The sequence below is a fragment of the Electrona antarctica genome (assembly GCF_951216825.1).
Source record: "Electrona antarctica genome assembly, contig: scaffold_25, whole genome shotgun sequence".
Taxonomy (NCBI): Eukaryota; Metazoa; Chordata; class Actinopteri; order Myctophiformes; family Myctophidae; genus Electrona; species Electrona antarctica.
Window position 1 is genome coordinate 273,106 of NW_027637034.1, and position 72,089 is coordinate 345,194.

At 43.3% G+C, this 72,089-nt stretch overlaps 2 protein-coding genes and 1 pseudogene across 3 annotated transcripts in view; all 3 read right to left on the bottom strand.

Moving 5' to 3' along the window:
• Window positions 1-17,897: 17,897 nt before the first annotated feature.
• LOC306919367 (uncharacterized protein) lies at window positions 17,898-20,512 on the bottom strand (the record flags this gene model as incomplete). Its single annotated transcript, XM_079532159.1, has 3 exons — window positions 20,449-20,512; window positions 20,232-20,325; window positions 17,898-18,829 (listed from the first exon to the last, which is right to left on the bottom strand). Exons 2-3 carry the CDS (start codon window positions 20,320-20,322, stop codon window positions 17,898-17,900), a joined length of 1,023 nt encoding a protein of 340 aa, XP_079388285.1. The 5' UTR covers window positions 20,323-20,325; window positions 20,449-20,512.
• A 12,353-nt stretch (window positions 20,513-32,865) lies between these two features.
• On the bottom strand, window positions 32,866-41,896 carry LOC306919368 (extracellular calcium-sensing receptor-like; annotated as a pseudogene). The gene is made up of 7 exons: window positions 41,787-41,896; window positions 40,438-40,732; window positions 36,747-36,833; window positions 35,851-36,120; window positions 35,078-35,239; window positions 34,084-34,311; window positions 32,866-33,724 (listed from the first exon to the last, which is right to left on the bottom strand). The product of its transcript is annotated as an extracellular calcium-sensing receptor-like (transcript).
• A 17,310-nt stretch (window positions 41,897-59,206) lies between these two features.
• Window positions 59,207-72,089, bottom strand: part of LOC306919369 (apelin receptor B-like) — a gene marked incomplete at both ends in the record, with an annotated part of 14,853 nt that continues 1,970 nt past the window's right edge. The window contains 2 exons of the mRNA XM_079532160.1: window positions 59,207-59,870; window positions 65,789-65,895. Coding sequence (XP_079388286.1) covers window positions 59,207-59,870; window positions 65,789-65,895 — 771 coding nt within the window. The remainder of the gene's footprint in view (window positions 59,871-65,788; window positions 65,896-72,089) is intronic.

Consider the following 72,089-nt stretch of genomic DNA (forward strand, 5'->3'; position numbering starts at 1 on the left):
GACATTTCTGCTGAACAGGAGGAACCCAAAGAGCTTGGTATGTTACTCCCTCAATATTGTCAATAGTCATTTTATTAATTCTGAATCTTACATTGTGTTTCAATGCAATGTGTGTTTTTAAGACCATTATTAGTTGGCTACATGACAGATTTTTTGCAACATACTTTTATGTCTACAAAGTGCTGCCTATCAACAATCTTTGTATTTGTTTCCAATCCAGTATCTCATCATCAGTCTGGCTGCCCTGACCTACCAGAGGTGAATGAACAAAGAAGCTTGGCAGAGAAAAAACACCACTGCTGTGATCAGTGTGGAAAACGCTTCTCTAACATCTCCACACTTAAAAGACACCAGAGAATTCATACTGGAGAGAAACCCTATGGGTGTGATCAGTGTGGACAACACTTCTCTCAAATGTCTAAACTTAAAATCCACCAGAGAATTCACACTGGAGAGAAACCCTATGGGTGCGATCAGTGTGGACAACACTTCTCTATAATGGGCAACCTGAAAATCCACCAGAGAATTCATACTGGAGAGAAACCGTATGGGTGTGATCAGTGTGGACAACACTTCTCTATAATGTCTACCCTTAAAATCCACCAGAGAATTCACACTGGAGAGAAACCCTATGGATGTGATCAGTGTGAACAACACTTCTCTCATTTGGCCAACCTTAAAAGCCACCAGAGAATCCACATGGGAGAGAAACCCTATGGGTGCGATCATTGTGGACAACACTTCTCTCATTTGCACAACCTTAAAAGACACCATAGAATTCACACTGGAGAGAAACCCTATGGATGTGATCAGTGTGGTCAACACTTCTCTCTATTGGCCAACCTAAAAAGACACAAAATAATTCACACTTGAGTGAAACCCTTTCATTGTGATGTATGTGGAAAAGCTTTCATCCGCTCAAATGATATATTAGTTCACAAGTAAATGCTGGATTTAAACTGTTTCCTTGAGGTCAGTGTGGAAAAGGTTTTTCGTAAAATGTCAGTGTACACATAAGAAAAAAAAATCTGTTTAGTGTGAACAGTAGGCCTATGACAAAAGCTTAATAATATAGGCAGAGAAAGATCAGCACATCCATGGAAATTATTGTATGATGATCAATTTTTGATGAATGTGTTGATTCATTGCAAGTAAACTTAACACCCCCCGCGCCATTGCCGACGATTAAAGTCAATTGAAGACTAATTTTGATAGTGACGCTTATCGCCATTGCCGACGGCCTCCGGCAATTGAGCTTTTATAGCGCGTTCGATTGCTCGAGCCAAAATGCTACTCACGTTAGCCGGTTAGCTAGCTGTGTTGTTAGCACAGAACTGGATCGCCCATCTTAGATCGTCGTCGCCATAAGCATCCATTCTATCCATTTATTTCAATCGCCTGTAACTCCTATTCCTTGTCCCAGATGGCATTTTTGGTCAAAACAGCGTTTCTTTGACGGCACAGAGCTGACAATCTAGAGCTCTCCGGAGCTCCGGCCTGGATTCACTTTGTAAACAAGGCCCATCCAGCTGTGTGAAAACTCCTAACGTAGGACTACCGGTTGTGGACCGGAAATGGCGGATTTTCAAAATAAGAGCTCAAATTAAAAAAATGCTGGCGTGAATTAGATCCTAATTTTTCAATAAATGATAGCGGTCTAAGTGTTAACATACTGTTGATCAGCTTTTTGCGTGTGGTGGTGACTTGTGTTTGAGTCTGTTAGAGCCCCCTTTGTCTTCTGCCATTTTGATTTTCCCCTATTGCAAGAATCTATCTACATTATTTCTTTCTGCTTCATTACATCTGACCCTACATGTTTTATTATTATGATTCTGTTGTTATATACTGTATTGACTTTGTGGAACATGCCACATCAACATTATGCTGTAGAAATAAACAAGTCTCAATATAAAACAATATTCTCAATCGTATTCTTTGTTTCACTGTAATTTGACCTGTAGACCTGCTGTATATTAGATAAGCTTTGTCTCAGAGGTTGTTTGACTACTTCGACCACTAGAGAACATAAGATTTGTGCCAGCATAAATAATTACTAGACTTTTCTTTCCCCTAATAGAGGGTAGATGAAATGTCCTCTTTGAGGACATTTACACCAGTAAATGGTGAACCTGCCCATCAACACCTAGCATTTAGAGTTAGAGTCTAACATTACAATGTTGGGCGTTGCCTCCCAAAGGGTGTTTAACGTGATTTACTGAAATTACCATATCAGAACTTTGTTACTATTTTGAGGTGATTTGATGCGATGCATTGCAAAAGTGCGGGCTAGCCAACACCAACTCGCTACTCCTGAATCGTTGTCCTCCACACTCTCCTATCGGGATCATGAGCTCTACGGTGTGGTGATTCATGTCAGTGGCGCCGCCGGGACGTATAAAGTATTATATTATTTTGGGCGGATGGTCAGAATGGTCATTGCAGCGAGAGGCAAGCATGCAGCGGCAGCCAATACACAATGACGATTGCGCAACAAAATGGGCACGCTGCTAGAGAGACCACCACCAGCGCCAGTCGGGAAAAGTAAATAAGTAAATAGACCAGTCAGGGCAGGGTACAGAACAACACTTTCTAAGTATTTGTTCACCCCCCCCCCCCCCCCCATCAACAAGGATGGTGATTTGTCACCATCCTTGTTGATTTTGTCCGAGGTTTTAAATAAATACTTTCTGAAATGTCTATGGGAATCGTCTCATCGGGAATCGCTCATCATCATGAAAGGTGACGCTATAATATACAGCGTCACAGTCTATAGACTATAGAGTATATATCCTTCCTTACTAGCTTGTTCAGTATGTTAATGTCCCTTCTCGCCTTGTGTTGATGTGTTGACCCCCAGCAGACCACTGCAATTAAGACACTGGCTACTACAGACGAGATTGCCATGAAGAGTTTGTAGTCTGTGGTTGATGTTGTCATACGTCATATATTATTATGTGACTGATTTAATCATTAGATTTATCATAGTTTGTTATGTCAGATAGACAGTTCTGAATAATAGTTACCGATTTAGCAGCTGCTCTCTCTGTCTCTCTCCCCTCTCTCTCTGTCTCTCGCCCTCGCCTGTGATAGAGAGATGGGAGAGTTGAGGTCATTTGAAACTTAGACCATCTAAATCTAGTACAGTCTCAGTACCTGTGAAGCTTGCCACTGCACTGTGCTTGAACTGTAACTGTTGAGCGATTGTACCTGTTTTTATTGCAGCTCAAAAGGCTTCAGAACACAGAAAAGAAAGACCAAACCACAGAAAATCCACTTAAAGGGGCATTCCACTCATTTTCAACATTTTACTATGTAATTAATGTACCTTAGAGCTGTTGGGTGGAAATAATAAAAAAGTTCCACCATTCTGTGTTTCCTAGAACTAGAGGTCTGAAAAAAATCATTAACATGGTGAAACACATCTTGATGATGTCATCAAGATGTGTTTCACCATATTAATGATTCTTTTCATAATTACAGTTCTAGGAAACACAAAATGGGGGGACTTTTTATTATTTCCACACAACAGCTCTAAGGTATATTAATGACATAGTAAAATGTTGAAAATGGGTGGTTTTCCCCTTTAATGTTCAAAGTTCAGGCTGTGTGGGTGTAATTGAGGTCATAGAACCTAAAAGAAAAACGAAAAATTTAAATAAATGAAAATGAATGCCATGAAACCTTTAATAAAAACGTTTTTCAAAGACTCCGAAGTCCTTGTTTTAAATCGCTTTATGGATTCTAACAGCATACAGTATTATGTGTACAGTAATCTACAACTGATTTCTCTTCTCCGTTTTCCCTTTCTCCAAACCTTCCCTGCGTCCCTCCTACTCCACACTTCATTTCTTCTTGCTTCTTCCCCTTCTGTCTATGTATACGTCCCAGACTCTTCTCTCTTCTGGCTCCAAAACTATGGAATGAACTTCCCAAGTTCCCATTGCAATCAGAACTGCAGACTCACTCCCAATCTTACGCCGTAGTCTGAGGCCATCTTAGGCCCGTAGCACTTGACCTAGCCTCGACGACCATACAGGCTTATGCAAAGACTGAACTTAGATAGTATTTCCTGTAGACATGGCACTCTATAGTGTATACTCGTTAGTTTAATTGTACAGATATTCTACCGTTAGACGGATGTTAGGTTCTCAGCTTTCTTCTGATCCTTGATGACTATTTCTATGCATTTGATGTATTACCATGCATGTGTTGTTCTTGCTTACTGTAAATCGCGCTGGTCTGATAAATGCCTAAATTGTAATGGTCATATCCTTTGCCTCCACTTTGCCCATCCCTCCTGGCATGCAGAGGCAGAGGACGGTGTACAGGCTGACTCTGGTGAAGGCTTGGAACGTGGAAGAGATGCTGTCCTACTCTGAGCTAATCGCCATCGGCCAGCCGGACTTTATAGAAGTCAAGGTAGGTCTGATCGGCATGCAAAGTTGCACTCACACACACACACACACACACACACACACACACACACACACACACACACACACACACACACACACACACACACACACACACACACACACACACACAGCAAAATCATCTGTGTAAAGTCACTAAGTACATTTACTTAAGTACTGTACTTAAGTACAATTTTTAGGTATCCGTACTTTACTTGAATATTTTCCATTCCATTTCCATCCACTTTTACTTCTACTCCTCTACATCTCTGGAGGCAAATTCCAGACTTACTTGTAACATACCGGTATTTATATATTGCAGTATTGATAATTGTACTTAAGTAAAACACGTGAGTAGTTTTTCCACCACTGGGTAAATTCCTGAGTGTTCATGTAACTCTGATCAATGACCATTTTCACACCAACTGGAAATATAATTATGTATGTTTATAAGTCTGTTATGTCATGCTAGTTCCTTTTTAAAATGTAAAGCCTTCCAACAATCATCCGGCACACATCTTTGAATATATATTCTTTCAGAGCGAACGTTTTTTTTATTTCGACGTCAGGCCTAAATTGGTTAAACATGGCACCAATAGAGCACCGAAGTCTGACGTCAATATCGGTAGAGAGTGCTAAGTCCACAGGTTCCCCATAGGGGGATTTTAGATCGCCTCATATAAGGACTGTGTTTTAAAAATAAACAAATCATCCCGGCCGTTTTGCACTCATATGGATATGAAGAATCAACTGACTGAGAGAAAACGCTAATGTTACTGCTGCCAAATTAGTTAAACTTTCGCTAGAAACAGACTGTATCAAATATGACTGACTGACTTGTCTTAAACGATATAGAGACACCTCCCTGACAATATATCAGACGATTTTAAGATGACCCCATGTTATTCTCCATAGAGAAACACTTCTGTGATCCAAAATCATCAACATTTGGTTTGTTTTTTTTGGTTCCAGATCCACAGGGAAGCCATGTTGTTATTAGAACCATGGCTATTATTTGTTTTTACCAACCTTGTTGTCCAGTGCAGTTTGTATACTGGACAACAAACTGCACAGTTTCCCACAAAAAACGACACCAAAAATTATCAACGGAATTAATTGTCTCCACTTCAGACAACTAGGAGACCTTTTGAAGTCATCATGTTGAAATGTGGTTGTATTCTATTTTTATCCAACTCCGGGGGCGCTAACTAATTGGTTTGAACAGGCTCCGCGCTTCCTCCATCTGCCCGGCCTGTCCCTGATACGCATCCACGTGAACCCCACCCAACCCCCCTTCTTATCGGTCCCTCTCCCCTGGTCCACTGGTCCTTCTTATCGGTCCCTCTCCCCTGGTCCACTGGTCCTTCTTATCGGTCCCTCTCCCCTGGTCCACTGGTCCTTCTTATCGGTCCCTCTCCCCTGGTCCACCTGAGTTGAATATGCACAGTCTGGCCTGGGCCATAGCTCAGTGGTCCAGGCACCTTGGCTGGTAATCCAGTCTGGCAGTGTGCCGCGGGTTCGACTCCCGATCCCGACGGCCTTTACTGCATGTCTTCCCCCCATCTCTCTCCCCATTTCCTGTCAGCCTACTGTCTGTCCCTCCATAAAAAACATAAAATAAAGGCGAAAGCCACAAAAAAAACCTTAAACTTAAAAAAGAATATGCACAGTCTTAGCCAGTCACCGACTTGATAACGATCCAAATGGATTTAGACTGTGTGTGTCCACCAAAGCGTTGAAAACGCCACAGCACTCCTGTCCCAACAAAGAAAGGAATGTCCACACACGATAATTATGTTTACTCCGCCGTCCTCTCTTTATTTTAACCAAACAACGTTTCGCCCGTCCGTCTAGACTAGAGTTGAAAATGTTTCAACTTCTTGTTGACCAAGATGAAAACACACACACGTGAACGGGCAAGCGCAGAATTCAAAACAATACCGTATGCTACGCTGAGGAAAAACGACCTCGGTGGAAAGCGATGAAACGAGGAATGTTTCAACGGACGACTCCGTGACGAGGCTGCTAAACGAGGCTGTTTGCGTTCCATTTTAATTAAGACACAGTAAAATCTGTTCAACACAATGTGAAAGGTTTTTGGACATTCTCACAGTGAGCATCTCTTGTCACACATACAGTACAGTACAGAGTACACACTTGCTCACTCACTCACACGTACAGTACACACACACACTTCCTCTGCGTGGTAGCTGGGTTATAGGATCAGACAATGTTCTTGGCCGAAAGATCAGAGAATCTTGCTAACAGTTGCCACATTGGCCTCTTTACAACAACACCAATGCGCTCATCCCTTTCTGTGTGTGAGCTTGTGAGAATGGACGAGTGTCTGTGGGAGTGTTTGAGTGCGTTAACCCGTTAAGACCTGAGACCAGATTCTAAAAATGTCTTCTAAATCCTGACAGTTTTCGGAAAAAACCTATGTTTCTGTGTCAGTCAGTGGTGCTCAAACCTTTTCATGTCAAGGACACCCCAAAATTATATGCATTTGCCCGCCGACCCCCATCTGAAAATGTTTTGTGCCCCTCCATCCCCCCCCCCCCCCCCCAGAAGCAAAGATTTGCATTAAAAACGTTTGCTGTGGGGTGCCCGCTGGCCAGGTGGTCCAGGCGCATGCCACATATAGGCTCTGGCCTGACAGCACGTCGCATGTTCGAGTCCCGTTCATGACGACCTTTGCTGCGTGTCTCTCCCCTTCTCTCCCTCCCACTTTCCTGTCTGTCTTCACTAATAACTATCAATAAAGGCAAAACGCCAAAAACAAATCTTTAAAATACAAAAACGTTTGCTGTTAAAGAATATATATTCAAAGACTGTGCCACATTTTCACTAGCTGTTCACAAAATCACACCCGTGTGAACTGAGTGGTGCAAGGTCTTATATAGCCTGATCAGCTGTGGTCTGACGTAATGTCAGTGACCATGGTAACCATGCTCACCTGTGCACGGACACGTACACAGGTACACGGACACGTACACAGGTACACAAACATACAGACAAAGCTGGTTGTTGGAGTGGTTTGCACCACTCAAAAATAGCAGATAGATCTGCTATTTTTTAAAAATCAAGTTTGAAATAATGGTTAAAGTGGTTAAAAGCTAATGTGATGGGTTAAAATGAACGCCCAGGATTTTACTGTGTACACGACACGCGTCGTTATCATATTCAATATTATGCCAGAAATTGTAATTACTCCTCCAGTCTGTGGCGCTTCTTCTCTCTCTAGTATAGGCACAGAGCTTGGGAGTTATTATAAGAGCCAATGCCCACGTTAATCCTCCCAGTGTCATCGTCAGGCTCTTTGCTACGATCCCCCCACAGCCCATTAGCTTTCCTGTGGCATGGAGCTGTTGTTCATCTCTCATTAGCTCTCTCTCTGTGGTTGATGTCACGGGCAAGGCCAGATGGTTTTTCACCCCAGACAGTGTTTCTCTCATCCACTGATTGGAGATAATGTGCAAAAAAAATGAGATTTTACCTCATATGGAGGTAAAAGGAGATGTCTCAGTCTAAACTCGTTTTGATTTGTAATTCCCACTACCTTGTTTTGTTCATTTTTTTTCTTCCTTATTTTTGAGTGGTGCAACCACTCCATTGTGGAGCTATGTGTGTCCCTGGGTCCCTGGCTATGTCCCTGGGTCCGTCCGAGCACGAAAATAGTAACTGTCACTGTTGCGCAGCCTCACACACACACACACACACACACACACACACACACACACACACACACACACACACACACACACACACACACACACACACACACACACACACACACACATTAACTGTATATATGATGATTTCGGATGTGACAGTACAGTACTGTCCGCGTTAATCCTCCCAGTGTCATCGTCAGGCTCTTTGCTACGATCCCCCACAGCCTATTAGCTTTCCTGTGGCATGCACGGTGGAGCTGTTGTTCATCTCTCATTAGCTCTCTCTCTCTTTGGTTGATGTCACGGGCAAGGCCAGATGGTTTTTCACCCCAGACAGTGTTTCTCTCATCCACTGATTGGAGATAATAAAAAATAAAAAATAAATAATGAGATTGCGGCGGGGGTGAATTAGCGTTTTTTTTTTGCGCGATTCAGATGCTACAGACTGTGAATATTGTCAGATTTAACCCATTTTGACCTGAGATCAAATTCTAAAAATGTCTTCTATGTACATCCTGACAGTTTTCTGAAAAAGCTATGTTTCTATGTCAGTCGTTCGATTTTTCAAAAATAGCAGACCTACAAGCTCGTAGCGCGCCACTCGGTACATCGTATGGATGCAACTGGGACGTATCCTCAGTGATGTATCCCACGGTCATCAGGGTTTCGGGTCTCGCGAACGTCATACCCCTCACTCAGGTGACCCAGCCGGGGTGATCAAGTCCCGACTTACGTCCCAGTAGCTACCCTCGATCAGACCCACTAGGGAAAGACCAGGGCCACACAATCCGTTGGAACCACTCCGGAACTGAGAGGTAAAATTCTGGCATGTGGAGGGACTAGGTTCTGTGGGTTGCCTCCTGTCCGGGCCCCTCCTACGTCTCACCAGGTCCACTCCTGCTCTCACCAGGAGTACAGCCAGGACCTGTGCGTTGCACCAGACTCCCAGCACCAGACACTTCATTCAGGAGTGGTGGATTCTTGAGCCACAAGTAAAAGTCCGGAATTCAAAATGTACTTGAGTAAAAGTATAAAAGTATTGGAATCAAAATGTACTTAAAGTTCCAAAAGTAGAAAGTACTCACTGTGCAGCCAGAATGTCCCGTTTCAAGTTTTCAAATGTATACAAATCTTTTGAAAATAGCAGATCTACAAGCTCATTGCATCGCAAGTTCGCAACACATTGTGAGCTTGTAAATCGGCCATTTTCAAATGGTCAAAATGTATATAGGGCTAAAGTGGCTTTGGAATAATAATCAAAGTAACTAGTAACTAATGTTTTAAATGTAGTGGAGTAAAAGTACAATATGTATCTCTGAGATGTAGTGGAGTACAAGTAAAAATATTGGACATTGGAAATACTCAAGTAAAGTACAAATACCTAAAACAATTACTTAAGTAAATGTACTTAGTTACTTTCCACCACTGTGGAGCTTAAGTGCAGCATTTTCCTTATGAATGGATGTTTTTGTCTGAGCTTTCTAATTGATCCACAATTGTAGCCCATCCAGATGGACATGGTTGTCCACTCTGCTAGCCTCGTTAGCAGCCTGATTCACCATTAATTGGTTTTGTCACTTGGCTACTCGGTGACAGAACAAATTCACGGAACGTAGCGAATCGGGTTGGAAGCCAGGCTACACCTCTGCAGTAAGGGTTAAATTCAATTCATTTTGATTCTCCAAACCCTATTCAGAGTCAACACGGACTCATTGTGCTCCCATGCCACCCTTTAAATGTAAGTCCATGATCAGATTGTGTGGCGTGCCGACTAGTGCCAGCTAGTTTGATATCACCTGGGGGTTGTAAATTGAGCCCACATTTATTGGAACACAGAAAAGCACATTGTACCGCATTGAATGTTTTTTCATGTGTGCACTGAATACTGTTCGTTTCTCAATTCTAAGTCTACAGAACTCTTTAGTTTAAACCCAGTCAACTGTCGAATATGGTTCACAGGAACGGCAACAAAGTACTGGAAGAAATATTCCAAAACATGTATACTCTCTTTCTGTGTCCCCTCGGACTTCCTCCTGCATAAGTCTGTAGAGAAAAACACTTTCCCACCACTGGAGAGGCCTAGGATCGATTCCCGTCGGCACCACTGGGGAATTTATTTCTAAATTGGTTGTTGGAGGCTCGAAGGCACAGGGGAACTGGGAGAAAGATTGAAACTACTGCCTGTAGACTTTGTTGAAGAATTTTCATTTCATTACATTAATTTCATTACCAAACAGCACTCGGCATAAATGATTGGGGGGTCAAATCAACTAATCAAATGATTCCCGATCCCGAGCGCGGCACGGCTGCAGCTCACCGCTCCTTGGTTGCGGCTCACCGCTCCAAGAGATGGGTCAAATGCGGAGAACAAATTTCACTGCGGTAACTTTAAACTGTTGGTTTTATTTTTTTATTTCAAATGTTTTACTCCATCTTGTTTATTTACTCTGTCTGTGTCCAAGTAAGGTACTGTTGGTTGTATGAAAACTACATAAATAAGTCCCTGTCATATGGAGGTAAAAGGAGATGTCTCAGTCTAAACCACTCCATTGTGGAGCTATGTGTGTCCCTGGGTCCCTGGCTGTGTCCCTGGGTCCGTCCGAGCACGAAAATAGTGTTTGGTTGGTTTTCGCCACCAACTGTCACTGTTGCGCAACCTCACACACACACACACACACACACACACACACACACACACACACACACACACACACACACACACACACACACACACACACACACACACACATTAACTGTATATATGATGATTTCGGGTGTGACAGTACAGTACTGTAGAGGGACCCCCTGGGGGCCCCCACACGGTAACTCTGTCATTTCTCAACCGTTCCGGACGCGGGGCGGCTCGCCGGAACCAGCCCGGCCCGGTCCCCTGGGCGCATTCCTGGGGGTCTGGAAGTCCCAAGGACCCCCCGGGTACCCCCACACAGAGTTGCACCACTCAGTTCACACTGAGTTTTTTTTAGCCTAAGGGGGGATGAGGGGGGGTTGTATGTATGTAAATGGTAAATGGTGCATTTATATAGCGCCTTTATCCAAGGCGCTTTACATAGATTGTGCATTACATTCACCCATTCACACACACATTCATACACCGATGGCAGCGGAAACCATGCAAGGCACCAACTAGCACATCGGGAGCAATTAGGGGTTCAGTGTCTTGCTCAAGGACACTTCGACAGTAACTCTGGGGGAGCCCGGGTTCGAACTGGCAACCTTGCGGTTCCCATCCAGGCACTCTACCCCTGAGCCACCGCCGCCCATGTGTTTTAAAACGTCTTCCTGTCAGGCTTGTGTCTCAATGTTTGCCTATATACCCTCTGCAGGTCAACAGTGGGGGGTATTCATTTGTCACTGACCTTGTCTGTGTGTCCACACCCAGGGCGTGACGTACTGCGGGGAGAGCTCTGCCAGCACTCTGACCATGGCCAACGTCCCCTGGCACCAGGAAGTGGTCAGCTTCGTCCAGCGGCTGGCTGACATGCTGCCTCAGTACGAGATCGCCTGCGAACACGAGCATTCCAACTGCCTGCTTATCGCACACACAAAGGTAAGACGCATGCTTATTACTTCCATTGACCATCCATCAAAACGATGTGCATCTATCTTTAAGCAAAATAGATTTAATCAAATATATTTGTAATTTTTGCTTAAAAATTGGTGGTAAAACATACTTACTTCCGTTGACCATCCATATAGAGACCATCCATACAGTTCTGTCAAAATGGATTTAATCAAACATTTATACATTTTGCTTAAACAAGCACGTTCATTTATTTATTATCACATACCTAGACAAATCTTGTAAAATCGTATCGTTTTTCCGGCCATTGGCTAATAATAATGGAACGTGAAAAACGGATGCTTTGGATGCATGTGCGTTGTTTAATTGTCATCAACGGCATGTGCAAGAAAAGCACGCACAAGAGCGCGAGCCCCGGCCAGGTCAACAATCTGCAATGTTGAGAGCTGGAGGAGCAGCTGGATAAATCCCACCGGAGTTAACGTTGTACTCTGAACAAAGTAGGTTTGTTCAGCTTTGTATGAACCAAATACTACACATACCACCCAAGTCAGGATTTTACTAGTCAGCTGCATTCCAGCTGTCAATAATAATCACAAACACATACAATAGACAAACATACTGTACAGTGTATTACCTTTTCCTAAATATGTTCTTTTTTCCCCCTTGTCTCTTAACCCATTTTGGGCGGGAACCCCTTATGGTGTTTTAAACATTATGTTATAATTTAGCTATTGAAAAATAGCAGATCTACAAGGTCTGCTATTTTTTGAAAAATCGTAAAAATGTGGCGCAAATCTTTGAATATATATTCTTACAAAGTGAATGTTTGTAAACTCAGGTCTAAATGGGTTAATTGTATTCTTGTGGTATGCCTATTGCACACAAATAATGGTTAAAAGTTGTTAAAAGCTAAGGACACACATGCGTTCCAGCAGGTCTTAATGGGTTAATTTACTCGCTCTTTCTAATAGATCTTTTCTATAGACTGCTGTAAAAACTCCATCAGATTATGGAAGAGACTTTTATATGATCATGTCTTCCTCAGCCACTGTTGTATTGATCGTGTGTTCCTCCATGTTGATTCATTGTATGCTGTGTCCCCTGGGGAGACACGACATCAATAATACCTCTCCCCCATTGTGCTCTGCCCCCTGCTGGGGAGACACAGCATCAATAGTATACCTCTCCCCAGCTACTGTCCCCATTATTGATTTGCGCGAGTTTAACTTATTCACAAGGGATGTCAGCTTGCATACAAACAATATACTGTGTGTGTGTGTGTGTGTGTGTGTGCGTGTGCGTGTGCGTGTGTGTGTGCGTGTGTGTGTGTGTGTGTGTGTGTGTGTGTGCGTGTGCGCGCGTGCGTGCGCGTCTGCGTGCGTGTCTGTAATCCACATAACTCGAGAACCATTCACGCCACCGACTTCAAATTCGACACACGCTTTCCACACCACCACATGGAGTGCACTGCCCGGCCTTGAGTCGGTCAGATTCACGGTTGTTCAGAACCGCCAGAAAAGGCTCTGGTCAGGCTCTGCCAGTGGACCTAATGAGCCTACGTCCCAAACACCTGTCCACTTTCCAGGCTCTGCCTGAGCCAATTGATTGCCATGGCAACCCCAGCCTACACCTGCCGAATTCCCCACATCTGCCGATTGATTTCTTAGTCAGTCCACTTTTCACAGTCAGTTTGCACTCTTCAGACATCCTCCACACAATCTCCATAGAGGTTTATCACTGCACAAGGATTTTCCGCCGATACCCCCCCAACACCCCCATATTCCCATATATGGCCAGGCAACGCTGACGAAGGCTACACGCCGAAACATGTTCGTTGTTTTGCTGTCTGCTTTGCAGCATACCTTACTTGCTATGGAACAATAAAGTGCCTTAACCCATTTAGGCCTGACGTCGAAATTAAAAAAAATAAGTCTTCGGAAAGAATATATATATATATATATTCAAAGATTTGTGCCGCATTTTCACGATTTTTCAAAAATAGCTACAAGCTACAAGCTACAAGCTCGTAGCGCGCCACTCGGTGGCGCGCTATGAGCTTGTAGATCTGCTATTTTTCAATAGCTAAAGCATAACATAATGCTAACACCAAAAGGGGTTCCCACCCAGAATGGGTTAAAGGACTTGCATTCTTGATCCTAACTTGCATCGTTCCCAAGTAGGCCGGTAACTGGATCAAGCCCCAGTAAACGTATATTACAATACCGGAGTCGGAGCTCTCACTTCTTTTGCATAATTGAATTCCCTCCTCCTCCTCGTGGTTATCTATCTATCTTTGTTGTTCACGTTGTGAACTACATCTTTTTTAAAGCAGCTAAATCTTTGCCCATCTTTGGAACAGGACATACAATATCCCCTTAGCACGCTCCCACAACTCAACATCCCCTCTATCTATATATATATATCGAGGGGATAATTCTTTTATATTATTTATCCCACAATTTCTTTTGTCCATTTTTCACCCATGTGTCAATTATCAAATGTAATCCTGGGCTAATCCTGGGCTCTAACCGGGGGGGGGGGGGGGGAGTTTAGAGACCAGGACTGCTGCATGTTTTTTGTGAGGGACATGGGGAGAACATAAAGATAAACAAAAAATAAAAATGATCAAAACATGCAAACTCCACACAGAAAGGCCCTTTCGCCAACCCCATGACGTGGAGGAGAGAACACGCCCCCAGCGTCCCCAGCGGGAATTGAACCCAGGACCTTCTAGCTGTGAGGCGACAGCACTACCGACTGCAGGCGCGACGTGCCCCCAAAATATTTTGTTTTATGAATTTTGACAGATTATCATTATTATATTATGCAGTACATGCACAGTTGCACACTTCCCAACCACGGAAAAAGCTGTTAACCCATTTTGGGTGGGAACCCCTTTTGGTGTTAGCATTATGTTATGCTTTAGCTATTGAAAAATAGCAGATCTACAAGCTCATAGCGCGCCACCGAGTGGCGCGCTATGAGCTTGTAGGTCTGCTATTTTTGAAAAATCGAAGAACGACTGACATATATAGAAACATAGCTTTTTCAGAAAACTGTCAGGATGTAGAAGACATTTTTAGAATCTGATCTCAGGTCAAAATGGGTTGTTCCTTTAATGCTCCATCTGTCACAAGCCGGCCAACAAGGCCAAAGTCAATGTTTCACTGCATTGATTTACGCCTCCTTCCTCTTTGGTTCTCTCTCTTCATCACCGCCTTTCTTCTTACTGAACACAAATGCAGTGTGATCTATAAGCACGCACGTTGTGCCACCACTTTAGACACCTTCATTCATTTACTCATAATCTCCCCATCTACTGCTGTTACTACTGCCTTATATGCACATGCATGTGCACGTACGCACACACATACACACACACACACACACACACACACACACACACACACACACACACACACACACAAGCACACACACACACACACACACACACACACACACACACACACACACACACACACACACACACACACACAAGCACACGCACACGCACACACACACACACACACACACACACACACACACACACACACACACACACACACACACAAGCACACACACACACACACAACAACTTTAACTCACACTCTCTCCTTCCATTCCATCCTTCCATTCCTGCCAGGTATGCCTGACAAAGACCCATTGGGGGTCGAAACGTTGTCATCTTTAACTTCAATACATTTGTCCTTGGTGGCTACAAAACAGTGTGCGGACTACATCTCCTTTTCCTATATATAATAAAGTAACAGTGTTGGAGGCAGCTCAGGGAAAAGAGAATGGCACTGCGTTCTAATTGCTGTGTGCGTGCGTGCGTGCGTGCGTGCGTGCGTGCGTGCGTGCGTGCGTGCGTGCGTGCGTGCGTGAGCGCACTCACAAAAACCCTAACGATACCCATCCCTATTTGGGTGAGACTTAATTGTCTCCACCAGGCCGAAGGCATGGGGAGAGAGTATGTTTTGCACTCCGTCCGTGTGTCCGTCCGTCCGTCCGTCCGTCCTTCCGTCCGTCCGTTACCAGCTAATCTCCGGCACCGTTAACCCGGTCGATGCCAAACTTTGCACACACACTCCCTGGATGCCAATGATGAACCTCTGCCCCACATTTTCCAGAACGGCCTGTTATAGCGCCACCATGAGGCAGCTTTTCACATTTTTACCTAAAACTGCACCGATCTGCGTGAAACGTTGCATGCACACTCCCTAGAGGCCAAGGACAAATCTTTGACCTGCATTTTCCGCATCTGCCTTTTATAGCGTCACCAGGAGGCCGACTTTTGTAAAACACATTTTTGATATTACTCCTCCAGATTCTGTCCAAAAATCTCACAAATCGTTACACAGTATCTCTATGGTCATGTGCTCAAGTCGGATCTGTCTGATATTTCATATTCCATCCTAATTGGCTATAATTGGCTTTCACAGTTTGCAAGATTGCCCCGTTTTGAACAAAAGCCTCAAATCATGAACGCAGCATGCAATTTACGTGAAATCTTTCACACATTTTCTTACTAGGCTGAGGAATATATCCCACCCTTTTCACATTGGCCTGTTATAGCGCCACCAACAGGTTGACTTTTGCAAAACACATTTTTGGAACAAAATGCCTCAAATCATCCAATTGGCGTCACCAGGCACTCTGCATTTCATCAACAAAATGAAGAAAATTGTTGCAAAAAACTAACAAACAAAAAAACACTCCTAAACATTTTGCCAAACATCTCACACAGTCCTATCCTCCTGGTGGAGACATGTGCCCAGAAGGGCACTTTTTCTAGTTATCCTTTGTATCTGTCAGTGTGAACTCTGAATACAGCATCCCTGCTTTAGATGGCTCGATCTTTACCTTTACATGGTAGCGAAGGCTTCATTCCCTTTAGACAGACTGATGTTTTGATCTTTATCAAACAGTAATCCATAGAACAAGAAACAGGTGATTCCAATAATCATCAACAAGCATTAACCAATTAGAAATCAGGGCTTGGCTAATATACAATTGATAAATATTTTAAACACTGCAAATAGCAATCTGCATGTAACATTACATTACATAGTATGTAATAGTAGTAGTAGCTAGTAGTATATGCAACTGACCTAAACTAGATTCTATTAACACATTTTGTGCCCAAACCGTCTGTGGACATCTTGGGTATTACCGCACGTGCATAGCCCAAGACGTCTGTGGACGTCTTTGAAAAAAACATATATATATATATATTTTTTTTATTTTATTTTTTATTTTTTTACGTGGTGCCAAAGTTTGTGTTTTCGCCATTGAGAATGCATTTGGCATTTAAATTAAATAACTCAGAAACTATAACACATTTCAAAGTAAAAAGTTCCAGCATGTGTCTCTACAGTCAGCTGAATTATAAAAAGTGTGAATGGATTTTCTAGGTGAAAGTGATTTTGGGCAGTTTTGCGTGGGCTCTCAATGTGTTAACTTGCAGTGGCTTTTGTGAGAATATTCAACAAATCCTTCTACATCTGGTTCTCAATGCAACCTTAACATGTTTAACATGTAACATTATATGTTATTTTGTAATTAGACCTTTCCAGCATGTTCACCTAAAAACAGACAAGCTACACAACAGGGTGCATTATATGGCTTTTATTTGAGGGTCACAAATTATGAAGAAACATCCTTGAAGCCTCTGTGCGCCTTTTAACAATCCTCATGCATTATTAAAAACAATGGTGAGGAGATGATAATCTGGGCGTTACTCTGGAGCTGTGGAAGAAGCACAGAGAGACATGGCAAATAATTTACTCACATGTTTTTGTAAAAAAATCACTCAACTGATGAATCATACTACAAAGCTTTGTATGTCTATGCCTGTTTATGACCTCAATTATATCCTAAAAACCTGAACTTTGAACATTCAGTGGATTGTATGTGGTCTGGAGTTTTCTCTGGGGTTTGGAAGCCTTTTGAGCTGCAATGAAAACAGGCAAAACAGTGAAAACAGTGACATCTGCTGGCAAATCCCATTGACATAATGGGATTTGCAGGCTGTGACATCACAAACAGCAGGAAAGAGCACTTGTTTGAGCCAGAAAACCCCAGACCACAGAAAATCTACTGAATGTTAAAAGTTCAGGTTTTTTGGATGCAATTGAGCACAGAAAACCTAAAAAGAAAAATTACAATTTTTTTTTTTTAATGTTACAAGCCCTTTAACAATACAATGTTTTTAATGTGTACAATACAGTACCTTTGACCAACAACTTTTCTTCTCTGTTTATGGGCCTATGCGGAATCCTCAGCTGTTTCACCCTCTTCCAAATCCTCAGCCTTTTCACCCTCTTCCAAATCCTCAGCTGTTTCACCCTCTTCCAAATCCTCAGCCATTTCACCCTCTTCTGAATACTCAGCCGTTTCATCCTCCTCTGAATCCTCAGCCGTTTCATCCTCCTCTGAATCCTCAGCCATTTCATCCTCCTCTGAATCCTCTGCCATTTCATCTTCTCCCAAATCCTCAGACATATCATCCTCTGCCATGTCATCCTCCTCCGCATCCTCTGCCATGTCATCCTCCTCATCCTCTGCCATGTCATCCTCCTCCTCATCCTCAGCCTCTTCTGTCTCAGGGACATCTTCGGTCTCTTCTGTCTCAGGGACGTCTTCGGTCTCTTCTGCCTCAGGGACGTCTTCGATCTCTTCTGCCTCAGGGAAGTCTTCGGCCTCTTCTGCCTCAGAGACATCTTCGGTCTCTTCTGCCTCAGGGACATCTTCGGTCTCTTCTGCCTCAGGGACATCTTCGGTCTCTTCTGCCTCAGGGACATCTTCGGTCTCTTCTGCCTCAGGGACATCTTCAACCTTTACAGGCTTGGGGACATCTTCAACCTTTACAGGCTTGGGGACATCTTCAACCTTTACAGGCTTGGGGACATCTTCAACTTTGACAGGCTTGGGGACATCTTCAACCTTTACAGGCTTGGGGACATCTTCAACCTTTACAGGCTTGGGGACATCTTCAACCTTTACAGGCTTGGGGACATCTTCAACTTTGACAGGCTTGGGGACATCTTCAACCTTTACAGGCTTGGGCACATCTTCAACCTTTACAGGCTTGGGGACATCTTCAACTTTGACAGGCTTGGGGACATCTTCAACCTTTACAGGTTTAGGGACATCTTCAACCTGTACAGGTTTAGGGAGGTCTGCCTGCTTGTCATTAGCTACAGCAGGATAAAAATAAACAGTTTTGTACCATCAGTTTACAGGGTAGACATATTTAGATTTAGTTCTTGTTGGTGCAAATAGTCAAACCTATCAACATGAAATGTCAGCCATAAAATATTGTGCTACTGTTTCAGCTTTCAAACACATCAGTCAATATACAAGATTTGTATTTGGTATACATTATATCTCATATTATTCGAGCCACACATATAGGGTATTTGGGGGTGGGGCCAAGTACGCCATTGTATTGGGGTTGTGGGGTGTGAAATTTGGTATATAGTCTACTGTATATACATACATTCATGAATCCACTTGCTGACGTACCGGCTGTCGGTATTGAGCTATGGCCGTTTTTAGCCCAAGGTGTGTTTTTTGTGAAAAACTAATGCTTGAAATGGATTCAGAATCATGAAAACCTCCTAGTTTGACATGTCACATGCTACATAAAGCATAATGAAATGTAGAAAATCTTGCCTTATATAGGATGTTAATGGTATGGTCACATATAAACCCCTATTAAAAAGATTGCTCAATACTGACAGCCGGTCAGCAAGTGGATCCATGAATGTATGTATATAGACAATATTTTAGGCCAATAAAAAATACTTTCCCACTTTAAACAAAAGAAGCCTGTTGACTGCCAGACTAAAACAACAGGTATCAGCATTGAGTTTGTAAGATGCATTGTATACAGCAGTGGTTTTCAACGAGTGGTCCGGGGACCACCAGTGGTCATTCCAGGTGGTCCCCAGCCAATTGATTGTCAGTTTCTTATTAGACCTTATTAGATCTTTAACTCTTGAGAGTTAAATTATTGTTAAACATCTGCATCACTTAAGAATAATTATTTTGATCAACGTTTGCCTGTTATATCTCCTATCGTACCAACATTCACTTTTCAGTGGTCCGTGGCTCAAAAGCAGAATAAATAATGGGCCTTGATATGAAAAAGATTGAAAACCACTGGTATACAGTAATAAAAGAAATGTCTATCCTTGCACAAAATTATGGTTAAATATATAGTGCATTGTGCAGTGACCTGCAACATGACAGACATGAAAAAGATGTACACATTAGGCCTACATAAAAATAAAAAAATTCAAGTTCCCGAGCCACAAAAAAGGTGCCGAATCCACACAAGAAGCACCTTTGTTTGCAAGTCCACCACACGCATTGTACCAACAACAATGAAAAGATTGGATGAATAAACTAAAGAAAGTAGTATTCAAAATAGCAATATATACTGCAATTAATGCACACGTTGATTTGCAAGGTTTGTACGATGCTTTGTGATTTTGTGAATGTGTCAAATCTTTATCCTTAAATGTTAATGCAAGGCATTAAGGAGGTGACACATGACAAGAATTGAAATGTTATCTTATGAAACTGCATGGTTACCTGGCTTATCTTCAGCTTTCACATTTTGCAGTGCTGCGCCATTAATAATAGCCACCAGAGCAAAAAGCAGGAACACAATTTGGGTCTTCATTTTCTGCAAGAATGTAAAGGGATGTAAAAAAAAAAGCTGTCAGTGTACATGGCCAACAATTATTATAAAGTCTATTCATGTAATTCTCATAAGCAGTAATTGCATTATAGCGAGTATTGAGCTCACCTTTAGTAGTTTTCGGAAGTCCTTGGCGGTGAGAAGAACCTTGAAGTGATGTCTTCAATATGCGTCGACTAGTGTGTGAAGTATATCAGACCCATCACTGGAATATATACTCACTGTTTGACAAATACAAAAGAGTTGCAAATAGCCCTGAGCCATTACAACGTAATCTCTGTTTACATAATTTCTGTGTAACACTAGGGTCCATGTAATTCAGGACACCTGCTGCTCCACTATTGGCTGATCAATGACTGATATTTGTCTGACACCTTCTGCTCCACGATTGGCTGAGCTCGGATCGTCAGATCATTAATGTGTCATTCATTACAATAATAAGGTGAATAGATGAGTAGTTGAATTATCCCTGGAACAAACAGCCAGGGGCAGGGATTATGTTTTTGCTCCTGTACGTCTACGTGTCTGTCTTTGAGCAGCTAATCTGTGTGAAACTTTGAATGCACACTTCCAGTAGGCCAAGGAAGAACCTCCATTCCAAATCAGCCCCATGTTGGCACAATGACAGACCGCTTCACAATTTGGCCAATAACTGTTGAAGGTGGTAGGCCTACAAAAAAAATTAAAATTAAAAAACGTTCAAACTGATCTATCGTACAAAAACTATTTTCCATGCACCTTCCTGGTGTCCTGACCACTGCACCCCACCATGACTGACACAGTCCTGGGTAAGCATAGACATTAATTGTCTCCACCAGGCCGAAGGCATGGGGAGAGAGTATGTTTTGCACTCCGTCCGTCCGTCCGTGTGTCCGTCCGTCCGTCCGTGTGTCCGTCCGTCCGTGTGTCCGTCCGTCTGTGAACAGCTAATCTCCGGCACCGTTAACCCGGTCGATGCCAACTTTTGCACACACACTCCCTGGATGCCAACGATGAACCTCTGCCCCAAAATTTCCAGAACGGCCTGTTATAGCGCCACCAGGATGCCGCTTTGTGCAAAACTAGTTTTTGGACAGTACACCTACAGATTTTGTCCAAACATCACGCAAATTGGTACACAGTCTCTCTAGAGCCATTCAACGAAACGGGTCTTTCAGATTTCTCAGACTCCATCCTGATTGGCTAAGATTGGCTTCCAAAGTTTGCAAGAGTGCTCAGTTTCAAACAAAATGCTGCAAATCATGAACACATCGTGTGATTTCCGTGAAATTGTGCACGCACATTCCCACTAGGCCGAGGAAGAAATGCCACATGAACATTTTCAACTCAGCCTCATGGTGGCGCTATAACTGGCCGAAAAGTGTTTTTACCTCTAACTGCACGGATCTGTGGATAACTTTGTATGCCAACTCCCTAGAGGCCAAGGAAAAACCTTTGCCTGGAATTTTTCACATCTGCTCTTTATAGCGCCACCAGGAGGCCGACATATGTAAAACACATTTTCTAATATTACTCCTTCAGATTTTATCCAAATTTCACGCAAATCGCTACACATGCTCTCCATAGTCATGTGATCAAGACGGGTTTGTTTGATTTCTCATAATCCACCCTCATTGGCTACGATTGGCTTCTAAACTTTTCAGGAGTAGCCCGCTTTGTACCCGTTTTGTACAAATCGCCACAACTACTCAACGCAGCGTCCGATTGTGGTGAAACTGTGCATGCATATTCCCACTAGGCTTTGGAAGAAATGCCACTTGACCGTTTTAAAATCAGCCTCATGGTGGCGCTACAACAGGCCAAGCCGCGACACACACACACACACACACACGTTTATATTGCTCTTAAACATTTTGCCAAACATCACACACACACTCCTATCCTCCTGGTGGAGACCTGTGCCCAGAAGGGCACTTTTTCTAGTTATCATATATTTGTTTTACCTTCAGTCATTCAGTGCAAGTTTGTAATACACATACAATACACTCTCACCCTGTGGTATTCAGCACAATGGGGTGCATATAGCATACGTAGCTTAGACATACAGTACATACAACAGTCCGACAGGCATTAGTCCGACAACACCGGCATGCAAGGCAGGTTAAAACTAACCTGTGGCAGGTTCAAACTCTGTGGTTCCCAACATGCATGGCAGGTTAAAACTAACCCGTGGCAGGTTAAAACTAACCTGTGGCTTCCTGTGAGGTTAGGTTTAGGGTTGGGTTTTGGGTAGGGTGTCGGACTAATGCCTGTCGGACTGTTAGTACGTTAGGACGTGTTTGTCATCCATAGCTGACTTTTGCTGATTAAGATTTAAGATATTATATGCTAAGATAACCTTTTTGCTGCATTGAGTTAGGCCAGTTAACAGAGCACATTGAGGAAGCAGATTCCTGAGGCGGGAATCAAACTCATACTATATACCTATATCTACATTCCTATCATATTGATCCCTTTTGTTGTTGATACTCAGTTGATACTCAGTCAGTAGACATGACTCAGTCAGTATACATGACTAGAAAAGTGCGTTCCTCAGTGCAGACCTCCGCCAGGCGGTCTGTCTATGGCTATGCTGCCAGTGCCTATGGCTGTGTTCAGTCATGGTGCGCAGCCATCACAATGGGAAGTGTTTTTGTGGCACCCCTATGGGCACATGTGAATGCGGTTTATCAAACACGGTTTATCGCGGAATATCAAAACCTTGTTCCATGGTCATTGTCACATGACTCACAAGACCATTTGCACATAATTTGGTAGCGGGGAAAGATCTATAGGCTAAAGGGTTTTTGCAACAAAAAATGACAGTCGCGCCCCCTTTGAGTAAACGTCTGGGTTTCCGAGGCTACCTTTGAGTGGAAGTGAAATTGTTTAGAGACCACTTAACGTGTGAAATTAGGGGTATAGATCGCACACCACATTCATGATTTGTGTGCATTTTGGACCAAAATGTGTTTAGAAGAAAACACAAAATGGTGAAAAATCTTGTCAGGCAGAAATAGGCATGGCCTATATGGGGAGTTACATCGTGATCCAAGGAATCCAGGGGGAAAAGGCTAAAATAGGCCAAACCATGAAGAGGGCTGATATACTAGTGCCCCCACAAGGCCCATAAAAACTGGGGGTGGAGGTTCCTCATTTTGCCCTACTGGGAATGTGCCTGTAAAGTTTCATGTCCATCAGTGCCCAAGATGATTTCTTTCTCACAGACTCACGGGCAGACAGACTTACACACTGACCCACGGGTCATTTTTTAACCTCAGAGTACACCAGAGTGATACAGAGTTGCAGTTTTAACATAATTCAGAACGATGAATTGCTCACTCACTTTATCAAAGTCTTTATGGCGACCCCTGGCCTATACACGCACACCTGACCAGCCCTGGCACAGAAGTCCAGGTCGAATGTTAAGTCTTCTTTACTGTCTTCTATAATATTATAATGTTTACTGTTCTGTGTTCTCTGGAACTTAATGCATAGATTCATGTGTCACTTGGATGAGTCTGTGAATCGTCAGTATAAGTAACCCTGTGAAGAGTTACACTAGATACCCCTCTAGCCTTAGTAGACATTGACTTAAAAGCCTGTATTTATAACTGTCACAAATGCCTTTTGACATTTGGACTGTTTTTTTATTTATTTTTTAATTGTATGTATGTTGTGTTTTTGTTGTTTTTCTATGGACCTTGAGTTTCATACTTATTGCAGTGCTGCTATGACAACTGAATATCCTTCAGGATCAATTAAAGTCTGTCTGTCTGTCTGCATGTAACTAATGTCTCACAGTATAACTGTAACTATCAATATCTCACACTTGAGCTCCTTCTGGATCAATTAAAGTCTGTCTGTCTGTCTGCATGTAACTAATGTCTCACAGTATAACTAACTATCAATATCTCACACTTGAGCTCCTTCTGGATCAATTAAAGTCTGTCTATATGTCTGTAACTAATGTCTCACAGTATAACTGTAACTATCAATATCTCACATTTGAGCTCTAACTATCAATATCAAACTAAAATTGTAACTATCACAAATTCACAATCTCAAACTAGATAAGTCAGTGACGGCACATCGTTATAGTAGTAGTTGTCTCCACCAGGCCGAAGGCATGGGGAGAGAGTATGTTTTGCACTCCGTCCGTGTGTGTGTGTGTGTGTGTGTGTGTGCGTCCGTCCGTCCGTCCGTCCTTCCTTCCTTCCTTCCGTCCGTCTGTTACCAGCTAATCTCCGGCACCGTTGGTCCGATCCATGCCACACACACTCCCTGGATGCCAACGACGAACCTCTGGCCCAAATATTCCTCAACGGCCTGTTATAGCGCCACCATGAGGCCGATTTAGGCAAAACACATTTCTGTAGATTACTCGTACACATTTTATCCATACATCACACAATTCGGTATACACTATCTCCATAGTCATGTGATCAACACGGATCTGCACCATTTCCCATCTTCTTTCCTGATTGGCTAAGATTCGCTTCCAAAGCTCACATTATCGGTCCGTTTCGAACAAAATGCCACAAATCACAAACACAGTGTGCAATTTCCGTGAAATTATACACGCACATTTCCACTAGGCTGAGGACGACATGACACAATTTATTTTCCAAACCAGCCTCATGGTGGCGCTATAACAGGGCAATTCCTGTTTTTACCTATAACTGCATCGTTCTGTGTACAACTTTGTATGCGCACTCCCTAGAGGCATGGAAAAACATTTTCCCTGCATCCCTCCACATCTGCCGGTTATAGCGCCACCCTGAGGCCGATTTCTGCAAAACACATTGTTTATATTAGTCGCACAGATTTCATCCAAATCTCATGCAAATCGGTATACATGATCTCTGTAGTCATGTGATCAAGACGAGTCTTTTTGATTTCTCAGATTCTACACTGATTGGCTAAGATTGCCTTCCAAAGTCTTCAGGAGTGGCCCGTTTTGTACAAAATGCTGCACATGTCCTGCTCATCCAGAATTCTATCCTCAGAGATGCTATGAGTGATCTGACTCTGCATTTCCTCAACACAATGAAGAAAATTGTTGCAAAAAACAAACAAACATGTTTATATCACTCCTAAACATTTTGCCAAACATCACACACACTCCTATCCTCCTGGTGGAGACCTGTGCCCAGAAGGGCACTTTTTCTAGTTTAGCATGCAGTGGTAAGGCTTTTAAGTAGTTTACGGGCAGGGTACAGATTTAGTTTGTAGAAAGTATATCAAACATCTTCAAAAGTACAGTACATTTCTGTTGCAGAACTGGCCTAGCAGCAACGCAGAAGTGCCATTAAGGACAGTAAACCACGACCCTCGAGTGTAATATTGCGATTTTACAACAGTTTGATTACAACATTCGATAAAAATACATAATTTATTTAATGACAGATGTAGCCGCTACGACCGAAAATGTCCCTAGAAAATCGCTAGCCTAGCCAAAAGAGCAGCGAGACTTGGCACAGCTGATTTTTGAGTGGTGCAACCACTCCCTTACGGAGCTGTGTGTGTGGGTGCCTGCCTGGGTGGGTATGAGCACGAAAATAGCATGGTTGTTTTTCACCACCTGTGCGCAACCTAACACACACACAAACACACATGCATATATTAAGTGTATATATGATGATTTTGGGTGTGCCAGACAGTACAGTGACAGTACAGTACAATACAGTAGAGGGTACAGTAGAGGTACCCCCACACGGTAACTCTCATTTCTCAACCGTTTCGGACGTGGGACCTCTCGCCGGAATCGGCCCGGCCCCCTGGGCACGTCCCTGGGGGTCTGGATGTTCCGGGGACCCCCCAGGGACTCCCTGGGGACCCCCGGAGACCCCCACATGGTAACTCTCATTTCTCTACCGTTTCGGACGTGGCTCAGCGGCTCGCCGGAACCGGGCCTGCACCCTGTGGGTCTGGAACATCCGGGCAGGGAAAAATTTGCCATTGGGCCAGTGGGGCCGTGGCCCAGGGGCCCTTGAGAGAAATTGGACCGCGCGGTACTGGGTTTGACGCACTGAAAAGGGCTCCTGGGGCCCATTGATTTTGTTAAATGCAGGTCAAAAAGATGATAAAAACACGGAAAAACACAAAAATGTTGCCCTAATGGGGGCCCTGCAAAAATTACCGGCCCAGGGGCCCTCATGGGGGTTAATCCGTCCCTGGATCCGGGGACCCCCCGGGGACCCCCACACGGAGTTGCACCACTCACTTCATACGGGTGTGATTTTATGTTTTTGATTAGGCGTTCCATCATGCTCGTTTGAAGCCCGGGCTAGATGGCTATTTCAACCAATCCGATGGCTTCCTGGAAACGCCCTGTTGCATATAATGTACAGTACAGTGTGTTGGCATCTGGCAGACCTCAGGTAGCTGAGTGGGACTGAGAGGCCATCTGGTCATCAGAAGGTTGCCGGTTCGCCCCCCCTGGGGCTCACAGTCTGAGTTGAAGCATTTAATCCATTTAGACCTGAGTTAAAAACATTCACTTTGAAAGAATATATATTCAAAGATTTGCACCACATTTTTACGATTTTTCAAAAATAGCAGACCTACAAGTTTATAGCGCGGCACTCGGTGTGCTATGAGCTTGTAGATCTGTTATTTTTCAATAGCTAAAGTATAACATAACGCTTGAAACACCAAAAGGGGTTCCCGCCCAAAAAATGCCTCACTGCTCCCCAGGTGTCGTATTAATTACAGCCTTTAAGAACTGAGGCCGATTCTACAAATGCCCTCTTTTAAAATCGGTAGTTCTCACACTTTCAAGATTTCGAAAAATAGCAGACATACAAGCTCGCAAGCGCGGCACAAAGGGGCACGCTGTGAGCTTGTAGATCTGGCTTTTAATCCATGGTGCAGCGGTCACATTTTTCATCACAAGAGGCTTGTCTTGTTCCATACATTATCAGTGTGGTTTCACTGTGTTGCTTAGAGACTGAAATACGTTCTATTGAGATTCCGGCTGAACAAATTGCTTCCCTCCTTGTTACATTAACCCATTCAGGCCTGATGTCGAAATTTAAAAAAAGGTTCGCTCTGAAAGAATATTTATTCAAAGATTTGTGCCGCATTTTTACGTCTTCTACATCCTGACAGTTTTCTGAAAAAGCTATGTTTCTATGTCAGTGGTGCTTCCATTTTTCAAAAATAGCAGACCTACAAGCTCGTAGCGCGCCACTCGGTGGCGCGCTATGAGCTTGTAGATCTGCTATTTTTCAATAGCTAAATTATAACATAATGTTTAGTTAAAACACCAAAAGGGGTTCCCGCCCAAAATGCGTTAACTCCCAGTAGGCCTCCTTTTTTAATGCCCTCAGGGTTCATTAGCAGAGTATAGCGGGTAAAACCGTACCAATTCCTTCAATGACTCGCAGAGATTAAAAAAAGGCATGTAATGGCTGTTTTAAATCTAAATTCCCATATACCCTCAGCAGTGCCATGATGTCCAACAGAACGTCTATAATTGGACAAGTGAGAGATATTGCCTTTTATGTATCGCTAAGGCCAACTCCCTTCCGGGACCTTGTATAATCGACGTGATTGGTTTTAAAAAATATATATAACTTAAGGTGGCATTTGATGCGTCACCGACACGCGTCTAGTAGGGTCGGTTAGTTAGTCTCACCATACATTAAGTTATACTTTAGCTATTGAAAAATAGCAGACCTACAAGCTCGTAGCGCGCCACCGAGTGGCGCTCTACGAGCTTGTAGGTCTGCTATTTTCTTTTATCCTGAAAATGTGCCGCAAATTTGGGATATATATTTTTTCAGAAAGAACTCCTGGTATCAGGAGGTTGATTACAGCTATACTCACATTGATGACTCCTGGTATCAGGAGGTTGATTACAGCTATACTCACATTGATGACTCCTGGTATCAGGAGGTTGATTACAGCTATACTCACATTGATGACTCCTGGTATCAGGAGGTTGATTACAGCTATACTCACATTGATGACTCCTGGTATCAGGAGGTTGATTACAGCTATACTCACATTGATGACTCCTGGTATCAGGAGGTTGATTACATCTATACTCACATTGATGACTCCTGGTATCAGGAGGTTGATTACATCTATACTCACATTGATGACTCCTGGTATCAGGAGGTTGATTACATCTATACTCACATTGATGACTCCTGGTATCAGGAGGTTGATTACATCTATACTCACATTGATGACTCCTGGTATCAGGAGGTTGATTACAGCTATACTCACATTGATGACTCCTGGTATCAGGAGGTTGATTACATCTATACTCACATTGATGACTCCTGGTATCAGGAGGTTGATTACAGCTATACTCACATTGATGACTCCTGGTATCAGGAGGTTGATTACAGCTATACTCACATTGATGACTCCTGGTATCAGGAGGTTGATTACAGCTATACTCACATTGATGACTCCTGGTATCAGGAGGTTGATTACATCTATACTCACATTGATGACTCCTGGTATCAGGAGGTTGATTACAGCTATACTCACATTGATGACTCCTGGTATCAGGAGGTTGATTACAGCTATACTCACATTGATGACTCCTGGTATCAGGAGGTTGATTACAGCTATACTCACATTGATGACTCCTGGTATCAGGAGGTTGATTACATCTATACTCACATTGATGACTCCTGGTATCAGGAGGTTGATTACAGCTATACTCACATTGATGACTCCTGGTATCAGGAGGTTGATTACAGCTATACTCACATTGATGACTCCTGGTATCAGGAGGTTGATTACATCTATACTCACATTGATGACTCCTGGTATCAGGAGGAGGTTGATTGCATCTATACTCACATTGATGACTCCTGGTATCAGGAGGTTGATTACAGCTATACTCACATTGATGACTCCTGGTATCAGGAGGTTGATTACATCTATACTCACATTGATGACTCCTGGTATCAGGAGGTTGATTACAGCTATACTCACATTGATGACTCCTGGTATCAGGAGGTTGATTACATCTATACTCACATTGATGACTCCTGGTATCAGGAGGAGGTTGATTACATCTATACTCACATTGATGACTCCTGGTATCAGGAGGTTGATTACAGCTATACTCACATTGATGACTCCTGGTATCAGGAGGTTGATTACATCTATACTCACATTGATGACTCCTGGTATCAGGAGGTTGATTACATCTATACTCACATTGATGACTCCTGGTATCAGGAGGAGGTTGATTACATCTATACTCACATTGATGACTCCTGGTATCAGGAGGTTGATTACAGCTATACTCACATTGATGACGCCTGGTATCAGGAGGTTGATTACATCTATACTCACATTGATGACTCCTGGTATCAGGAGGTTGATTACAGCTATACTCACATTGATGACTCCTGGTATCAGGAGGTTGATTACAGCTATACTCACATTGATGACTCCTGGTATCAGGAGGTTGATTACAGCTATACTCACATTGATGACTCCTGGTATCAGGAGGTTGATTATAGCTATACTCACATTGATGACTCCTGGTATCAGGAGGTTGATTACATCTATACTCACATTGATGACTCCTGGTATCAGGAGGAGGTTGATTACATCTATACTCACATTGATGACTCCTGGTATCAGGAGGTTGATTATAGCTATACTCACATTGATGACTCCTGGTATCAGGAGGTTGATTACATCTATACTCACATTGATGACTCCTGGTATCAGGAGGAGGTTGATTACATCTATACTCACATTGATGACTCCTGGTATCAGGAGGTTGATTACAGCTATACTCACATTGATGACTCCTGGTATCAGGAGGTTGATTACAGCTATACTCACATTGATGACTCCTGGTATCAGGAGGTTGATTACAGCTATACTCACATTGATGACTCCTGGTATCAGGAGGTTGATTACAGCTATACGCACAGTGCAGCAGCAGCGCGGTCACACTCAGCCACAGAACCGGAGGAGGTTGATTACATCTATACTCACATTGATGACTCCTGGTATCAGGAGGTTGATTACAGCTATACTCACATTGATGACTCCTGGTATCAGGAGGTTGATTACAGCTATACTCACATTGATGACTCCTGGTATCAGGAGGTTGATTACAGCTATACGCACAGTGCAGCAGCAGCACGGTCACACTCAGCCACAGAACCGTCTTCATCCTTCCGTCTGTCTGTCTCTGCTGAAGCTACACACATACAACCTTCACCCACTGCATTCTGACACTGCCTCTGTGCATGCACGCACGCACGCACTCACAGATAGAGAGAGAGAGAGAGAGAGAGAGAGAGAGAGAGAGAGAGAGAGAGAGATAGATTAGTGTAAGGTTGGGTAAACACAAACCACAATCACTTTTTATTTGTGCAGTTTCCTAATCTCAATGCAAGGACGTTGTAAGCTTGCAGACTGGCTATTTTCACAATTTGCCTCTTCCTTACGTAGCCTGGCCTAATATTTGACAATTTGTTTGAAATATTCAATAGTTATAGTTTGTTGATTACTTTTGACGCAGTTTAGCGGTATTAAAAGTGGTTAAATTGTCACTTGGCTGCATGGCGAACCTCTTTGAGGGGCGCCGGACCCTCCTATATATGTCCAGCTTTTAGTGTATGCGTGAACACAAACGTCCCTACACAATTTTGAGAGTTTGTGTGAACACAAACATTGCGTAACATTGAAGATGAAGGTGATGGCGCAAATTCTTGCTTGGCCGAAATTAGATGATGTATGATGATAAGAGCGCCTCTCACTTCACACGGGTGTGATTTATTTTGTTAAAAGGACTCTAAACAAACATTACAAGTTCATGGACTTAATTGGCCTGGGCAGGCTTAAGGCTCATACATAGTCTGGATTTTCGGTGGTGAGGTGACCAACGAACTACATGACGTCACGAGCTGCGGTGAAGAGCAAACCACCGCCACCGCTCCAGCCCTTCTCTCTGTTTTTACTCACCACCGCTCAACGTTATTTCAGCTCTGGTGGTCAGCTCACCACCGAAAATCCAGACTATGTATGAGCCTTTAGCGGTCCAGGCACCTTGGCTGGTAATCCAGCATGACAGTGGGTCGCGGGTTCGAGTCCCGATCCCGACGAAGTTTACTGTCCCACTTGAGCTCCTGGCTTTCCAAACCAGCGAGGTCACAGGAGTCCTTCACTCCTGGTTGCTCTTCAGATTCACTCCTGCTCACCAGTGACATCATTGTCAGGCTCCCCCCCCCCCTTTTTCCCTTTTTGAGTGGTGTAAACCACTCCTACAACTGGCTTTTGTGTGCAGAAAAAATGAGCATGGTTGCTATGTTCAAAATAATTTCTGACGTAATTAAATCACACCCGGGTGAACTGGATGACCGTAGCAACCATGCTCATTTTTTCTGCACAAAAACAGCCAGTTGTGAAATCACATCCGGGTGTGATTTCATTACGTCAGACATTACGTCAGACCACAGCTGATCATGCTATATAAAACCTTACACCACTCAGTTCACACGGGTGTGATTTTTTCATAATAACATGTTAACTTCTGAACTGAACTGTCCACAGCCTCCATGGTTGAGTGGAGAACATAGAACCTTTTATAGAACCGTGTCTTTCTTTTTTGAGTGGGGAACATATAACCTCTTTTTGGTTGAGCAGGGAACATATAGAACCTTTTTGGGGGGGCCGGATGAGTGTGGAACATAGAACCTGTGGAACATAGAACCTGGGGAACATAGAACCTGGGGAACATAGAACCTGGGGAACATAGACCCTGGGGAACATAGAACCTGTGGAACATAGGGATGATTTTATATTTTCAGACATATGCAACACGTCAGACGTAACCACAATGCATTTGCATAATAGTCTACTATGACTATGTGTCCAAAGGGCCTAAGATCGCAAATTGAACCCTATCTGGGTAAACGCACCGATCATTATTGTGACCGTTGTATTATATGATAGATTCCTCATAAACTAATAGAAAGGCTTTATACCAAATGTCATGTGTTTCGTTATTATATCCAAGTCTGTCCATGACAATGCATCCTTTGGTCACATACTCTTCATACTGTTCTATTGCATTTATTTGATCTTTGTCATTTATTGGCTTCAAGGCACACATGGGGACTCGAGTTTGAGTCGCACACACAAAGACTTCTAGGCTCTATATTTCAGACATGTCCTTAAAGATGTCAGACTCGACACAAGACTCAAGCTGAAAGACTGACTCATGGACAATCTTTATTTTATGTTTAATTTGGTGCATTAACATGCACGAAATGTCATGTGCAATGGAATCTCCGCTGCACACATCCGACCTCAGTCAACCTGCTGGTTTGCAAAGTAAACACTATGGCGAGCACAATATGCTTTAGGCCTAGGGTCAAACTGCATTTTTAAGAGGGTAACCACGTTTATGCCAACTTTTCTTTGTGATGGCTATAGATGTTTGCAACCCTCACTGGATTACTGCTTGCTAAAGGTTATCAATGAAATATATCTACAGTATATTATTGCTATACAATACCCAGAACATGTATTATCATTGCATTTCTGCTTCTACGTCTTGGCGGCACCTCGACCCATGATGGACTTCTTAGTGTTTCTCTCAGGTTTTAAAAGCATTATATAACACTTTGGTCCAAACAGCACCAGCAAAAGACCAAAACTAGATGCTAGAATAGCAAACACCTCCACTACATCTGCATATTTGCCTGGAGAGCTGATATATGCTGGTATGAAGGCTATCCACACGGCACAGAAGATCAACATGCTGAAAGTGATTAACTTGGCTTCATTGAAGTTGTCTGGAAGATTCCTTGCCATGAATGCTAGGACGAAGCTGAGGAGTGCCAGTAAACCGATATAACCTAGTAACACTGCAAAACCAACTGTTGATCCCACATCACACTCATAGACTATCTTATCACTGTGGTATTGTGTGTTTTTATGAGGAGCTGGTGAGGCAGACACAAGCCAGACTATGCAGATTATTGCCTGGATTGATGTAAGAGCTAGAACTGTTCCTCTCTGCTGCATAGCACCAAACCACTTCATGATGCCTGCACCACCAGGCTTGGAGGCACACAGCCAGCACCACCATAGTCTTTACCAGGATGCAGGAGACACAGAGCACAAAGCTGATCCCGAATATTGCATGCCTCAGCTGACAAGTCCAGATCCTGGGACGGTCAATGAACAGAAGTGAACACAGGAAACATAATATGAGTGACAGCAGAAGTTGGAAGCTGAGTTCTGAATTGTTGGCGCGTACCATGGGTGTGTCTCGATGATACACGAAGATTCCCAGGACAATGGCACAGACAAGTGTGCCTAGCAATGAGATGGTTGTTAAGGAGATTCCCACGGCCTCGTGGTAGGACAGGAATTCCAGGCTCTTAGGGACACAGCTGTCACGCTGGGGACTGGACCAGAAGTCCTCTGGACACACGGTGCACTCTGTAGAGTCTACCATCGAGGGCAAGATTAAAGGAAGAGACAACTATACAGTATCATTCTAAAGATCACTTACTGTACCTATAGCTACATAATGTAAACCTACCAGTCTCATTGCTGATCTCTCCCTCAGAGCAAGCAATGCAGTCAAAGCAGCAAGCAGGTTCTCCTTTCCTCCTGGCCACACAGGTTCCAGGGGAACAGCTCTCACTGCACACTGACCGAGGAGGCTGCAGAGGAAATTAACCAATCTCAGTCCAACCTAAATGACATTGACATCATGAGCTTGACACACTAGCCATTTTATAAAGCCAAAGAGACCTTTGTAGATTCGAAGCTCCAGAAGATTGTGTCTTCATCGAGGATGAGTTCTACACCAGCGGAGGCTGACTTCTTGACCACGCCTACATTCTGAACCTTTACATTGCCGTCATTGAGCCACACCCAGTTCATGACGTCAAATATTGGTAAAGCGTCACCGTTCTCATCAAATGACACACGATCGCCAAATGATGTGGTGAAGTTGACCTCTTCCAGGTAATACATGAGCTAGAAATGTGAGTAAAAGTATTGAGACTACTGAAGATCAGTACTATACTCCATACAATATGCACAGTAGTTGCACTGAGATGGACTGTTGTATTTGCTTGGGTAAACTGCAGTGACAATGACCTCGTCCAAGTCTATGAAAGCCGGGGCCTTAAATCATTTGGCCGTTATAAGTCGGGCATTGACTTTCTCCTAAATGAAACGCATGCTCGTCTGTGTCCAGCATGCATCTGAACCAAACCATGTTACTGCTTTAAAAATAATAATAATCCTACTATGTCAAGTTTTACCAATGTCATGGGACCCCAGCTAGAAACCACAACTTCATGTTTTACCTGCCATGGCTGTATTGTCTGCAGAGTGGCACAGCTGTGCCCAGGGAAAGGCCCTCTTCCTGGCACACACTGCAACAGGTCATGGAGGGCGTGGGCCAGAGCATACACCGCCTTGTACACACAATACTCCATCCTGAGTTCAGACACATCCAAAAATGTAGTTCCTGCCGTTCCCAGGTCCTCTTGTCCAGTACACACCCTTCCACCAGCGTCCACCCACTCTGGTGAAAGGGGTGCAAATTTACACTGAAATGTGTGCTCCCAAAACTGCCTCGCCTAAAAAAATCAAATCAGATAAGTTACCTTGTGAATATTAATCACTTTGTATATTCATTTCACAACTTTGAAATTGCAGCATGAATACAAAATTCAACAAAAAGACTGACTATGGTATTTTGATGGCTGCTGTCGGGATCATTGTCAGGACGGACTTTTGACAAGAAGTCCTCGAGACCTGGAATCTCTCCTCGACGGATGACACAGCCCAGGGTGCCTCTCAGGTACGGCATGTAGCGCGGAGAGTAGAGGTTAGGGTCTCTGATCCAGCCCAATCCGGCAATCCATTGCAGACCTGTCACATTTTGCTTCACCACCTGTAGATTATTATTATTTTTATTAGATTACATGTTGTAAACCAGTACGTGGGACAAGCCGATGCATCCCTGGGGGGGCATGTGTGTGTGTGTGGGGGGGTGGGGTGTGGAGGGGTCATTCAAACGGGAAAAACATCCAACCTTTTTTCTGGCGACTGATACTGTCGTGAGGGGGCCATGCTTTTCATTTATTTTCATTTATTTTTAATAATTATTTTTTTGATTTTCATAGTGGTTCCGGAGTAGGTTATTTTCCAAAATAATTATTAAAACATAAATGAAAACATGAAATGAAGGATTCGATGAATCTATCATGGTTAAAATGGAGTTTGAAGTTATAATGGGTTTGTATAGGAAGGGGCGGGGGACAGCTAAAATTAATATCAAATATCTAAATATTGAATGGAGCAACTTAAAACCTGTCTGGGATGTTCACATGAGCCTGAGTAGACGTTAGAATGACCAAAAGTTTTGAAAGTGAAATATCCCTTTAATTGTACTAGTTTCCAACTTATGCTCATATTATGTTATGGAGTGATGTGTTCAGTTCAATATAAGTACTTTCTGATGCCGTATAGTTATCAATCCCTGTATCATAACATAACACAAACCTCCTCCATCAGATCAACTATATAGCTCCCATATGCATATGCAATGACCACTCGAGCGGAGGACGCCTTTATCACAGTGACGATCCTCTGCAGTTCAGCCGGGCCGTGGTCCCAAGGCAGAGCCTCCACATAAGCCAGACAACCCAGACCAGAGTGGGCCAGCTCGGCCTGGATGATATGGGCAGCGTCGCGGCCATAGTCGTCATCAATAAACACCACCCCAACCCAAGTCCACTCATACCGCTTCATGATCTGGAGCATAGCTTCCATCTGAATGAACAAAGAATGGAGGGATACTCACATAGGCTGTTCACCTACATTGGTACTGTAGGTACAAGTACAGTTTTGAAGTAGGCTACTTCACAGTATATCCTATCCATTTTTTCAATACTCTATTCTACTACCAAACGTGCATTAAACACTCAGGGCAGGCCCTAAATAGTCCGACTACCGGTATTCAATCAACAACATAGAATATCGACCAGCTCGCAAAACACATTGCATCCGTTGTGAGCTTATATATCTACTATTTGTGAAAAAGCGAGTGTGTGTGTGTGTGTGTGTGTGTGTGTGTGTGTGTGTGTGTGTGTGTGTGTGTGTGTGTGTGTGTGCGCGCGCGCGTGCGTGCGTGCGTGCGTGCGTGCGTGCGTGCGTTATACATCATATGTAATAATAATAATAATAATAATAATAAGCATCATCATAATACTTCTTCCACCACTGTTCAAGTAAATCCATGAATCTAATTTGCAGATGTCTAAATGTCGACGCTCCCTTGATACTGTCTATAAAAACCAGCTCTGAGAGGTGATGTGCAATATCAGTTACACTCACTAGATGGAGACATTTGTCAAGTGTGTGGAACATGAACAGCATTGTTGTGTGCAGCAGTTCACCTGGAAGACATTACTTGGGATTGTTCTAAAGAAGGATGGGAAGTTATTCCGGTCACTCAGACAGGAGCAAGTGGCCCAGTAACTTACCTGAAAGAGGCAGAAAACATAACAAAATTATTTTCATTTTAAGGTAAGAAATGGGCTACCCACAAATTCACCTTTAAAGGAGCATTCAGTGATTTGGGTGATTTGGAAAACCACCCAGTCCGCCCCGGTAACAAAATGTGCACATGCACGCTCTACAGTGGGGGGAAGTGCAACAGGCCAACAGCATGTGCATCAAGGCCCGCCCCCACTCGACCATGATTGGAGGAAGGCACCACTCATCCTGATTGGATGAAGGTTTTGCCACCCGCCACCAAAACTGAAACTAGGGTTTTTTGACCCCAGGGGCTCACTGGGGACAGGGAGGAACTCCTTATATGGTCAGCACACTCTATAGTAGGGAGGATTATAGGTGCTGCCACACTATGGAAAGAGCCGCGCACGTTCTCGGCTGCGCGCAGCTTAAATTCTGAGTTTTTGGTGGAGCTTCTTTTCCATTCACCAGCTGTCTAAAAACTCAGAATTTAAGCTGCGCAGAGCTTAAGAAGTGCGTGGCTGTCGACCGTTTTGCGCTTAGGTGTGGAAAGGGCTTATCCAGAAAAAAAAAAGAATAAGTGATATTTGAATTAAGTCAAATCACTGAATATACCTTTAATGGGTTATTTTTATTTTATTTTGTATATGTCCCCTGCAAGCAGAACACAGCCTGGGAGGAGGAAGAAGAAGAAATAAAGAAAACAGTGTCATATTTAGCTTCAAATAAGCACTGGTAGCCTTTCTGACTTACAATGTGGTCTTTTAACCCATTTAGGCCTGAAGTCGAAATTTAAAAAAATGTCTTCTAAATTCTGACAGTTTTCTGAAATGCCTCATGTTTCTGTATCAGTGGTGCTCAATATTTCATGTCAAGGACCCCAAAAATGATATGTACCACCGAAAGAAAGAATATATATTCAAAGATTTGTGCCACATTTTCACGATCTTTCAAAAATAGCAGACCTACAAGCTCGTAGCGTGCCACTCGGTGGCGCACTACGAGCTTGTAGATCTGCTATTTTTCAATAGCTAAATTTTAACAATGTTTAAAACACCAAAAGGGGTTCCCGCCCAAAATGGGTTAACTGAAACACTCACCTCTACCTCATAATGACTGAATACACTGTTATGGCAGGAATGAGGTCTCATCATTCGCGATCAGCAGACAGAGTTGGAAGCAGGACACAGCATCAAGATCGTGGCATCGTCACTGTTCCGATCATCTCAGTACAGCAAAATGGTAGCATGGTTGCCCATCGTAGTACAGTCAAAAGTGATCGCATCACCCCGTTCCTTCCCAAGTTGTTCCTTTCCCTCCCCTTTATTTCCCAACCACACACCCCCCAAATTGACAGTCAGTGTCAGTGACAGGTGTTTTATTCAAATACAACAGGACATAGGCAGATAATAACAGGTGGTCTCACTCATCTCCTTTCATGGTGTTTGCTTGCGACATTTAGACATTGTCTAAATGGGATAGTTGGAGGCAAGCAGGAAACAGACTAATTTGAGAACACACCCAAGTAGGTAATCGTCACCTTTGCCAGTAGGGCTTGAAGACTTCAGCTGTCAGATTGACAGGAAGACTACTCTAAATGGGATATTTACACAAATACATGTATGAGAGCTATTAGTAAGTGAACATGGGAACTACAGCTGTCATTAGTGACAGCTTCTGCCAGGAAGCCATCGTTGCCTATTCTGATTGTTGACCAATACCCCCGAAGAGGTAATAGTGACAGCTGTCAGATTGACAGCTGTTGGTTGGTTTGACTGCGTAGTGAATGATTGTTCCATCCTATTTGACCGAATGGAATACAATAATAGTTCTTATTGAATAGTAAAATTGGCATTCTAAAACTGCCATTACAACACATATACACTATAGGCTACTATAAAACATGTCAAACATTGGCCATTTTGGCCAAATTGTCAAATATTAAAGAAAGAGGAGAAATTATGAATAGCCGATCTAGAAGCTATATAAATGTATCTGTGGAACGCCTCAACTCTTTCCAAGTGCAGGGTGGGGATCAGATTATTTTGGGAGATCATGGCCTGAAAAAGGTTGAGAACCACTGCTGTAAAAGACCAAATACATGATTTATTGTACTGTAGAACAGGGGTAGGCAACCTTAGGCACTGGTGCCAACATTGGCACAGCATAGGGTGATCACTGGCACATTGGTCCCTTTTCCACCAGTTGGTTCCCAATGGGAACCGGTTCAGTTCTTTGTGGTTCTTAGTCCATGAGCCAGAGCTCCAAAATTGGAACGTTAATTATGAATTGAGTGGGCAAAGCCATACCTATATTAGATTGTTATCACCATGAAACTTCCCCAATTGAGTAGCCTACTTACACGAAGACAATGATTTATTGTATTACACATTTTACATTTTTGAGTGGTGTAAACCACTCCAACAACTGGCTTTGTACCCGTGTACCCGTGTTCGTACCAAAAAAATGAGCATGGTTACTATGGTCACTGACATTACGTCAGACCACAGCTGATCAGGCTATATAAGACCTTGCACCACTCAGTTCACACGGGTGTGATTTTTAAATATGCAAATGAGGCAATATGTAGGAAAATATGCAAAATAGAAAATATGAAAAAGCTATACAGTGGAAGGGTTATCATGTATTAATTTACTTGTATTGATCCTGTAAACAATTTAATATAGGTCTAGTTTTTCCCACCAATTTTGGAGCTCTGGCTCATGGACTATAAACAAAAAAGAACTGAACCGGTTCCCATTGGGAACCAACCGGTGGAAAAGAACTGAACCGGTTCCCATTGGGAACCAACCGGTGGAAAAGAACTGAACCGGTTCCCATTGGGAACCAACCGGTGGAAAAGGGGGTCATTGTGTGTGAGAGAGGATTATTTATTTTCTTTTCTTTTAAATTAAATATTCAAAAAAGTTTAGTCGGAAATTAAGTCCAGTCTCATGATCACATCAGTATGCAAATGACATCATGCATATAATTCCACGTTCATTCAAACACACATTCCTTGGAATCTGACCAGGGAGAGACTCTGGGAGATAGTGGGTTATTCAGTCTAATAATCATACATCCTGATGTGAAATCTGACCAGGGAGAGACTGGGAGATAGTGGGTTAGTCAGTCTAATAATCATACATCCTGATGTGAAAAAATATATATTTCTAACCCATTCTGCATGGGCGGGAACCCCTGTTGGTGTTTCAAGCATTATGTTATACTTTAGCTATTGAAAAATAGCAGATCTACAAGCTCATAGCGCGGCACCAAGTGCCGCGCTATGAGCTTGTAGATCTGCTATTTTTGAAAAATCGTGAAAATGTGGCCCAAATGTGGCCCTGTTGACATCAGGCCTACTGTAAATGGGTTAAAGAAGAAGACAAATAAATAAATATTGCCATGTGTTAGGGTTAGGGTTAGGGTTAGGGTCCATGCGTATGGACAATCAAAATCACGGACACTAACTAATAACTATCAAGAAAATAAAAAAACATGGCACCTAATGTCAAAAGGGTTGCGCCAACCCCTGCTGTAGAACACAACAAAACAAATAAACACAAAATAGGTTGTGCTAGAAGGGGATTCAGGTATGAGCAAACTTACCATGGGCACTCGATACAAACCTAATATTCTAGAGATGGCAATAGTGTTCTCTGAGGTAGCGTCGCCCACAATGCCGAGCACCGGAGGAGAGCCGATGCAGCTCTTGTCCAACCGAAACCGTTTCTCCCTCTCGCTGACCAATGACAATGCTGCACGGAATGCAACGCCGAGCGTGAGGCAGTTGTCATAGATACTGTACCCCAGAGTCACGCCAGGCAGCAGGCTGGGGCTGCTGTTGATCTCACCGATGGCAAACACCATGGTCTGGGCACACCGGAACCCTCGAACGTCAATCCTATAACACACACAAATATCACTGTGACCTCGAATATACATGTATTGTTGTAGAAATGCACAATGTCAACACATCCTGTGTCAAAACATGTCACTTGCTTCTCAAACATGTTAGTCTCATGGTCACCCCATATAAATAACCTTTTCATCCTCGGCACCACCTGAATTACATTGTTACTTTATCCCATTTTGACCTGAGATCAGATTCTAAAAATATACATCCTGACAGTTTTCTGAAAAAGCTATGTTTCTATGTCAGTCGTTCTTCGATTTTTCAAAAATAGCAGATCTACAAGCTCGTAGCACGCCACAGCTTGTAGATCTGCTATTTTTCAATAGCTAAAGCATAACATAATGCTAACACCAAAAGGGGTTCCCACCCAAATGGGTTATAGCACCTTTTATCATATTAACGGTACCTAAATATGTAAATCTTTCCCCCAAAGTTACAGTATGTCAAGAGGAAAACTGGAGAGAATATCTGTTTCCATTAGGTCAGCATTTCTAACATTCACCAAAAACAGGCTTCACAGCTGAGCTTGTAGATCTGCTCGTTTTGGTCAACTGACTTAATTGGTGGGTTATTTTCCCAGCCTGTATAGAGTACAGTACACCAAGCACAGTTTTAGTCGGGTCCGTTTGACTAAGAAAGTGGTTAAAAAAGTGACATGGGTGAATTCCAAATGTTATCAAAGTATTCTGAGGCAACCCTGGACTTGTGTCAAGGGCCAAGGCACCCCTATAAGGTGCCACGGGCCATGGCACCCCTATAAGGGCCAAGGCACCCCTATAAGGTGCCACGGGCCATGGCACCCCTATAAGGGCCAAGGCACCCCTATAAGGTGCCACGGGCCATGGCACCCCTATAAGGGCCAAGGCACCCCTATAAGGTGCCACGGGCCATGGCACCCCTATAAGGGCCAAGGCACCCCTATAAGGTGCCACGGGCCATGGCACCCCTATAAGGGCCAAGGCACCCCTATAAGGTGCCACGGGCCACCCACTTTGAGAAGCCCTGACCTGTAATCCTCTTGGCTGCTATTATTGATACTCACCCGTAGCAAGTGGGCTCCTGTTGCTCGGAGGTGAAAGACTGCTCGGGGAACACAGAGGAGTAGTGGACCAGAAACAAGCCACCCAGAACAAAGTCGCCCGCTCTGTGCATTCTGCTGAGATTAAACTCTGCCTGTAACTCACAAGAGGAGGAACGGGGAGGACGGGGAGGACGACAAAGAGGAGAACGAAGAGAACAATAACAAGCTCATTAAGTGCATGCATGAACGCAGGTGTGTGTCTAGAGAAGACCTCATGACTGTCCTGCTCGGTCGGACGTCCCTCCCCCCCTTTCTAAATCCACTGTCCGGTTGCTACATTTTATACGCAGTTCTGTGACGTCCCCTGTGTCACCTTATGGCATTACGTCATCTGTAACAGCGCCCACCTGGGCAGAGGCTGTAAGAGGCAGGGCGTGTCAAAAACATAATAGAAAGAAACAAACAACAAAATATCTTTTCATAGTAACAAAATAATGGTGGTTGTTCTATACCATACATGGGCAATGTATGGGCAATGTGGGGGCCACATGCGGCCCCCACCTTCACTTAATGCGGCCCTCAGGTTAATATCAGAATACTGATATATTAATGATTTCAGCTGGTACAATTCCAAGCATGCAAACATGACCCGCTTTTGTATGTCCAATGTGTTTGGATTTAGTTCATAAAGTTAACATAACTATAACTATAACTATTTTTTTTAGGTTATTTGTAAAAATTTACAGGATTTCAATTCAAATATAGCAAAAATAGCTTGTAGATCGGCTATTTTTGCTACGACAGTAATATGCAACGTGGCCCTCTGGAGTGAGTGTGGAACTATAGTGGCCCTCTGGAGTGAGTGTGGAACTATAGTGGCCCTCTGGAGTGAGTGTGGAACTATAGTGGCCCTCTGGAGTGAGTGTGGAACTATAGTGGCCCCTCTGGAGTGAGTGTGGAACTATAGTGGCCCTCTGGAGTGAGTGTGGAACTATAGTGGCCCTCTGGAGTGATTGTGGAACTATAGTGGCCCTCTGGAGTGAGTGTGGAACTATAGTGGCCCTCTGGAGTGAGTGTGGAACTATAGTGGCCCCTCTGGAGTGAGTGTGGAACTATAGTGGTCCTCTGGAGTGAGTGTGGAACTATAGCGGTCCTCTGGAGTGAGTGTGGAACTATAGTGGTCCTCTGGAGTGAGTGTGGAACTATAGTGGTCCTCTGGAGTGAGTGTGGAACTATAGCGGTCCTCTGGAGTGAGTGTGGAACTATAGTGGTCCTCTGGAGTGAGTGTGGAACTATAGTGGTCCTCTGGAGTGAGTGTGGAACTATAGCGGTCCTCTGGAGTGAGTGTGGAACTATAGTGGTCCTCTGGAGTGAGTGTGGAACTATAGCGGTCCTCTGGAGTGAGTGTGGAACTATAGTGGTCCTCTGGAGTGAGTGTGGAACTATAGCGGTCCTCTGGAGTGAGTGTGGAACTATAGTGGTCCTCTCCATCGTCAAAGTTTCCCACCCCTGTTCTATAGCGTGTCAATGAAACTATCTCACCAGACTTAACTATTGATGATGCAACTGTACCCATTGCATGTTGTGAAATACCTTATCTATAAAGTAAACAAACAAGCAGGGGTCGCGAGACATGACCAAAGCCTTTCCAGGGGTCCCCAGCCAAAAACGTTGAGAACAACTGCTATAGGCTATATAGTGGATTGGATAGGATTTGCAATATTAAATATGAAGAGTCTGATTGATACACATACAGTATGAGTTTTGGACACCGTTTCGGAGTAGTTTAGAATACGCCATTGGACCTGTTACAGGCCCAATGGCGTATTTGTTTTATGTTGTATATTATGTGTAACCAGGCAAAATTAGATAAGCCCCGGACACAAACTAAAATAAAGTTTTTTTTTTATTCTGGGCAATAACTACTTCTGTGTTTGTCTGTTTGTGGCTCAATGAGCAAGACTATTGTTTCACAGTGCAGAGGAACGATCAGAACATGACTTTCTTTACAGTGCCAAAATAACTGCAGTGTACAAAACGTCGGGACCACACACCAACTGGAAATCCTCACTGACACATGAACACAAACTAAATAAAATAAAATACAATCACATGTTGCATTTACAAAGTGCTATCAAACACCACATCTTCAGAAAAGTAAACAAAAACACAACATAGTCAAACATCACACATGTGGTTAATAAACCTACATTCAATCCAGTATCTTAGTTCCCAGACTCCAAAGGATCAGTTTACAGCTCCCAGCTCAATCACAGCTTCACAATAATAATCTGTTGATAGATATTTATCTGTCCACAACAACATGCATGAAATACCCTCCTCATGCAGGGCTAGGACAAATAAAGAGGATGGTGCACGGAGGTGCGGCCCACTCTCCTGCGGGAGGTTTGCACATGCTCAGTGTAAACAGGAACTGCAATGATGGAGTGTTCCAGCAGAGGTGCTAGAGGTGCATGAGAGTTGCTGACCCTGAACTGAAATAATAAAAAGGATATCACAAAAAGAGAATAGTACAAAGTTGATTTTTTTTTTTTTTTTATCAATTTTATAACTGTGGAAAAAATGTTGTGTATAACAGACTGAAAGATAAAGGACAAGTACATTTACTAAATGTTAATGTTTTTGTATATTTTCTTTTGTGGATTTTCCATGTTCTTTAATTAGTACATGTGTCAAACTTTTATTTTTGTGAAATGACAAAGAAACATGGATACTGTTCATTCAAGTTATAAAACATTTGAAAAGGGAAGGGTGACTGCTGTTTAATTCTCAACTGTTCTGGATCTCATTATTTACATGAAAGTTATGAGCTTTCTATTGTGGTCTCGTAAAATATAGTCCATACGCCATAATGCAATATTCTGTCAATGATTATACTATACATTTACTGTAGGTCACTGTTTATTTGACTGCTAATTTGAGATGCAGGTTAAGTGCAGACACAATGTCTACAGTCAGAAGAGCTTGGTCTCTGAGAAGCACATTAGAAGTTCTCATGAAGTACCCTGGGGCTAAGCCTTTGTTCTATACTGCTTGAAGCTTGGTCTTAGGTGTGAATCAAAACACACAGTGAGACGGCCATCTGCTAACCAAATGCCATTTGTTGATCTGTATGTAAATCTTAACCACACCCAGAGTTCAACTGTTGTTTTGTGAAAAGGTATATTTTGTCTGTTACTGCAATGTAAAAGTCATCAGTGTTAGCTGGCTACGGTCAGTGCTGGGAGCTCCTGAGCTCCAGGCTCGGGGCCCACGGCAAAGCTCTCTGTCTTTGGTTTCAATAAATGGTCAACATGGATCTTCAGTTCATCTCTCTGCCTGCGTTTCTCGATCAGATGTAAGGTTTTTCACTACTCTACAGTTTGCTTTAGATAGAGTTCAGTTTTCTCTACTTTAGTGAGTTTAGGGTGAGTTGGGTGTGAAAATACACGACACTATCTAGCACCTCTGCTGGAACACTCCATCATCGCAGTTCCTGTTTACACTGAGCATGTGCAAACCTCCCGCAGGAGAGTGGGCCGCACCTCCGTGCACTATCCTCTTTATTTGTCCTAGATGCAGGGGTCATGGATAGTCTCTCAGCGTCTGACTTTACTTCCTACTTCCTGCTTCTGCATGCTACCTTCCTGCAACAAGAGAACTAGCACCATCTAGTGGCAGTATTTCAGTATGCTTTAGACCTGGCTACAATTTGGCAGTATTTCACCTGGCTACATTATGTAATCTGTCATGTAAGACTTTTGGGGGTATTAGTTAGTTTTGTATTCACTTGACCATTGTTTGCGATTTTGTCATGTTGGTTCATTGTCCTTTGTCATTGTTTATGTAAATTGTAAACTGTTAGTGTCCTGTAAGTCCATATGGGCTGGGCTTCTTCTGAAGCATGACACTTTGTTTTCCCTATAATCTTTATCCCACGATTTTGTAACCCATTTTTCACCCCTGTGTCAATTATCTAATGTGATCCTGGGCTCTACACACCCTCCGCCAACCTGGGGAGAGCAACGGACTTGAACTCATGCTTCCTTCATGCCTGAGTGTCCAAGTCGCTCCTTTACACCTGACAGGGGGAGTTTCCCTGGTTGGACGTAGCGCGTGGAAGGAACACGTTATTCCAACCAGTTCCTTCCGAAGCATGACACTTAAATAATGAAAGAATGAATCAATCAATCAATCAATCAATCAATCAATCAATCAATCAATCAATCAATGAATCAATCAATCAATCAATCAATCAATCAATCAATCAGGGCCTGGGCCATGGCTCAATGGTCCAGGCACCTTAGCTGGTAATCCAGTCTGGCAGTGTGCTGCGGGTTCGACTCCCGATCCCAACGGCCTTTACTGCATGTCTTCCCCCCCATCTGTCTCCACATTTCCTGTCAGCCTACTGTCTGTCCCTCCATATAAAATAAAGGTGAAAGCCACAAAAAAACATTTAAAAAAAAAAGAAAAAAATCAATCAGAGGCAAAAAACAAAGTACAGGGTACAGTCAAACAGAAATGTAATCAGTACAGTACAGTCAAACACACACCGAAAAAAGTCCTTGCGGCCTTGTTTCCATTCAGGTCCTGGGTATTCAATTCATAATCATGACATGAAAAATAACAACAAAATTCAAATCATCATAAAGGTAAAATAAATAACAAAAATATGTACAGGTTGGGATCCCCATGATATATTTGGCCGTGGACCACCATCTGAAAATGTTTTTTCAAATACTGTCTTAATCCATTCTGGGCGGGAACCCCTTTTGGTGTTTTAAGCATTATGTTATACTTTAGCTATTGAAAAATAGCATATCTACATGCTCATAGAGCTTGTAGATTTGCTATTTTTGAAAAATCATGAAAATGCGGCACGAATCTTTGAATATAGCCTATATTCTTTCAGAGCGAACGTTTTTAACTCAAATCTTTGCTTCTGAGGGGGTCCCTGGAACAACATATTTTCAGATGGGGGTTGGTGGCCAATTACATATAATTTGTGGGGTCCTTGACATGAAATATTGAGCACCACTGATAGAAACATAGGTAGGCTATTTCAGAAAACTGTCATTTTTTTCAGGTCTAAATGGGTTAAGAGGCCCATGATGCAACACAGAGCCGTTCCAGTGGGAACAGGGCTGTAAACCATGACAGAGTGGAGGATTAGGGTTGTTGTTATAGTTAAAGTGGCTGCAGGTGTGAGGGAAAAACAAGCGTGAGGCCTATGGCATCTTCATCTCCCCAGCTCCGCTCCCACATGACCATGACAGTCCCTTAGCCCAGTGTCATACTAATCTAACAGGCAGCGCCACAAACACAGACTAAACTAGAAAAAGTGCCCTTCCGGGCACAGGTCTCCACCAGGAGGATAGGAGTGTGTGTGATGTTGTGGCACAATGTTTAGGAGGATGTTTTTTTTTATTTGTTTTTGCAACAATTTTCTTCATTTTGTTGAGGAAATGCAGAGCCAGATCACTCATAGCATCTCTGAGGATAGAATTCTGGATGAGCAGGACATGTGCAGCATTTTGTACAAAACGGGCCACTCCTGAAAACTTTGGAAGGCAATCTTAGCCAATCAGTGTACAATCTGAGAAATCCAACAGACTCGTCTTGATCACATGACTACAGAGATCATGTGTACCGATTGCCATTTCTTCATACGCCTTTGATGGCAATTGGATGATTTGAGGCATTTTGTTCCAAAAATGTGTTTTGCAAAAAGCAACCTGTTGGTGGCGCTATAACAGGCCAATGTGAAAAGGGTGGGATATATTCCTCAGCCTAGTAAGAAAATGTGTGAAAGATTTCACGTAAATTGCATGCTGCGTTCATGATTTGAGGCTATTGTTCAAAACGGGGCAATCTTGCAAACTGTGAAAGCCAATTATAGCCAATTAGGATGGAATATGAAATATCAGACAGATCCGACTTGAGCACATGACCATAGAGATACTGTGTAACGATTTGTGAGATTTTTGGACAGAATCTGGAGGAGTAATATCAAAAAATGTGTTTTACAAAAGTCGGCCTCCTGGTGGCGCTATAAAAGGCAGTTGCGGAAAATGCAGGTCAAAGGTTTGTCCTTGGCCTCTAGGGAGTGTGCATGCAACGTTTCACGCAGATCGGTGCAGTTTTAGGTCAAAATGTGAAAAGCTGCCTCATGGTGGCGCTATAACAGGCCGTTCTGGAAAATGTGGGGCAGAGGTTCATCGTTGGCATCCAGGGAGTGTGTGTGCAAAGTTTGGCATCGACCGGGTTAACGGTGCCGGAGATGAGCTGTACACAGACGGACGGAAGGAAGGACGGACACACACACGGACGGACGGACACACGGACGGAGTGCAAAACATACTCTCTCCCCATGCCTTCGGCCTGGTGGAGACAATGAACGAACCCTTTTTCTTAACTTGCAGCGTAAACAGTATAATATGTGACTCTTTTTGATACAGAGACAGTCATGGCAGCAAGACTAACTGTTCAGGAAAGGAGAAAAACTGATGCATTTATTTTTTAATCCAAAATGAGTTTATAGCACAGGCAGACTCTTCACAATCTAGAGCATGTCTGAAATAAATGTCAGAGCTGAAATCTGAAATAAATGCTCAAACATGTAGCTATAGGTGTAATGTTAGAGTCCACAGAAGTGAACCTTTCAAGCCTGTTTTCTCAACTCGCTGTTTCTCTGCAAGACATTAGGCCTACTCTATTAGCCATATCTCCAAAACTGGTGGGTCAAACTGAACAACCAATAGCCTACTGTATGTAAATTTGAAGCTATGATTCCATGCTTTCATATGACATGAAAAAAGAAAATAAAAAAAATGTCAGTGACTTAGCCTCGGTCAGAAACGGTCACATATGTCGACCAGAATCCTCATTTCCATTTTGTGTTTTTCTTTTTTCTTTTTATATAAATGAACGCCCCACTTGATCATACTACAGCACTTCTTTAGACCTATTATAACCCTGGGATGTTTGATTGATTGATTGAAAAATGTATTAACAGTTTGCAGAATTACAGTACATTTCAAGCACAAGGCTGTTAACTGTGAGTGGACGACCCAATTAAGCATTACACTTGTTTCCAATAGGGTCCACAATGTTCAATTCATCAAAAACATTTAGAGACGTACAAATAGACACTTCTATATAGACAGAGGACAGAACAGGAATTCATCATAAAGGAGGTAAAAAGGGAAAAGAAACATATACAGTGAGGGAAAAAAGGGGTGGGCGGTGGGGGGGATTCACGTTCAGCTCCGTTCATTTGTTTGTTTTCCTTGGAGGAGCTGCGTTGGGTCCCCAAGTCGGCTCCGTGGCCGTACCTTGAGTTGGCTGTGTGGCCGTGACCGTCTCTTGTGTTGTCCTTGACAATAAAGTTGACATGAGACACTGAGAAACTTGATACTTTGGGCTAATTATTGACCAATAGACCTGGCTGTAGAGCAGAGTCGGTAACGATGGAAGTTGGAGATTCATGCCCCATGCCTATATGCAATACCGTTGTACCCGTGTCAGAGAGTACCCGTTCCATGCACCATCTGTCTGTGTCCCCTTTATGCCTATATGCCTAAGCCTTTTATGATTTCTGTATCTGTCTCTCTGTGTACCTTTATTCCTATACAATTTACAATTTAGGCATTTAGCAGACGCTCTTAACCTTAGAACACTAAACACAGGTGATTTTCACCCAGACATTATATTTTAGCAATTTTCATCATTTTTGCTGATGTCTGCTAGGTGGGCGCGGGTCTTTCAGTGCCTTCATGATGCTCAGTGACATCATAATGTTGCTGATGTCTGAGGTGGGCGGGTCTTTCAGTGCCTTCATGATGCTCAGTGACATCATAATGTTGCTGATGTCTGAGGTGGGCGGGTCTTTCAGTGCCTTCATGATGCTCAGTGACATCATAATGTTGCTGATGTCTGAGGTGGGCGGGTCTTTCAGTGCCTTCATGATGCTCAGTGACATCATAATGTTGCTGATGTCTGAGGTGGGCGGGTCTTTCAGTGCCTTCATGATGCTCAGTGACATCATAATGTTGCTGATGTCTGAGGTGGGCGGGTCTTTCAGTACCATCATGATGCTCAGTGACATCATCATTTTGTGATGTCTGAGGTGGGCGGGTCTTTCAGTACCTTCATGATGCTCAGTGACATCATAATGTTGTGATGTCTGAGGTGGGCGGGTCTTTCAGTACCTTCATGATGCTCAGTGACATCATAATGTTGTGATGTCTGAGGTGGGAGGGTCTTTCAGTACCTTCATGATGCTCAGTGACATCATAATGTTGTGATGTCTGAGGTGGGCTACGACTGGCTTTGTTAGTTTACGTGTCTGTCTGTCTGTCTATCTGTCTGTCTGTTCGTACCAAAAAATTAGCATGGTTGCTATGGTCACCCAGTTCACACGGGTGTGATGTCATTACGTCAGACATTACGTCGGACCACAGCTGATCAGTCTATATAAGACCTTACACCACTCAGTTCACACGGGTGTGATTTTTTTTTCTACAGGCAGGTGTTGGGGTGAATTTCTCACGTGTTTAGTGATAGTGTGATAGAGAACATATCCCATACACCCACAATGGACTTTTTTATTTTTGTATTTTTTTCTTCACTGGACCATTCTCACATGTCTTAGGCATGAGTCCCCAAAGTGGGGCCCGGGGACCCCTAGGGGTACTTGAGGGAGTTCCAGGGGGTGCCTTGCTCAATTAGAGATAGTTAGGAACCAAATGGACCCTTATGGGTCTGTAACTCAGAGAACGGGTCCATTTGGTTACATTTGTACACTCTCAGAGTTAAATTAACAGTGGTTTTACAATATAAATTGGGGTTCCCAGAGATAGAAATGCCATTAAATGGGGGTCCGTAGACTAATGCATGTCAAACTGGGGGTCCTTGAAATTAAACAGGTTGAGAATCACTGCTAGAGCTGTAAGAATCTTCTCTTATGGGGGGTCCCTGGCATGTATTTTCAAATGGGGGTCCGCAGGCTAATTAGCGTCAATTTTGGGGTACTTGACATGAAAAAGTTTGGGAACCACTGGTCTTAGGATTGGGTGGACCAAAGGAGACGTTCCCAACTGCACGTTTTTCTTCTGCACACTGTGGCAGCGGTGGCCGAACGGTTTGCGGAGCGGTCTTGATACCGGAAGGTCGCCAGTTCGTATCCCCGGACCGGCACGTTAAAATTACCACCGCTGAAGTGCCCTTGAGCAAGGCATTGAACCACTACCATGAAATGTTCTATGAGCAGGGCCTGGCTGTAAACAAGTATCTGATGCTTAGTCCAGTTACCCTGGGTAAATATAGTAACTTTGCTTTGCACCGTAGGCATACTGCAGATTGTTCCCTTGTTTTAAGGAGTTTTAAGTAGTTTGCCTCGAATTAATTCCTTCCACCGGAAGCCCGTGAGGCGAGTGTCTGAACCAACACACCACAATCCTCAATTTACCCCTTTCAGTCACATGCTGTGTGACATGCCACTTTAGCTCCGTTTATAGTCCTGACAACTGACCAAAGGCATTGCCATCGTGCTCAGCTGATCCACTTTGTGTCCAGGCTCTGAACCTGGGTCTTTTGGCAGGACAGCAGGATGGCAGGGCTGGCATGCAGAGCCTTCTTCAGGTTGAGCAGGCCCAGGCACTGGGAGCGAAAGCGCGCGTCAAAGAAGGCATACAGGAAGGGGTTGAGGCAGCTGTTGACGTAGGCCAGACAGGTGGCGTAGGGGTGAGCCAGGAGGAGGAAGCGTAGGAAGGCACAAGTCCGGGGCCAGGTTCAGGTAGGAGAGAGCGTCGGCACTCTTCAGCACGTGGAAGGGAGTCCAGCAGGCGGCGAACACCACCACCAGCGTGGTGATGGTCCTCAGTAGTCTCCGCTTGCGCTAAGCAAAGCAAAGTTACTATATTTACCCAGGGTAACTGGACTAAGCATCTTCCTTGCGCAGCCGGCCGTCGAAGTGGCGCGTGACGGTGCGTCCGATGATGATGATGGTAGGGGAAATAGCCAATAAGGAGGTTTTGCACAAAATAACACCTGCTCTTTGGTGGGGACGTAACAACTACAAATAAAGGTATAGCATGGACTTCTCCTTTAATATGAATAAACATGATGCCATGCAGTTCATGGCTCTGTCTGCCCGTTGCGCAAATTGGAGGGAGGAGGAGGTCGGGCGGTGACAATAACAATAAAGGATTATGCTTTTGTTATCGAATGCTTCGTTGCTAATCTTCCAAAAACAACATCATGCCACAGGTATGGCACATACTGTACCACACGTGTGTGTGTGTGTGTGTGTGTGTGTGTGTGTGTGTGTGTGTGTGTGTGTGTGTGTGTGTGTGTGCGTGTGTGTGTGTGTGTGTGTGTGTGTGTGTGTGTGTGTGTGTGTGTGTGTGTGTGTGTGTGTGTGTGTGTGTATGAAGCAGCAGCGTCTTTTCTCTCAGCATCTCCTCTGCAAATGAAGGTAAAATGTCTGTCTCAATTATTTTCATATGGATGTGAATTCACCTTCCTATAGTGGGAATTTGACATATTTGATCAGTTTTTGTGCTTTGTATTTGTCCCATTGTATAGTGCTGTGACTGTAGATGTGTGAAGCCTACTTGATGAGTTAATGACTAAGTTGTCCTTTCTAAATCCTGTACTGTACTGTATGTCAAACTTATACGGACAGATTTTGTTGTGTTAAAATAGCAAGAGTTGCAGAGCTAGTGAGCTTGTAGATCTGCTATTTTCAGCATGCAATGTAAAATCTTGCATTATGACGGTATAAAGGCCTGCCAACATAATATGTTTTGTTGGCAAAATCAACTGTAGATTGTAAAATCTTATGATATTTAGTCCACTAAAACTAGACTAAATCTACAACTTTTCAGATGACAAACATGTGTCTAAAACTAAATGACATTTCAGATGACTAAAATGTGTCCTTTGACTCCCAAGTCAAAAAAACACTTTTTGTTTTAAATAGACACTTGTGCTTTCTAAGGTGTGATCTGGGGCCCTAAAGATGAATAAAAAATTAATATCAACATCTTAATACTTTCCAATACTTCGATACGGGGGGGGGGGGGGGGGGGGTGAAATTATGGCTTACTGCCGTCAAAATGTGACTCCAAGGTAGAGAAAACTTTTTGTTTGAAATAGACAATTATGCTTTCTAAGGTGTGATTTGGGGCCCTAAAGATGAATACAAATTGAAGTAACACTTGCTATGCATCCCAAATAAGCTTATAATGTGTTATGATAAAGATTATGATTATTTATAGTACTTATATATAATTATAAATGTTTATAAGAAAACTATATTCACCTATAATATTTGTATAATGCTTTATAAACATGGAATACATAGCAAGTTATGAAGTATTATAAGTAGTATAATTATTAAATAGTATTAAGTCATTATAATAAAGTCTATAATGTGTTATGATTAAGGTTATAAAGTATTATGATTATTTATGAGCGCTTATAAATATAATTATACATGTTTATGAGAAGATTATAATGTCCTATAAGTGTTCATAATGCGTTATAAACATGGGATGCATAGCAAGTGTTACTGTATAGTACAGGGGTGGGCAACTTTGACGATGGCGAGGGCCAATATATTTCCACACTCACTCCAGAGGGGCCACAGTGCATATTACTGTCGTAGCAAAAATAGCTGATCTACAAGCTCGTTTTGAACTTGTAGATCAGCTATTTTTTCTATATTGGAATTGAAAAGCTGAATAATTTTTGCTATTTTTGAATTGGAATCCTGAAAAGTAACCTTTTTATTGAATTTCAAATGCATTTAGTTATAGTTATGTTAACTTTATGAACTGTTAACATAACTACATTGGACACAAAAAGACAATACAATTGTAATACTATAGTCATTAAAGCGGGTTTGTAACAGCTGAAATCAATACTATATCAGTTGCGGCCCGGGGGCTTAATTGGTTTAGATTGTTGTTATAGAGCGTTGCAGTCCCGCCCCCTACCAGGGCCCAGGAAATGATTCTCCGTTCATTTTCCTCATAGACATTTCAAAACGTATTTATTTAAAGACGTTTACGCCGCGGACAAAGCCAACTCGAGTCGTGACAACTCATGACAACAAACACCATTGTTTGGGCCGAACAAATAATTAGAAAGAAGAAAAAAACGGAAGGTTACAACACTTTTTTTGTTGTTTTTCTTCTTTGTAATTATTAGTTTCGTCCAAAATATTGTGTTTGTTGTCATGTGTTGTCACGACTCGAGTTGGCTTTGTCCGCGGCGTAACCGTCTTTAAATAAATGCCTTTTGAAATGTCTATGGGAAAAATGCATTGGGAATCATTTCCTGGGCCTGGCGTCGTCATGAAAGGGGGCGGGCCTGCGACGCTCTATAGTACCAAGCTCACCTTATGCCACACCTAGTATTCAACAATCAACACACTTAACACATTTTGACTTGGGAGCGATTCTACAAATCTCTTCTAAATCCTGACAGTTTTCTGAAAATGTTTCTATGTCAGTGGCGCTCAACAATTTCATGTCAAGGACCCCCAGAATTATCTGTATTTGGCCGCCGACCTCCATCTGAAAATATGTTGTTCCAGGAACCCCCCAGAAGCAAAGATTTGAGTTAAAAACGTTCGTTCTGAAAAAAAATATATTCCAAATTTGCGCCACATTTTCACGATTTTTCAAAAATACCAGACCTACAAGATCGTAGCGCGCCACTCGGTGGCGCGCTATGAGCTTGTAGATCTGCTATTTTTCAATAGCTAAAGTATAACATATAATGCTTAAAACACCAAAAGGGGTTCCCGCCCAAAATGGGTTAAGAGACGTATTAGTAACAATTAGAGTTGGCTAATAATATTTTCCCCAGGGCCACTGTACAAGCTGCGGCATTGATCCAAAATGTCACCAGCCAAAATGATCTCACATGTCACTCCTCCTCTTCTCCGCTCCCGGTCGCTGCTCGCACAGAGTACAAAACTCAAAGCAACCAAAGGTAATGGCACCGCCATATCTTACAAGTAGTTATCTGTCTAAAGCAGGGATTGGACCATATTTATATGCATAGAGATAAGAGAGGCCTGTAGGTTCTCTGTTCTCATAACAATACATTACATTCAATGTAATTTTATTTTTATTTTTTGTATTTACTGTTATATTGTATTGTTTGTGATATGGATCCTCCTGGGTCTGAAATAAAGATTGATTGATTGATTGATTGATAATACCACCCCATACAGTAAGTGGTAGTGTGGAATGTACAGACGGCTCGTCAAGATTCCTCCTTAAGCTACACAGACTATAGTACACGACATAGCAAGACCACACCTAACAGATTCCTCCTTAAGCTACACAGACTATAGTACACGACATAGCAAGACCACACCTAACAGATTCCTCCTTAAGCTACACAGACTATAGTACACGACATAGCAAGACCACACCTAACAGATTCCTCCTTAAGCTACACAGACTATAGTACACGACATAGCAAGACCACACCTAACAGATTCCTCCTTAAGCTACACAGACTATAGTACACGACATAGCAAGACCACACCTAACAGTGAATATAAGACATGATCGTATGAATGAAAGTAATTCAAGTTGTAATTAAAGAAAAGTAGGCCTATACGTATATAGTGATGAGTCATATACAGTGTATAGTGAATGTGCCCCATGTCCAGACACTCTCCGGGTTTGTGATCCTGTGCCACATGGAAATGGTATGCTCCACAGTGCACAAGAACAACCTCTCTCTCTCTCTCTCTCTCTCTCTCTCTCTGTTGCAATTTCAATGTGTGGACAATCCATCCATCTGTGGACAAAATCAATTGTAGATTTAGTTGACTAAAAAGAAAAGAGTGGATTTTCTGGATTTGATCCTCAGTCCTACTTCAAGCACTCCATGCGGCCGAACCGGGGCCCGTCTCCACATGGCCCGTTTCCTCCAGTCAGAACCTATGTTTTCTACAGGCAGGTGTTGGGGTGAATTTCTCCCGTGTTTAGTGATAGTGTGATAGAGAACATATCCCAAACACCCACAATGGACTTTTTTATTTTTGTATTTTTTTCCTCACTGGACCATTCTCACAAAGGAGACGTTCCCAACTGCACGTTTTTCATCGATTTTGCCCCCCCAACTCATGCTGTGATTGGAAATGCCAGAGTATAAAAATGAGACTTGAGGCATGACTTAAACACCTGAAGGGTGGATAGCTGACGAAAGCCACAGAGGCCCAAACGTTGTGTGTTTTTTTACCCCGTCTTGGTAAATAACGTTTTTTGGGGGGCTTTCAAAACGGTGTGCAGACTTATTCTTCCTTTCTGTTCTTTTTTGTTCGAGCACCCGTTGAATTAACCCGGGATGTGCGTGCACCTCCTTGACCACAATACTTGAAATGCACTGAAATGTGATTCTTATCTGAGTGGTCATGTGAATTTAGAGCTATTAATAAAATAGCATCACTTACAGCACCTTTAACAAGCAAGTGTAGCATTCCGCGAAAGTGGGGATTGAACCCGGGGCTCCCACTCGCCAGACCAACGCGCAACCTACCGTGCTCTTCTCCACTTTCTCCTCCCTCCTTAAGCCCCCTCCCCCCACCCAACCTTCATCCCTCACTGCTGATGTTTTTGTCAACTACTTCGAGAAGAAGGTTGACGATATCAGCAGCTCCTTCCCCCCCCTCCCCCATAAAGTGGCATCTGACTCAACCAACACTAACCCCAACACACCACGCATGTCCTCCTTCTCTCCTCTTTCCCCAGACGAGGTCCTACAACTAGTGACTTCCACTAGACCTACCACCTGTCCTCTCGACCCTGTCCCGTCTCCAATCTTCCAGACCATCGCACCTGATCTGCTCCCCTTCATCACCTCCATCATCAACACCTCAGTAACCTCAGGCTGCGTCCCATCTGCCCTCAAGTCAGCCAGAGTAACACCACTCCTCAAGAAACCAACCCTTGACCCCTCAGATGTCAAGAACTACAGACCGGTATCACTCCTTTCATTTCTATCAAAAAGCATTGAACGTGTTGTCTCCAACCAGCTCTCTCTCCATCTCTCACATAACAACCTGCTAGATCCCAACCAGTCCGGATTCAAAAAAGCCCACTCCACAGAAACTGCCCTGCTGGCAGTCACAGAAGCACTACATGCTGCCCAGGCTGCTTCCCACTCTGCAGTCCTGATTCTCCTAGACCTATCAGCAGCATTTGACACAGTGAACCACCAGCTGCTCCTAGACACCCTAGCGGATCTAGGCATCGGCGGGACGGCACTAAAGTGGTTCTCCTCTTACCTCACCGACCGGACCTACCAGGTCTCCTGGAAAGGTCTGTTATCATCCCCCCGAACCCTCCAAACTGGGGTCCCACAGGGATCTGTACTTGGTCCCCTCCTTTTCTCACTGTACACTAAATCCCTTGGCACTATCATCTCTGCCCACAATATATCCTATCACTGTTATGCCGATGACACACAACTGTTTCTATCCTTCCCCCCCTCTGCCACCCAGGTGGAAGAGCGCATCACTGCTTGCCTGGCTGACATCTCACAGTGGATGTCCTCCAACCACCTCAAGCTGAACCCAGACAAGACTGAGCTTCTCTTCTTCCCAGCTAAGTCCTGCCCGATGCGGGAGCTAACTATTTCCGTAGACAACGCCCTGGTAACGTCTGTCCCAACAGCCAGGAACCTTGGTGTTGTCCTGGACAGTCAGCTCTCGTTCAAAACTCACATCACAGCTGTCACTCGATCCTGTAGGTTCACACTCTATAACATACGACGAATTAGACCGTTCCTCACCCAGGAATCATCCCAGCTCCTAATCCAGACAACAGTCCTGTCAAAACTTGACTATTGTAACTCTCTCCTTACTGGCCTACCGGCATGTGCACTGAAGCCTCTCCAACTGATCCAAAATGCCGCAGCTCGCTTGGTCTTCAACCAGCCAAAATTCTCACATGTCTCCCCCCTGCTCCGCTCCCTGCACTGGCTCCCGGTCGCTGCCCGCACAGAATACAAAACTCTGATGTTGGCATTTAAAGCAACCAAAGGTATGGCTCCCCCATATCTTGCCAGCATGATTGAACCCTACAAACCCTCCCGCGCACTCAGATCAGCCAACGCAGGGAAGCTGGAAGTACCCTCACTAAAAACGCCGGGACAACGCTCCACACGTCCCAAACTCTTCTCCCTTCTGGCCCCAAAACTGTGGAATGCACTTCCCGTTGCAATCAGAACTGCAGCATCACTCCCGATCTTCCGCCGTAGTCTGAAAACCCACCTTTTCAGACTCCATCATGGCCCATAGCACTTACCCTACCCCCTTAGACAGCACTTCTTAGACTTATATAGCATTTGAAACAGACTTATAGCATGTCATGTAGACAGCACAATAAGTGCATTGTATGTAGTCATAGCACTTCATAGTATATATGTACAGCATAGTATAGCATATATGTGTAGTTTATATGTATAGTGTCATTATATAGATATGTTCTAGTTATAGTTTATATGTATAGTGTCATTATATAGATATGTTCTAGTCACGGTCTTAGCTTACGCATGTTTCGCGATAAATGCATTTTTTTTTTTTTTTTTTTTACATATGTGATGTATTCCCATGCTTTTTGTTCTTGCCTATTGTAAGTCGCTCTGGATTAAGAGCGTCTGCTAAATGCCTAAATTGTAAATTGTAAATTGTGCCAATTGGGCTGAGCCCGATTGGCAGGGTGTTGCAGGCTGGGTCTTGGCTGGGGGGAGGGGCTACAGGGCTGTTGTGGGCGGGGTCTTGGCTGGGGGCTACACAAGCAACAGACGGACAAGTCTCATTGTTTGTTAATCCACCTTTTTTATTACAAATCATACATTTGAAATCCATAATGTACTGTACATTCACAATGTGTATTCACATATTTACACATCAAGTTCGCTCATTACAACAATAATCCCGGTCTCCTCTTGCTGACTGGCAAAACAATTCACACAAACACCAATAAGTATATATCCCATAAGACTGGAATTAAAACAATCAAGTGCTTACACATGAAAACAAGTGCATGCAGCATGCAGCACAGGCATACTAATACAGTTCTTCACCAGAGCTAGAAGAGGCACCAGAGGTCCAAGCTCATCTACACTGTGCATAATCTCTGCAATAAGCAACAGTAACATATTGGTCCATTTGACACACATTCCCACTGTGTCTGCACCGTAGGCATACTGCAGATTGTTGATTTTAAGGAGTTTTAAGTAGTTTGCCTCAAACATGAATTCCTTCCACCAGAAGCCCGTGAGGCGAGTGTCTGAACCAACACACCACAATCCTCAATTTACCCCTTTCAGTCACATGCTGTGTGACATGCCACTTTAGCTCCGTTTATAGTCCTGACAACTGACCAAAGGCATTGCCATCGTGCTCAGCTGATCCACTTTGTGTCCAGGCTCTGAACCTGGGTCTTTTGGCAGGACAGCAGGATGGCAGGGCTGGCATGCAGAGCCTTCTTCAGGTTGAGCAGGCCCAGGCACTGGGAGCGAAAGCGCGCGTCAAAGAAGGCATACAGGAAGGGGTTGAGGCAGCTGTTGACGTAGGCCAGACAGGTGGCGTAGGGGTGAGCCAGGAGGAGGAAGCGTAGGAAGGCACAGGAGTCCGGGGCCAGGTTCAGGTAGGAGAGATTGTCGGCACTCTTCAGCACGTGGAAGGGAGTCCAGCAGGCGGCGAACACCACCACCAGCGTGGCGATGGTCCTCAGCAGTCTCCGCTTGCGCTGCTCTTCCTCGCGCAGCCGGCCGTCGAAGTGGCGCGTGACGGTGCGGCCGATGAACCAGTAGCACACCATCATGGCCAGGAAAGGTAGGAGAAACCCCAGGATTGAGGAGCAGAGGCTAAGGCCGGCCACCAGCAGGCTCTCTTTGTTCTTATCCGTCACCACCAGGCTGAAGTCCATGGCGCAGGAGGTCCGGTTGCTCGTCTCCTCGTGTTTGGTGGTGCGGAAGATTAGAGTGGGCGCAGCCAGTAGAGCAGACAGGAGCCACGTCACTGTCAGGGACGCCCTCATGTGGCCCCGGGTACGAAGCTGTGAGCTGGACATAAGAGGACACACAGAGGGTTGTTATAGTTAAGTAAAAGTATAGCTAAATGAAAATAACTGAATTTGAACTAATACACATTTTATAAAAACTGAAATAATATTTAAAAGATACCTGAAACTGTATTGTTTGTTTACAAAACTTTCAAAAAGAACTAATCATGGAGAAAATTTGTTTTAATCTTTCTTCTTTATTTCATTCATAAAATAACTAGAAACCCCACGTTTAAAACTGATCAAAACTATATCGAACCTAATCAAATCTATATTATTGAAATTGAAAAATAAACAAGTCAAAAACCCAAATCAAGATTAAAGTCAAAACTCCAATAATCACCTTGAGGAGGAGCACCTGAAACCCTCGACCCACACCCTCCGCTCATCAAACACATACTGCCTCAACCCCGTCACGGCCAACCTGCGCACCATGGGTGACAGGGCCTTCTGCACAGTTGCCCCTGAACTGTGGAATGCTCTCCCCCCACACTTGAGAGTGCCACAGTCAATCGACTGCTTCAAGAGAGGATTAAAGACCTACCTTTTTAAAAAGGCCTTCCCCCAAACCCACTGATTTTATTCCCTGACCTCGTGTTCATTAACTGTTGTTTTTTTGTTTCCTGCTTTTAATCATGTAATGTTCTTTTTTTTCTGCTTTTACCTATTGTTTCATATATTATGCCTACTGTAGCACTTTGAGATTCTAAGGAATGTAAAGTGCATTATAAATAAAATCCATTATTATTATTATTATTATTAAGTTATCACAATGATGCCGCAAACAAAATACTAATCATGTGAGATTAAATGTAGTTTCCATGGTAAAATTATCACTGCACTATAATTAAAGTAGCCTACATGATATGGAGCATGTTGTGTGGACATGTAAAAATGTTAAATGATCCTTACACAATAATTAACAGCATATGGAGCATGTGTGGACATGTCGTTCATACATTCTGTTCTGTAGGCTACTTTTACTTCTACTCCACTACATTTCAGACACAAATATTGTACTTTTGCTCCACTACATTTATTTGGAAACTGTAGTTAATAGTTACTAGATTATTATTACAAAACATACATTAACCACTTCAGCCACATTTCGTCCATTTGAAAATAGCCGATCTACAAGCTCACTGTGAGCTTGTATATCCGCTATTTTCGAAAGATTTTTATAGCTTTTGAAAACTTGAAAAGAAACATTCTGCATAAAGAGTATACTTTCTATTTTTGGTACTTTTACTCAAGTAAAATTGTATTTCCGGACTTGTACTTGTAACAGAGTATTTCTACATTGCAGTATTGATACTTTTACTTAAGGAAAACATTTGAGTACTTTTTCCACCACTGAGCAACATTGACCCTACAACCCTAAGGGGCGACTCACACGGTCGCAACAGATTGATCATGCTTGCTGTATACAAAGGGTGTGATACATTTTGCCCCAATGCATTTCCAATGGGAGTCACATGGTTTGACACAACATTTGTGTTGTATGAGGGGGAGGGGGGCCGTCGAAACACAGCCGAAAGCCATACAACAGCTTGTAGTCCAAAATGTATCAAACCATGTGACTTCCATTGGAAATGCATTGGGGCGGCCATGACACATACATCTTGCTTGCATCTAGCATGCATCAATGTTGTATGCTAGATCGAAAGGTGTGAGTCAGGCCTAACACAGTGGCTGCTTCTAAGAATTGTTTTAGGTACCAAAGTACTGTACTGCAGTGGTTCCAAAAGTGGGGTCCGTGGGTCCCCCAAGGACCCCACGGAGTTCCAGGGGGTCCCCAGCTAAATGATAGTAAGGAACCAAATGGACCCTTATGGGACGGGTCCATTTGGTTCAATTTGTACACTCTCAGAGTTAAATTAACAGTAATTTTACAATATACATTGGGGTCCCAGAGATATAAATGCCATTAAATAGGGGATCGTAGCCTAATTCAGGTCAAACCGGGGGCCCTTGAAATGAAAATGGTTGAAATTCACTGCTAGAGCCGTAAAATCTTCTCTTATGGGGGTCCTTGGCATATATTTCAAATGGGCGTCCGTGGGCTAATGAGTGTCATTTTGGGGGTCCTCATTTTAAAAGTTCTGTGGGTTTAATATACATTTGTATTATTCTCTTTCATAAAACGTTTATCTATATACTGGATGTTGTGTCCACCCCAGTACTACATCAGCATTCCCTGATGCCCTGATTCTGTCAGTCCAGACAGGCTGTTTTCGGAGCTCTCAGGAGTGGCCCTGTCACAATTATTACATAACTGCCTAATCGCAATTATTGGACATAATTGCAATAATTTGAGTGGAACTACCTGTCGTTTATTATGTTTGTCATATCTTCTCTGTGCAATTAGTTTTAGGAAGCCTAAAAGGCAAACGGAAATGTAAGTTTTATTTACATGTTCCAAGGTTTTTGATTTAATACTTTCTTTCAATTCTGTCTACTGTTAGACGGATGTTAGGCTCTTAGCTTGCTCATGATCCTTGGTGACTATTTATTTTTATTGGGTTTTTAAAAAAAAAATCCGCTCCCATGTGGGGTCCTTGTTCATATACATGGTACATATCACATATATGGTGACTATTTCTATGTATTTGATGTATGACCATGTGTTGTTCTTGCTTACTGTAAGGCGCTCTGGATTAACCCATTTTGACCTGGGAACGATTCTATAAATGTCTTCTAAATCCTGACAGTTTTCTGAAAAAGCTATGTTTCTATGTCAGTCGTTCTTCGATTTTTCAAAAATAGCAGACCTACAAGCTCGTAGCGCGCTATGAGCTTGTAGATCTGCGACCGCCTGACTGGCCTACTCAGGATTGGAATAGGGGAGGTGGGGCAGTGCAGCAGAACAGTGATCAGTGACAGTCACAAGTCCTAGGGTGGACACGCACACACGCACGCAAGCACGCACGCACGCACGCACGCACGCACGCACGCACGCACGCACGCACGCACGCGCACACACACACACACACACACACACACACACACACACACACACACACACACACACACACACACACACACACACAACACAGGGACAGATTGTTGCACTGTAGCTTGCCCTTTTGTTTTAATTAGTTGTGTTCCCTTTTCTTAGATGTTTTAATGGTGTGATGCTTCTCATGGTTTTTTTTTATTTTATATTTTTATGGAGGGACAGACAGTAGGCTGACAGGAAATGGGGAGAGAGATGGGGGGAAGACATGCAGTAAGGGCCGTCGGGATCGGGAGTCGAACCCGCGGCACACTGCCAGACTGGATTACCAGCCAAGGTGCCTGAATCTTCAAGAACCCTTACTATACCTGCCCCCCACTATAAAAAACCGACCCTGTCACAATTCCATGGTCTTTTTCTCAAGTTTAGTCTTCCATGTTTCTTGTGCATATTATTCTTATTGCCTTCCTGCTTGGTCCTGCCTTATCGCTGCTTGCAGCGATTTGTTTCTAGTTATTATTATTATTATTGGCTACATGCTCATGCAGACGGTGTGTTACATTAGGCATCTGTGCTGCCGGGCACGTTTGAAGTGTACTGTAAGTCAAGTCTCTTTGTCGGTTGTTTTGAGGTTTGAATTGATGTTATTCACAGTTGCAAAGTCCTCTAGAGAGAAGGTGAATGTTTGCAGCAGCTACAGGCTTGTTTTACTTTAAAATGTAACCCATGGTTTTTGCAACCCATTCTTTTTTTTCCTCCAGTGTCAATTATCTAACGTAATCCCGGGACGCCACACTCTGCCAACCTGGGGAGAGCAACGGACTGACCTCATGCTTCCTTCAATGCATGAGGAGTCCAAGCCGTTTCTTTTCACCTGACAGGGGGGAGTTTCCCCCGTTGGACGTATAGCGCGTGGAAGGAACACGTTATTCCATTTCCAACCAGTTCTTTCCCCTCCATCGGTCGCCCCGGCTGGTCAAGGGGAGGCAGTATAGAAACCAGGATTACTGCATGTTTTTTGTGAGGGTACCTACTGTAGGGGATATGGGGAGAACATGCAAACTCCACACAGAAAGGCCCTTTTGCCAACTCCACCTAGGGCAGGGGTTCTCAACCCGTGGGTCGCGACCCCTCGGGGGGGTCGCCAGATTATTTTGGGGGGTACCCAAATCAATTTCAAAAATCTTTTTATGCTACTGAATGGCTGTAAAATAGAAATGAAAAGTTTACATATAGTACACATAGTACATGCATACACCTTCCCTAATGATTATATCTGGTTTCAGTATTTATTTATGGTGTATTGTCTCTATTATTAAGGTTATTGTAGCAGTCAATTTATATTGGGGGTCGGGAGGGGCGGGGCGGGGGTCCCGAGACGTTGCCAAAGCATTTCCGGGGGTCCCCGGGCAAAAACGTTGAGAACCCCTGACCTAGGGTATCTATGGGCACTGATGACGTGGAGGAGAACCCAGCGGGAATCAAACCCAGGACCTTCTAGCTGTGGAGCGACGTCTGCAGCCACAGCTGCAGGCTTTAATGCTACTGTAAATCATATACATTTATAATACATTTAAACCGGCCATGGCTTATGATATCCACCTCTTTAAGCGATTTTGACCTGAGATCAGATTCTAAAAATGTCTTCTACATCCTGACAGTTTTCTGAAAAAGCTATGTTTCTATGTCAGTCGTTCTTCGATTTTTCAAAAATAGCAGTGGCGCGCTATGAGCTTGTAAATCTGCTATTTTTTGAGTGGTGCAACCACTCCAAGGAACAGCAATGTCCGTGTTCAAGTGACTATGTTTGTGTGTTTGTGTGTGACCAGTACCAATGAGTACCAAGAGTGGCGCTGTTGTGCCAGAAACGGAGAAAGAGAGATAACACTGCACTGTTGCCTGCTAATGAGAGAGAGAGAGAGAGAGAGAGAGAGAGGGGGGGGGGGGGGGGATTTGCACCACTCAGTTCACATGGGTGTGATTTTTCAATAGCTAAAGCATAACATAATGCTAACACCAAAGGTGGTTCCCGCCCAAAAAGGGTTAAGCTGCGCACAGCAAAGCGTCACGCCATCCATTTGCCAGGACGAGATGCAGTCGACACCTGTGCCGCTGTGCCTAATCCTATTCCAGCATGGAAACTGGAGTGGATTCTGATGCTGTGTGATGGCTGACTTATTCATGCTGTCCCCCCTTTCAGCAAAGGTTCTGCTCATCTGAGGCGACGGCTGTGGCTGACGGGGGTGTGGAATCCGTTTCCACATCAGTGCAGTTAAGGCTGGGGGTGAAATGAAAGCCTGGGTATCGAGGCTAAGGCTGGGGTGATGTCGGCCACATTCAGTGGTGGAAAAAGTACTCAAATGTTTTACTTAAGTAAAAGTGTCAATGCTGCAATGTAGAACTACTCCGTTACAAGTAAACGTTCGGAATTCAAAATGTGCTTGAGTAAAAGTACAAAAGTATTGGCATCAAAATGTATTTAAAGTACCAAAATGAAAAGTACTCGTGCAGAATGCCCCATCTCATGTTTTCAAAATTGCATACAAATCAATGAAAAGATGTCAAATAATTGTAGTGGAGTAAAAGTACAATATTTGCCTCTGAGATGTAAGCGGAGTAGAAGTAAAAGTGCAGAAAATTTGACCTACTCAATTAAAGTACAAATACCTCAGAATTGTACTTAACCCATTTTGGGCGGGAACCCCTTTTGGTGTTTTAAACATTATGTTATAATTTAGCTATTGAAAAATAGCAGATCTACAAGCTCATAGGGCGCCGAGTGGCGCGCTACGAGCTTGTAGGTCTGCTATTTTTGAAAAATCGTGAAAATATTTATTTCAGAAAACTGGAGGATTTAGAAGATTTTTTTTAAATTTTGAGGTCAGGCCTAAATGGGTTAAGTACAGCACTTAAAGTAAATGTACTTAGTTACTTTCCGGCCACATTCAGCCGCCATACTGTACCCCAGGTGCACAGAGCCCATAGAGCCATTAGCTAGCAGCGGCCGCGCTTCAGACTCAGCCAGGCGAAAAGGCAAAATGTACACCGGTGTCTGGTCGATGATAAGCAGCTGGAGACACATGGGCTTTAGTTTGAATAAGGCAAACACCTGAGGTCATGGTCAGATGAATGTGTGTGGATATAGATAGTATACTGTATGCATGATGCAGGGGCTTGAATTGAACTGAATTGTTGTCTCTGGTCCATTTGCTCTTCGTTATAAAGCCTGTGTGGAATATAGCAAAATCAGGGTCAGATGCTTAGATTTTACAGCTTGCCGAGGATGACTGTAACTTCCCTCGGCATTGAACGTTAGGGCTGTACCCATAGAGAGAAGTCTTCCGGCACACCCGGCTCAATTTTCAGAAGGTGCGTTGGCAGCAAAGCAGCAGATGCTTAGAGAAGGAGGCAGAGGCGTATCTACAATAAGGCGAGGGCAGGCGTCCACCTGTCCAAATCCATTTCTGGCCTGGCCAAAATTCATACAATGAGGAAAAAAGGGGACAAAAACAAGACATGAGAACTATTAGTGGACAGCTGATTGGCCGCCGCGGTAGAGCGCAACCCTCAATCACCCATTGGAATGTAAATGCATGCCTTTCAGCCTTTGTATACTACTCGACTGGCAGGTATATCTCTTTGAAAACCTTTAGTGCTACGATTGTGCGCGGGGAGACGACAATTAACACATCTTGCCTGTCCAAAATGTAATTCTTGCCTTGCCCAAAATGTAATTCCTGGAAACGCCACTGGAAGGAGGGTGACCCGCACACTGCCACTTGCTGGTTCAACAGGTTTTCGCTCTTGCGAGCTTCTTCAGGCATAGCATGGTTGTCTGAAGAAGGTCGCAAGACCGAAATGTTGCCTTGACTCTTAAATAAATACCTCAAACCAGAAAGTGGCAGTGTGTGGGTCTCCCTCCTTCTCTAAACCTTCTTAACCCAAAAGTTAGTAATCACATCACGGCAGCTGCATGATCCTTCGCCAAGTTCCATGAAAATAGGACCATCTGTTCTTGAGTTGCACACACACTCAGGCAGGCAGGCAGGCAGGCTGCGCGTGCGTGTGTGTGCGTGTGTGTGCGCACACCTTGGAGTATCTATGAATAGAGACAGCACCCGGAGGAAACCCAGAGGCGCAATGGACATAGTGGCCGAATTTGGTATTGCAGCGCTGGGCCAAGAACATGAACGCGCTGGTCCGTTGACTATCATTGCGCACGTTCATGATGACACGTGAACGCAGTTTCAGTGCATTGGCAGCGCGTTCATGTCTTTGGCCCAATCAATCCCAGAATGCACTCTGTTCCTAACCGGAAGGAGGAGTGAAATCGCCTCATGCGCTTCTGAGCAACTTAATGCAAGTGGATGGAAGGAGAACTCGGGTGCCGTCTCTATTCATATATACTATAAGGTGCACACACACACACACACGCACGGGCTTGCTCGCGCACTTGTGTGTGGTCACATCACATGTGATGCATTACCCTTCCATGAGTAATAATACAGTTAGACAGACAGGGTAATGTGTTCTGGATTTGGCACTTTAAAATCTCTACCCTTTGCTAACCTTGTTTAAAGCGCCAATTGAATTTAGACTCGATTAAAGTATAAAACATTATCTCAAGCATGAAAGCGGGTCATTTTGTATTGACAGACATTTGTCACTGTCCTCCAGCTGAGACAGAAACAACGAAAGAGAGGATGTCCTGCATACAAATAATGATGTACAATACTGTGTGCCAGAAGGATTTCAATACATTTCAATACATAATTTAAATTTATTGAAATCTTCCTGGCACAGGATGCAATCCCTCTACACCAAGACCTGAGGCTGATTCTACAAATGTCTTCTAACCGTTTTCTGAAAAAAAACGTACATTATGTTGCTAATAAAAGTTGTGCTCAAACCTTTTTCGCGTCAAGGACCCCCAAAATGATATGATTTTGGCTGCGGACCCCCATCTGCATTTTTGTGGCTTTCGCCTTTATTTTATGGATGGACAGACAGTAGGCTGACAGGAAATGGGGAGAGAGATGGGGGGGAGTCGAACCCGCGGCACACTGCCAGACTGGATTACCAGCCAAGGTGCCTGGACCACTGAGCCATGGCCCAGGCCCTGCATATTATGTTTTGTTCCAGGGAACCCCCAGAAGCAAAGATTTGAGTTAAAAATGTTTGCTTGAAAAAAATGGCAAACCAAATGCGCTATATAGCTCAAATCTAAAATGACACGGATGCTTTCACATTCTTAATGGGTTAATTGGACATTAGCTGGCTAATGTCTAATCTCCGAGGCTGGTCGTTCATCATCATAGCTCTTTTTTTTTCTTTTTTTTATTGTTTTAGGCTTTTCTCGTTTTCTGCCTTTACTGATAGTTGAAGTGAAGAGGGACAGGAAAGAGAGAAACGCAGCAAAGGTCGTCATCAACGGGACTCGAACACGCGGTGCGCTGTCTGGCCAGAGCCTATATGTGGCATGCGCCTTGACCGCTAGGCCAGCGGGTGCCCCGTCATCATACCTTTTTTGAAAGCTAATGCCTATTTTCATACTCAAGGAAAGTGGAAACGTTATGGCAGTAATTCATTAATCTTCTGTGTTGTCAATGAAAAGCATATAGTCTCTGTAAGCATGGATTTACATGGAATATAGCTATTTTGATCTGGTGGTGTAGCAGATTGATCCGAGGAAGTTCTTCTTCAGATAACAAACGGGGAGAGAGATATTATTGCACAGTTGTAGTATGCAACAGAAATGTAATAATTTCGGGATGTCGACCTTTTGTTGAGTTCTGCATGCTGACTCGACTGTCGACTCTATCAATATTATGAAATGAAATGAAATGAAATCTATATTTACCCAGGGTATCTGGGCTAAGCTCAAGAACTTGTTTCCAGCCAGGCCCTGCTCATAGAACACATTTCATCGTAGTGGTTGATGCCTTGTTCAAGGGCATTTCAGCGGTGGTAATTTTAACGTGTCGGACGGCTGATTCGAACTGGGAACCTTCCGGTATCTAGACCGCGCCGCTATCCGTTCGGCCACCGCTGCCACTTTGTCAGATTGCTGTTAATTCAAAACCGTTTTCTTATAATATGATATCTATCTAATCTAGTATCTGATCTAGTATGTGCTATTTGTTAAACTATAGACACGGGCAGGGTAATATTCAATATACATTATTTATGTCATACAAAAGTTCTTTGGTCTTGACAAAGAATGATAAAATCTTTGATCTTCGCATACATCTGAGCCACTGATTATGGGAGTTGTTTGAAACGGCTGCCTTGATGTCGGTCTGTGGTTTTTGAATAGAACATATTATAGAACATGACAACTTTTCTCTTGTTCTCATGTCACCCAGTTTGATTTGTATTTGGTCACATTTGAACAGATCTTCACAATAGAAGATTTAGCAAAAGTGGCCAAATTCTATTTGAATAATTGCAGATCTACAAGCTCACTATGTGTCTTGTCGTAAACTTCAAATCAGATTTATATTTTCGAATGTTCGAATAGCTGAAAAAATGGCATAAATGTTTAACCCATTTTGGGGCGGGAACCCCTTTGTGTTTTAAGCATTACGTTATACTTTAGCTATTGAAAAATAGCAGATCTACAAGCTCATAGCGCGCCACTGTGGTGGTGTGGAATGCGTGTCAAATTTGAAGTCGGTGGGGCGAACGGTTCTCGAGTTACATGGATTTCAGACGTACACACAGAGACTTGGTGTATTTCTAGTTGGATACAAATACACTATGATCCTTGAAAAAGTCAGTGAGTGTCCAACAATGAAGTATAATGTTACTTGACATGTCATAAAATTATGCCATATTATAAATAGATTATAGTGCATTATAGTTATGTTTATAATGTATTATAGGGCTTCAAAGCGTTAGCAGATTTCTCTCTGAATTTTGACAGGAAAATAAAGAAAATATCTAGTTAATGAATAATATTTAAATTAATAGTTGATTTAAATATAAACATGATTTATTTAAAAATATAGCCTGACATTATTAAAATCTCATTACCGAAACAGACGTTCTCTCTACCGCAACTACAAAAATAGCAGACCTACAAGCTCATAGCGCGCCACCGAGTGGGACACTACGAGCTTGTAGGTCTGCTATTTTTGAAAAATCGTGAAAATGCGGCACAAATCTTTGAAAATTTAACATTTTTTTTATTTCGACGTCAGGCCTAAATGGGTTAAAGTGTGTCTCATTTTGCTGGGAGGGGACCCCCTGGAACCCCCTCAAAACGAGGAGAACCTTTCATTTTGCTGGGAGGGGAGTCAGGGGACCCCCTGGAACCCCCTCAAAACGAGGAGAACCTGGGAGGGGACCCCCTGGAACCCCCTCAAAACGAGGAGAACCTTTCTCCACAATGCTGTCTGGATGTGGAACAACAGCCTACCTGGAACACCCTCAAAACGAGGAGAACCTTTCTCCACAATGCTGTCTGGATGTAGAACAACAGCCTACCAGAGCATGTAGTTGATTTCATCACAGACAATGGCCTTCAAGCTTTTAAATACAGAGTTCATAGACATCTGATCTGACCACCCCTCACACTGACTAATAAGCTGCAGTGAACCGTATGATTGGCCAATGGATGTAAAATTATCTTACTTGGCTATTGTTCACAATGCATCGAATAAAACAAATTATGGATTGAAGTTGAGGCAGGGCAATATCGTAAAATAGCTGTCCATGTACCAGCATTGTTCTGGTTGGGGACATTAAACTATACTATTGTCACAGTTACTTAACCCATTTTGGGCGGGAACCCCCTTTGGTGTTTTAAACATTATGTTGTAATTTAGCTATTGAGAAATAGCAGATCTACAAGCTCATAGCACGCCACGAGCTTGTAGGTCTGCTATTTTTGAAAAATCGTCAAAATGTGGTGCAAATCTTTGAATATATATATTCTTTAATGTTTTTAACTCTGGTCTGAATGGGTTAAAGCTAGAGCCCTTTAATTTATTTTATTTTATTAGGTCCGATCCTGGTTTTGATCGTAGACCATCAATTACCATGTGTTGTTCTTGCTTACTGGATCACTCTGGATTAAGCTAAATGCCTAAATTGTAAATTGTAATTACAAAAGCAGTGATGTAAATAGGTTTTCAATGTAATGAGTCCCACTTCAACGACATCAGGAGTCATATTTTGCCATTTTTACAACTTGCAGCATTTCACTCCAATTTCATTTTTTTATGGTTATAATGTGGTTATATTCATGAGACGTAGCTTGCGGAGTTAGTTCAGTCAGTCACACTCAAGGGAGTTAATGCCATGCTCAAGGCGCATACTATACTCAAGGGGTTAACATGCTGCATTACTATGTGGGTGTATTCAGTGTGTGCAAGACCCTCATGTCATTCGCTGATGTGGCAGTCAGCTGACCAATTGGGCGGGCTACTTAAGCTCACCAGTCTGCATGCTCTTCCTGCCTTCCTCTGCATATGGTCCCTGGTTGTATGTGATGTTTTTGTTCCTCGTGGTTGTTGCTGCTGCTATTGCTGTCCGTGTGTGCAGCTACTTCTGCTTAAATTATGCTTCTCAGCTACTGTCCTTGCTATGATAAGGGCCTGCAGGTTGTATGCAAAATATTGAGTTTGATAGGATTCTGCTAATGCTGCTGAGTTCTACTATGTGGCTTCAACAAGCTTCATAATAGCCCGTTTTGGTAATTAAGCCAGATGCGCAGTCAGTGCTGCAGCTTCTATTGTAACATGGTATGTGTTCTACAGCCACGTTTTCATTTTGCTAATGTTTTGCCAAGTCAGCCCAGGTGCAGTGTTTCTCCCATTCAGTGATGGGTCCTCAACTCATGTGCAGTGGTTGCCACGTCCGCTTTTATAAGCAACGTTGGGCTTGTTTTCTGTAGTCAAATTGTTCGGTTCTGGTGTTCTGTCATGGATCCAAATGACCTTGGCCAATGAACTGTATTGTTTCAAAGTCGTCGTAGTCAGGGTATATATTGTAAGTTAAGTCGTCACATGGCGAGTCCTAGTCGGGTACAGGATGGTTCTACACCTGGTTGCTTTCTTTCTCAAGATCTGGCAACTCAGCTGACTGTTTGTGTCTCCTAGCAGTTTCATTCATTTTGGAGCAAGACTTCAGTCACACTCTGCTTACCAAAGTATTCCTTAAAATACTTTCTATATGTGCTTTGGAAAGTGTTGTCTGTGAGGTAACTACCTTACTTGCAATCTTGATATAGGTTGGTGCTTTTGTAGCCATGTAGTGTTG